Here is a 72,089-nt window from a genome sequence, read left to right on the forward strand (position 1 = left end):
AAGGTGGCAAGCCGCCACTGCCAATCACCAAACCCAGGCCCTGAAGCAGTAATAATATGCTCCAAGGAAGATCGAAGGGCTCCATCGAAAGCGCGTTGAGCCGCCTCAAATATACTAGGAGGACAAGTACGCAAGGTAAAGTAGAGTTTAGAAACTCCCGTACATGCCCTAAGCAACAACAACTCACACTGAGGATCATCAAGCTTAGCAACCTTATCCATAAGCGCAATGGACTTGGTCACCCTTTGCATCACCAGTTCACTACTAAAACCAAGATCGGAACTTGCGGGGGCCCCAAGCAACTTAACACCATTTAAAGATCGAGCAATATTAGGAGGAAAGACACCTACTTGCCTGCTGCGAGGGTCTTCCGTAGACCAGAAAATTTCTGTTTTTTCAACGTTGAGATGAAGCCCAAAACGAGGCCCATCCCCCATAATCAAATGCAAAACCTCCCCCACCACCAAAGTGTCCCCAATAATAGTGCCATCATCCAAATACCACGCCTGAAGACAAACCTCAAAATTATCTCTGATTTTAGAAACCAAGGGTTGTAAGACCAAAGCAAAAAGCAGCGGACCAAGGGGATCACCCTGTTGCACCCCCTGAGAAGACCATAAGGTGTGGTTCCCATAATACAATCTTGCTGGATTAGAGTAGCAAAATTCAACCCACTGAGAAATGCTCGGACAAAGGCGGCGAACTTCATGTAACATGAACGTACGATCAACAAGATTGAATGCATTTTGAAAATCAACTAATAACATAGAGAGGCCAACATCAGAGCCACGATCCTCAATCAACTGATTCACAGCATGAAGAATAGCCTCACCACCTGAAGAAACACCAACACCAAATTGAAGACCATCGAAGTAACTTCCCAAAGACTGGCCAACCATAGCAGCGCCAACCTTCGAAACAAGACGTCGCCAAACAGTACCCACAGCTATAGGACGAATACCACCGCCGGGCTTGACAAGCGGTGTGAGGGGAGCACTAGCTATATACTCTCCTAATTCCATAGGGCACCTTCCAGCTAGAAAGAGATTAACGACCCCGGTAATAGAGCCAACCAACTCATCCGAGACTGCCACAGCAGCACCACTCAAGCAATCCATAAGGTGTTGTGCACGTAAACCATCCCTACCACATGATGTGCCCCGAGGAAAACTTTTAATCTGGCCCAAAACAACAGCAGAAGTCGTAACGAGGTGCAGGTGATCAACCGGTATTATTATTATTATTATTATTATTATTATTATTATTATTATTATTATTATTATTATTATTATTATTGTTTTTGTTGTTATCATTATCACTAAAAAGCAATATCATTAACAATTGTTATTTTTAATATTACTACTATCGTTATATTTGTTAAAAGTATATTTAGTATTATTATTATTATAATCATTAAAAATAGTTATTAGTATTATCATCATAATATTATTATTATTAATATTACTATAATTAGAATTAATATTAGTAACACTTAATTAATATAAATATTATTATTATCATTGATATGAACGCGATATAAAAGACGATTTAAAAGCTATTAAACGAATCGATTAGGAAATAATGGGTATGAGTATCATGATGAAATTAAAATATTGTAAGATATTAAATTAGATAAAATTATCATTTTTATTATCTTTATCATTACTATTATTATTAAAAAGTATTGTAAATATTAAAGTTATCCTAATTAAAATTATCATTTTATCATATTATCATTTTTTAGTAAATTTAAATAATAATATTTTATTAATAAGATAATAATAATTATTATTACAAAATAATACAACTTTTACTTATTAAATAAATATGTGATACAAACATATTTTACTACGTGTAATAAAATTACATTAATAATACCTATCGTATTATTTTATAATATTAAATAAACTTTATAAATTTTATTACTTAATATATATAAAAGTATATTTTATTATATAAATGTTAATATAAAATTTTACTTATTAATAAATGAATTATTCTAATAAATCTTTTAAAAATATTTAAATATAAAACGACGATATTTAAATTATATAATAATCATGTAGAAATTTTGGAAATCATTTTGAGTCAAATTAACTTTTGTTGACTGTTGTATATTAGTCTCGAGCATTAGAATTGTGGTACACTATGACTTGACCTAATTTTTTTAAACAAATATTGACCAACACATAAATATATATAATTAATATAGGTTCGTGAATCCGAGGCCAACCCTGCATTATTCAATGTCGTCATATGTATTTTTACTACAAAATACAGTATGGTGAGTTTCATTTGCTTCCTTTTACTCTTTATATTTTTGGACTGAGAATACATGCGCAATTTTTATAAATGTTTTACGAAATAGACACAAGTAATCGAAACTACATTATATGGTTGAATTATCGAAATCGAATATTGTAATGACCCGGAATTTTCCGACCAAATTATATTTATGAGATTAATATTTACATAAATTAAACCATACCAACATGATAAGCAATCCAAATTGTTGAGACTTGTGTTTTTGAAAAGAGTTTTACACAACGTTTGACCGTCCAATATGACCGATGATATCCCGAACTATATAACATACGATAATTATACGTTTGTGTATATATATGTATTTATATATATTTAACATGATCTAAGGATGGTTTAACATCTCATTGTGTACTAATGACAATGAGTTATAAGTATATTTTGAAACTACTAACTTAAGTTTTCAAAACGATAACTATACGTAACATTCTTTGATATATATACTTATAATCTATAATGCTTATACATGTATCGTATATATAATGTATTTAATCACTTTTTAAGGACTTAAATACATAAAACAATATAAGTATATTCACAAAAGATAGCTATATTTGAATTCTCGTTCCGTTTCCTCAAGATTTCTATACGTATATCTAGGGTATATGTACTCGTATCATACCCAGCTTCTATACATATTTACTATTGGTATATACACATCAAATCAACATCCTAATCAACATTATTACTGACCTAGATATGAGGTAACTAGAATTTGTCAAGTAGTATGAATTATTAGTAAGAAAACAAAATTAGGAATTTTTTTTTTTATAAACTAAAAACGTTTTTATGAATGAACACCATTTCTTCACTCCATTTTCTCATACCTACACCCTCATTTCTCTCTCAAAATACTCCTAACTTCATACTTGATCATCTCCAAATATTTTCCCCATCATTTAGCTTCAATTACAAGCCTTAAACACCATAAGAAAACTCTTTCAAGAACATATCAAAATAACTACCCATTTGAAGAAGTATACTTCCAACCTTTTGATCTAACTCCACCACTCTTTGATTCCAAGATTTTTTCTTATCTTTTGCAGTAACTTTGTCCAAGTAACTTGAGGTAGTAACCTTGTTCATAATCTTATTCAATTCATATTCATATAGCTATCTTATTTTGTGGTATAAAATTTTAACAACAAGAACATAGTTTGAATGATTTCAAACTTGTTCGCAAACTAAATAGATCCTTCTAACTTGACTTTTAAAACACTTCAAGACCTGTAATATATCATAATGATATGCTAACCTAACAATATATAACTTGGTTTTACAAAAAACATCTTAAAAACTGAATCTACGTCGTCGGAGTGCAACCGGGGGCTGTTTTGGGTTGGATAATTAAAACCCATCTTGAACTTTGAATTGGAAGTTCATGTTCTGGAAAAATGATATTTCTTATGAATATGTTAACACATAAAAATTTAATGGTTTAACTCAAAGTGTAAGTATTTTTAGAAAAATGATCATTAAATGTTGTTTTTATGATGGAAAATAATCACTTTCATAAGTTTCACCAAAGTTTGAAATATAACCTATGATTTTGAATACAAACAAAGGTATTTTCAGTTCGTATTCTTAAAATTTGACTCGTTCCAAGGAAGTGGCAAGTTGAACCAACCAAAACGGAGTTGTAATGAAGAAACTACGACTAAAACAAGATTGAGTATCCGAAGCTAGTTTAGCTACGAAAATATTTGGAGAAAAAGTAAATTAATCATATCTTTTCTAATTAATATAATATTTTATATATATAATTACTTATGATTTGATTTTATATATTTCAGGACCACCCGTAAACAACACGAGAAGATTAATCATAAGACCTCATGATTGTACGCAACACGTCATTTGACAACACGGTACTTTATGTATGCAACACGTCATTTGACAACATGGTACCATGGGTCGAGATTAATTCTGATCAATACGAATACGATGGGGTCTTTATTTATTTTATTTAAGCAACTAATTGTGGACCACTAACATCGGACTGCTAACTACGGACTAAGAAAATATTAAAAGTATTAAAAGTATATATATATGTAACGATTACTTAAAAAGAAAATATGTTGATATATTATATATATGGTTAGGTTCGTGATATCTATCGGAGACCAAGTCGAATTAAATACCTTCAAGGCAAAAGTGAGTTTCATTATTCCCTTTTTATATATATTTTTGGGCTGAGAATACATGCACTGTTTTATAAATGTTTACAAAATAGACACAAGTACTTAAAAATATATTCTACGTTGAGTTGTACCACTAGCATATTTCCCTGTAGCTTGGTAACTACTATTTACATGAGTATTGTAAACGCGAATCCTGTTGATAGATCTATCGGGCCTGACAACCCCAACCGGACTGGACGACCAGTATTCAACGGTTGCACAGTACTTCGTTTTGGTGACTACACTTGGTACGGTGTAGTGAGATTTCATAATAAAGGGAATATGCGACGTTGATTAAATGTTAAGTATGGTTACCAAGTGCTCAACCACTTAGAATGCTTTACATACACTTGCGAGTGTATTATGTTTATGATTATGAAATCTTGTGGTCTATTAACATATTGAAATGATTGTTATGATAAACCTATGAACTCACCAACCTTTTGGTTGACACTTTAAAGCATGTTTATTCTCAGGTACGAATTAAGTCTTCCGCTGTGCATTTGCTCAATATAAGGACATTACTTGGAGCCGATCATCGCAATGGGACCAAATGTTGATGACTTCGTCCAGGTGGATTAGGACGGGTCCTTTCAGTTGGTATCAGAGCGGTGGTCGTAGTGAACCGGGTCTTGTATTAGTGTGTCTAACTAGTAGTTGTTAGGATGCATTAATGAGTCTGGACTTCGACCGTGTCTACATGTCAAAAGTTTTGCTTATCATTTCTAGTCGGAAATCATCTGCTTATCATCCTTAGGAAATTACCTGCTTATCATTCATAAGTCTAGACATGTTTTACTGCATTTACTGCATTGATAGTGTATAGACGAATTCTTATCTTAGCATATCTGTTATTGCGAACTTTGACTGATATCTTTTCAAAGATTCTCCGTAATTTACGAGATTTTGGTATTATATATACATATGTAAATTATGTATTGAAGAGTACCAAATCTAACTCCTATAATCTATTCCATACCAAAAATTCATTTTCCCCATTATACAAGATGGATTCCGCATCTAGTTCGAATTCTTCAGATTCCGACAGTTATGCCGATATGGATTTCCATTCGGGCTCTGAAAGCAGCTTCACCGGAATGGATCAACCAATTTCCCATCATCTATTCTGGATGAATTGGGGATAGGTTCGTAATATACTAAATCACTGGAGACAAGAAGAAGGTGATCCATTCCATCCACCAAATTGCCCTCTTGGCGATGAACCTGAAGCACTTACCGGCGTACCTATTCGAAACACCATTTTCTCTCTCATTTCTAGAGTATCTCATCACGATTATATACTATCCCATATTACAAATCTTGTTCATTCGCTCGCTCCAACTGCCAATCATCCCGATGTACTAGCAGAAGTTAACGAACTTCGCGCTCGCGTGACGGCTTTGGAGAACATGGTGCGAAGGTTGCAAACACCGGCAGCAGCACCAGCAGCATAATCAGCACCACCATCAATAACATCAACAATACCATCATCACCACTAACAAACAACATCCGCATCACACGTCTCGACATCATAATCTGTCCCACAAACATCAACATCATAAGCACCATAGATACCAAGGAGTACCAACAATAATGAACGATGAAGTATTGATCTATAACTTCATTGATATTCTGCGAAGAATATGTGGTTTCAAAAAGTTTTAGAGATTTCTTATTCTAGCTCAAACCGAAAAGCAAATGAGATTAATATCATATTAACTCATTAAATTCATAATTTCATCTGAAGAAAATATATATGTATATATGTTTTCATAAAGATTGTAATTAAAAGTTCTTTTGTATAAAATATTAATGGTGAAATTTTTTTTTAACGGGTAGATAATACCCGAGGAATAATTAGATTTCATCTTAATAAGTTACATTGTACATTCGTCGAAGCTGATTCAACAGTCATTTACTATCCTACTTACAACCACCGATATACGTATCCGTTCACCGCAGAATAACCATTTTCATTCAATTTCATATTTGGATTTTGACTTCCCAGAATCCAACAAGTGGCATATGAAGAAAACATTTGACAAAATAAAATCTGTTAGAAACAAACAAATTAACTATGAAAAATTTTGTTAAGAATCCACGCTAACTGTTCCAGCTAACTCTTCCTAGCTAACTGATTACATTTTATTTATCGCAGTTTATTTATCGCAATTTAATTATCGCACTTTTATTTATCGTCATTTAATTTCTGTAATTATTTTACGCACTTTAAATATCGGGACACGTATACAATGTTTTGACATATCATATCGACGCATCTATATATATTATTTGAAATCACCATAGACACTCTATATGCAGTAATGATCGAGTTCTCTATACAGGGTTGAGGTTGATTCTACAATAATATATATAGTTTGAGTTGTGATCGAGTCTGAGAGGTATACGGGTCACGACACGTATTAATTAATTCGTATATTATATATTAAACTATATATGAATTATTGAACTGTTACTGTGGACTATCGACTGTGGACTAATGACATTGGACAATTAAAATGAATTAAAATATTGATTATAACATATGAAACTAAACGTTTCTTCAAGATTGCCACTTGATTTCATCTTAAACCTCATTGTATCTCGACGATTACAATCAGCGTTCAAATCTATCATGATTCTTAAAAACACCTCAATCGAGAGGATAAACCAACCGCACTTCATCTAAGGAAGAAAAGATTGATGCATATAGTTATGCACCTGAAAAACCCTCGGAAACTGAGTAAACGTTTTACACGTATCTGTTGTAACATCCCGCCTTTTTCCGTTTATTTCTCCGTTATACTATTTTAAACTCCGTTATATGTATATAACATCTTCCGTTAATACGCGTTTCAATTTATCTTGTTTAGGTAAATTAACGCACCCGATTACAACTTGAGGGACTTGTTTTGCCAAAACCCCAAAATGGTGACTAGCCATTTGACTAGTCAACCACCTCCCCACAATTATCCTTTCATTTTTCCTTTTTCTAAATTACTTCCACCTTTTCTCTAATTTCTCCATAAAGCAATTCATCATCCAAATTCGTTCAAGAAGGATTCGATCAAAACAAATTACATATTTGAACTCCTCGTGATCTCCTCTTCGATTCCATACCGATTTCTTTGCATTTGGGTAACTTTCTAAAATCACTAATTTTATGTGTTCTTGAGATTTTTGAGTTATAAAGTTGTTAATTAGTGTCTATGGCTCAAGTCTAACATGATTATATGATTTATATGCTTGATTTCGTTATTTAGAGTAACTAGTTTGAATATGAACTTGGGTGTGTTTAATTTGGTGATTTGGTTGATTAAAAGTTGTTAAATGTTATGAATGCATGTATTAAATGTGTTCCTAGTGTTACTAGCTTCAATTTGATGTGTAGGTTGCATGAGAAAACTCTAAGAACTTGATTAGTGATTTTTGGTGGAATTGAGTTAGGGTTGAAGAACTTGAAGTGATTATTTGATGCATTGATTGCCATGAATTGTTGTTAGTAAGTTGTTAGTTGTATTGTATGCTCAATTACCTACAAAATGGCATGTCATATGTATGCATTGAATGCCCAAATCATTAAATGTGCATTGGTGAGTTTGAAGCATTAATGTGGGCATTGAATGATCACTTGGTTGGAAAACTCGGTTGTTACAAATGAGGTTTTTGATTGTTAAATTGTGTTTAGTTGCATTCTATGTCAAAAGAGCTTTCCAACGATATAAGGTGCGAGTCCTAAGTGTTTGTGGTTTGCGTTTTATGCTTATTTGAAGTTTGGATCAAGTTGGACAAGTGAAACAGACCAGGCACCAGCACCCGCCTATTGTCGCGGCGCGACAGAAGGGTGCCGCGGCGCGGCATAAGCCGTGCCCAGCTTCTGTCTCCGGTGTCCATTTTATGAAAAATGTTTGGCACGTTCTAGACCTCCAATTCACATGCAACTTGTCCCAACATGCTTATATATGAATAATTAGCATAGAAAACTTGTCCGAGACCCGACCCGAACATGTTGACTTTTTCGTTGACTTTGACCGACCAAGTTTGACTTTTTGTCAAACTTAACCAATTAATTATGCAATCTTCCTAACATGCTTTTATACTTGTATCTTGCATGAAACTTGACAATTTGCTTCACATGCTATATTAATCGAGTCGTATTGAGCCATAGGACTAATTGAACATCTTTGACCCTTCGTGACTATCGATATTGATACAACCTAATTGTTTAGGTCGAGACTAGCATTGTTCTTTGCACGTTTACTTGTTGAAGTACTATTTCACTCTTGCAATCAAAGGTGAGATCATAGTCCCACTTTTACTCTTTTAAACTTACTTTTGGGATGAGAAAACATAAACGATTCTTTTGAACTAAGTGAACACAAGAACGGGAAAACAAACATTCTACATACGAGTTTAGAACGAAAATCCTCAATCCGATTATCATTAGTTACATCAGATGGTGTAAGCGAGAACTTATGTTATATGGCCATATGGGTTTGACAAACCCTCATTCAAACGGTTCGCTACCGTTTACGAATGAAATATATTTTCGGGAACAGTGTTGTTCTAGCACTAATTGATGGGGTATTCAACGGACGGAACGTTAAGCTTTGATAATTGGGTGCTCGTGAATATTAACTTTTAGAATGTACTATGGCTTTATCGATGTTGCAAATCTTGTGGTTCAACTTACTATTACTCATTTACTTATTTAAACCTATGATTTCACCAACGTTTTCGTTGACAGATTCTCTATGTTTTTCTCAGGTCCTTGAACTTAGGTGATACATGCTTCCGCTCATACTATTTGATACTTGCATTGGATGTCGAGTATACTTGCATACGTGGAGCGTCTTTTTGACTACTTTTAATCGTGTCGCACGTGTTTCATACAAACTTTAAACATTGTTATGTACTTGTTATGGAAACTACTTTTGTAAACTTTGAAACACCCTTATTTATGAAATGAATGCGACATACTTTTTGGTCAAACTTTGTTATAAAGACTTACGACCATGTAATGGGACCATACGTAGATGACGCCGTCATTTGACGATTTGTCGGGGTCGCTACATCTGTTCTAGTTCCTTTGACATTGTTATTACCGAAGATCGTTTTGCAATCCCTTTCCAAAGTAGCTAATTTTGTCACAGCTCCAGTAAGTCAACTCCGACTTTTCATCCGAAACAACTTTATTATAACCGCGATATATATGCGTAGTCTTTATTGTTACTGGGGAACCTTTTATATTCCACAATATTACCATCAGCGATTAATCATTCTAAAAACACAATTCTTCTGAAACTACCTCGGTTTGATAACCGATGACCCAGATCAGTTAACTTTGAAAATGCTAATGAAGCAGCATGTTGTAGATGATCTTAATGGCCAAAAGTTTGATGATAAAGAAAGGAGTGTTAGGAACGCTCGATAGAAAATTTAGTACCGAAAAGCGGATTATGTGAAACTATGAAGAAAGCCGTGGACAAATCACAAAGAATAAGTTTGCCTTCAAAGAATCCAAATGATTCTGTGCCTGCTGAAATCGTTAGCAAACATCTTATTTCTCATTCTAAACCTTCACAGACAAATCTTCTTCATCATCCATTGATATTAGAAATTCTAAGATATTCTCGTATGTTCTATTATAAATATCCTCCATATTTCTGGCGATATTTTCACAACTATTCTTATCTGAGATCATTTATCTCTCCGTAATATCTGCAACATAAAAGAAACTGTGTTAGTTTCTAAATTCTGAAACCTTCGAGTTTAAAATATGAATGTTTTGAAGTAGTGTTGGGAACTGAAGCATGGATTAGTATAATATAATGACACTTGATCAATGTCATTATATTACAGTAAGTCATGCTGAGTTTCTAATGAAGCATGATGATTCACAGTACCGTCATCATGTGCCATTTATACGACTCTTACATTCTATCTAATCTCTAAACATATCAAGAGAATATTTTTCTGGATGACTCGGTCTTCTCCAGGGTATTCTGATAATTTAACAAATCAAAATCGTTCTATTACCATTTTCTTCTTAGAGCATTAGCTATGTTCATTCTGAATTTCATATCTACGAATTCCGGACCATTACTCGCTTGACTCGAAGTCGGGAAGAGAAAACGAAAGCATGAGCTCCGAAAAATAATGAAGAATATAAACTTCGATAATAACCTCGAAATTACAAACCGTGTATATCGATGAAGATAGCAATATAGAGGCACGGGAGAATTAGAAACACTATAAACACAAGAGTATAGTAGAAGTAAATAGATTCTTCTGGTGGTAGATGAAAAAGAAGAATGACATATATAAAAGTTAGGAGTATATCAAGAATCAGGACTGGATGGAGCATATTGATGAATGCTTTAAAGTAAGAATCAAGGGAGAAAGAATAGAAGGTGAGAGTCGTGGAAAATAAGGAAACGAAGGGGTGAATTTATAGTGAAATATCCGACAGAGCAATCGAAACAGATTATTGCATATAATCAAAGAAGATCCTGATTTCCTTAATCACCAAAGAACCAAATCTTATTACATAAGATTCTCTTTAAATCCCTTAAATCCCGGAAATCAATCATAACTATGTCATCGGTTAAGACGAATATATTTTACTCATCTCACTCTTTTACGATAGTCTCATTTATATTCTTCGCATAATCGAATCATTTTATCTACATTACTCAATGATGATAAAACTCCATTATCACCTTATATTTGTCATGAAAACCTTCTTATTGTTATCCATAACAACCTCTATCAAATTTCGGGGACGAAATTTCTTTAACGGGTAGGTACTGTAATGACCCGGAATTTTCTGACCAAATTATATTTATGAGATTAATATTTACATAAATTAAACCATACCAACATGATAAGCAATCCAAATTGTTGAGACTTGTGTTTTTGAAAAGAGTTTTACACAACGTTTGAGCGTCCAATATGACCGATGATATCACGAACTATATAACATACGATAATTATACGTTTATGTATATATATGTATTTATATATATTTAACATGATCTAAGGATGGTTTAACATCTCATTGTGTACTAATGACAATGAGTTATAAGTATATTTTGAAACTACTAACTTAAGTTTTCAAAACGATAACTATACGTAACATTCTTTGATATATATACTTATAATCTATAATGCTTATACATGTATCGTATATATAATGTATTTAATCACTTTTTAAGGACTTAAATACATAAAACAATATAAGTATATTCACAAAAGATAGCTATATTTGAATTCTCGTTCCGTTTCCTCAAGATTTCTATACGTATATCTAGGGTATATGTACCCGTATCATACCCAGCTTCTATACATATTTACTATTGGTATATACACATAAAATCAACATCCTAATCAACATTATTACTGCCCTATATATGAGGTAACTAGAATTTGTCAAGTAGTATGAATTATTAGTAAGAAAACAAAATTAGGAATCCTTTTTTTTTTTTTTTATAAACTAAAAACGTTTTTATGAATGAACACCATTTCTTCACTCCATTTTCTCATACCTATACCCTCATTTCTCTCTCAAAATACTCCTAACTTCATACTTAATCATCTTCAAGCATTTTCCCCATCATTTAGCTTCAATTACAAGCCTTAAACACCATAAGAAAACTCTTTCAAGAACCTATCAAAATAACTACCCATTTGAAGAAGTATACTTCCAACCTTTTGATCTAAATTCACCACTCTTTGATTCCAAGATTTTTTCTTATATTTTGCAGTAACTTTGTCCAAGTAACTTGAGGTAGTAACCTTGTTCATAATCTTATTCAATTCATAATAATATAGCTATCTTATTTTGTGGTATAAAATTTTAACAACAAGAACATAGTTTGAATGATTTCAAACTTGTTCGCAAACTAAATAGATCCTTCTAACTTGACTTTTAAAACACTTCAAGACCTGTAATATATCATAATGATATGCTAACCTAACAAGATATAACTTGGTTTTACAAAGAACATCTTAAAAACTGAATCTACGTCGTCGGAGTGCAACCGGGGGCTGTTTTGGGTTGGATAATTAAAAACCATCTTGAACTTTGAATTAGAAGTTCATGTTCTGGAAAAATGATATTTCTTATAAATATGTTAACACATAAAAATTTCATGGTTTAACTCAAAGTGTAAGTATTTTTAGAAAAATGATCATTAAATGTTGTTTTTATGATGGAAAATAATCACTTTCATAAGTTTCACCAAAGTTTGACCTATAACCTATGATTTCGAATACAAACTAAGGTATTTTCAGTTCGTATTCTTAAAATTTGACTCGTTCCAAGGAAGTGGCAAGTTGAACCAACCAAAACGGAGTTGTAATGAAGAAACTACGACTAAAACAAGATTGGGTATCCGAAGCTAGTTTAGCTACGAAAATATTTGGAGAAAAAGTAAATTAATCATATCTTTTCTAATTAATATAATATTTTATATATATAATTACTTATGATTTGATTTTATATATTTCAGGACCACCCGTAAACAACACGAGAAGATTAATCATAAGACCTCATGATTGTACGCAACACGTCATTTGACAACACGGTACTTTATGTATGCAACACGTCATTTGACAACATGGTACCATGGGTCGAGATTAATTCTTATCAATACGAATACGATGGGGTCTTTATTTATTTTATTTAAGCAACTAATTGTGGACCACTAATGTGACGATCGGTCCAAATCCATATGGACGAACACGTCATTCATTGATTTCATTGCGAGGTATTTGACCTCTATGATACGTTTTGTAAATATTGCATTCTTTTGAAAAGGCACACCATAAATGAATATTTAAATCAAAGGTTTTCGACATCTAATGATTTCTACATATAGACAATCACCATAAATAATAGTTTACAACAGTACTTCCATTGACCATGCAGTCAAAATAAGATACATGGTGATGATTTGGTGAATGCAACGTTTCCTTGAAAAATATGTCATGCAAGACTCCATGCACATAGCTTGTCTAACATCTAAGCAAACAGCGGAAGACTTCTAGGAAACCTGAGAATAAACATGCTAACAAGTGTCAACACAAAGGTTGGTGAGTTCATAGTTTTAGTGTTTCGTATAATCTGTATATAAAAGTGGATCACAAGATTTTAGTTGTTTCATCCAGAAATGTTTATCAATAGATTATATAAAAGTGGATCACAAGATTTCAGTTGTTTCATCCAGAAACGTTTATCAAAATATTCTACGAAATTGAGCACCCTGGTAACTAAACTTTAACGTATATATAATTTGTACCCTTTGTATAATCATCTTAATAATACACGCAAACCAACGTGTACGCTTCTCAAATAGCATACGTCCGTTAAAAGGCTAGTGCTCTAGCTCGGACGGGGATATCAAGCCCTATGGATCCATATACTACTACTCGCGCCCACCAGTTCTTATAACTGCCAGTTACTAGTTACCAAAGCTAAGGAATTTTCGGTTCAAACTCAGTGTAGAATTTAGTATGTACTTGTATCCATTGCGTTTAAAATAAAGTGCATGTATTCTCAGCCCAAAAATATAGATTGCAAAAGCAATTAAAAAGGGAGCAAATGAAACTCACGCATATAAATATTGTATATCGGTTAATAAAGCATTTGCATGTATTCTCAGCCCAAAAATGTAGAGAGTAAAAGGGATCATATGAAACTCACGCATATAAATATTGTATATCGGTTAATAAAGCATTTGCATGTATTCTCAGCCCAAAAATGTAGAGAGTAAAAGGGATCATATGAAACTCACGCATATAAATATTGTATATCGGTTAATAAAGCATTTGCATGTATTCTCAGCCCAAAAATGTAGAGAGTAAAAGGGATCATATGAAACTCACGCATATAAATATTGTATATCGGTTAATAAAGCATTTGCATGTATTCTTAGCCCAAAAATGTAGAGAGTAAAAGGGATCATATGAAACTCACAGTTTAATATTGATATACAATATTGCAGGAAAGCACGTAGACGCATCGGAGATGATAAACACGAGGTTTGATTCACAAAAATACCCCCGAACATTACCCATAATTTCCTTGGCAATAACCCATATTTTCCTTAGCTCTAGCTCGCTCGGAAACTCGTTTTGAAAATTACTTGGACATCACTCCGTCGTAATATTTTTTTGTACATTATTATTTTTGTATCGCAAAAATAATAACACTAATAATAATAAAAAAAAATAATAAGATTAATAATAATCTTATTAATAATAATAATAATAATAATAATAATAATAATAATAATAATAATAATAATAATAATAATAATAATAAATAATATTACGGAGTATATATATATTTGTGTATGTGTGTGATTTAAATCGAGCGAAAACACTGAAATTTATAGATGTGGCCTGAAATCTGGAGTCATGCGACTCGCATGGAAATGGCCTTCTGGCCATGCGACTCGCATGAGGACCAGGGACAGCTCACATTGTTTTGGCTCCTAGCTTGTCGACATAATATAAAATAAATATAAATATAATATATATAATTTAAATTAATTAATTATATATTATATTAAATTCACGTGCATAGTTGACTTGTAATTTTTGTTCCGATAAGTCGTACGTTGTCACTCGACTTATGTCCCGGTTCCGGTTTTTCGAACGCCCTTTCGTACGCTGAGAAAACTTGTACTTTACGTTTCGTGAATCGTACCTTTGTCAAAATATAGTCTTAAATCATCCATAAAATATACCACTGTAGCAAAGTTACTGTAGAAAAGGTCAATTTTTACTGTAGCAATTCACTGTAGCAAAGTCAATTTCACTGTAGCAAATAGTGATTTTCAAAAACACTGTAGCATTTTGGGTATTGTAGCAATTTGAAATGTTACTATCGTTTACTAAATAACTTGAAATTATATATATGTATATATCTTTTTAATATATATAAATCAGTTTTTTAAATACACATTGGAAGTTATTTATAAATAAATTTTAATAATAAATATTTCAACTTATCATATATATTCAAATAGATATTTAAACCAATAAGTTTAATGTACGGTATCAAATAATTAATACATTGTTACCTTTTCAAGTTATAGTATATATGTATCTATTTACATATAATTGTTCGCGAATCGTCGAAAACAACCGAAAGGTATTTAAATATATAAAAGTAGTTCAAAAATTTTGAGATTCAGTTTTACAGACTTTGCTTATCGTGTCGAAAATGTTAATCATACAAAGATTAAGTTTAAATTTGGTCAGAAATTTCCGGGTCATCACAGTACCTGCCCGTTAAAGAAATTTCGTCCCGAAATTTGAGTGAGGTCGTCGTGGCTAACAATAAAAATGTTTTAATGATGAATATGAGTTGATAATAGAGTTTTATCTATGTTTGAATAATATGGATAAAATAATCCAATTACTCGAAGCGTATGAGAGAAGTTATCGTAATCAAGTGAAATGGAGAATAGAGATGCGTCTTATCTCTTGATGTAGTAACGATTGATTTCCGGATTTTAAGGAATAGAAAATCTTCATAATTTTAATAAGATTTGATTTTTCGGAATTTGCAGAAATTAGGATTTTCTTTGATTAAATGCGTAACCTGCCTCTATTGCTGCGTCCGATATTTTGCTATAAATTGACCTCTTCCGTTTCATTTATTTTCAACACTCCTATAATCTTCTTTATTATTTCATACATCCCAACAGATTGTGAAAATGCTTAATCCAGTTCTGATTCTTGATATTTTCCTGGCTATCGTATCCTTCATTCTTCTTTTTCATCTACCACCAGAGGAAGTTATTTTCTTCTACTATTACCTTGGGGTTATAGTGTTTTTCATTCTCCCGTGTCTTTATGTTGCTATACGCATTGATATACACGGTTTATAATTTCGGGGTTGTTATCGGGCTTTATATTCTCCATTATATTTCGGAGCTTCAAGCTTTCGTTTTCTCTTCCCGACCTTAAGTCAAGCGAATAATGGTCCAGAATTCGTAGGTATGAATTTCAGAATAAATATAATTAATGTTCTACGAAAGAAACGGTAATGGCACAATCTGACTTGTCAAATTACCAGAATATCCGGAAAAGACCGAATCATCAAGAAATATATTTTCTTGATATATTTAGAGATTATATAGAATGAAAGAGTTATGTAACATGGTTTATGATGAGGGTGTGATCTGTGAACCTTTGTCACGTTCCATTAGAAACTCAACATGACTTACTGTAATATAATCACGTTGATCAAGTGTCATTATATTATACTAACTCATGCTTCAGTTCCCAACATTACTTCAAAACATCCATTTGTTTCGAATTTTTTTAGATTTTAGAAATTAAAATAGTTTCTTTTATGATGTAACACAGATAGCGCGAAGAGGTAATGATTTCAGATAAGAATGGTTTAAAAAAATATCTTCAGAAATATGGAGGATATTTATAATGGGAGATACGATGATATCTTAGAATATTTAAGATAAGATGATGATGAAGAATATTGTCCGCAAAGGTTTTAGTGTAAGGAGCAAGGTATTCTTTAATGATTTCAGCAGACTCTGAATCATTTGGATTCTTTGAAGGTAGATTTAGTCTTTGTGATTTGTCCACAGCCTCCTTCATGGTCTGCTCAATTCGTTTTTCAATTCCAAACCTTCTCTTTTTCTCTGCTTTACCACCATACTATTCTTTATCATCAAACTTTTGACTGTTAAGGTCGTTTACAGTTTTTGCTGCTTCATCAGCATTGTTCCAATTTCAGAGAACTAGTTTCATAGTTTGGGGTGTTTTTCAAAAACTTCACATTCGAAGTATGTAATTCGAGGAGGTAGACGTTATATGTACACATATAACTGTTGGCGTAGACGTGCTGCAAGATTTCAAAATACTGATTGCAAATTCCCGATTGTTGGAATGGCAACTATTGTTACAAGATGTGGATGAATACATGATAGGGTTTCAATGTATATATAGTGATTTCCGGAGAGTTTCAAATAGCAGAGTGACGGAGTCGCTGGTACATTTACTGCTAATATGGTGGAACATAAAAGGTTCCCCAGTAACAAAAACGTATATGCCAAAGTTATAAGTCTGAAAGGTCGTCGTTGACTACCTGAATGGGTGATAATACTGGATACTTTTTAAAAAGGAATTGCAAGGTTACTTTCAGTAATAATAATGCCGAAGGATTTATCACAGATACGTGTTAAAGTTTTACTTAGGTTTCGAGAGCTTTCCAGATATATGATTATAAGTACAAATCTTTCTTCTAGTAGATATCGTGTAGTTGGTTTGTCTTCTCGTTTGTTCATTAGTTGAAGTGTTTCCAAGAATTTTGATGGGTTTGAACGAAAAATATAATCATATGATGTTCTAGTACTGTTCTGAATTCAAAGCATGGGTTTCGAAGCATGGTTTTGAAAGATGTAGGAATCTAAGAGTGATGTTTTTCGTTTAATCTTGACTTGGATTCTGATCTATCGAAATTAGAATATGAAATTGAATGAAAATGGTTATTCTGCGATGAACAGATACGTATATCTATAGGTTTGAGCAGTATAGTTAATGATTGCTGAATCAGAATTGAAGAATGTATAGTGTAACATATTAATGTGGAATTTATATATTTCTAGGGTATTACCTACCCGTTAAAATATTCTCATCATTAACAGTTTGTACAAAAGGATTTTCAATTACAATCTTTATGAAAATATATGTATGTATATTTCCTTCAGATGTAATATAGATTTAATGAGTTATTAAACTCATTTGATTTTCGGTTGGAACTAGAAACGAATAATCTCTTCTATATTAAAGATTACATAATCGTCGCAGGATATTTCTCCAATGAAGTTATGAATTAATACTTCATCGTTTATGGTTATTAGTATTCTTCGGTGTCTACGGTGCGTATGAGGTTGATACTCGTGGGACAGATTGTGAGGTTAAGGTTTACGTTGCGGATGTTGTTGTTGTCGGTACTGGTACCGTTGTTGGTTGTGCTGCTGGTTCTGGTGGTGCTACCGGTGCTGCCTGTGATGCCTGCAAATTGTGCATCATATTCTCCAAAGCCACAACTCGAGCGCGAAGCTCGTTAACTTCTTCTATTATTCCGGGATGATTGGCGGTTGGTACGAGAGGATGAATAAAGTTTAAAATTCTAGTTATCATATAATCGTTGCGAAATATCCTGGAAATGAGGGTAAAGATAGTGTTTCGAACGGGTTCGCCGGTAAGTGCCTCAGGTTCCTCACTAAGAGGTGAATTCGGTTGGTGGAAAGGATTGACTTCCTCTTGTCTCCATTGATTAAGTTGATTACGAACCCATCCCCAATTCATCCAGAATTGGTGATGACTGATTGGTTGATTCATTCCGGTTACACTGCTTTCGGAACTCAGGTGGAAATTCATATCGGAATCCGAAGAACTCGAATTACTTTCAGAATTCATCTTACACGGTTAGATAAATAATTTTCGATGTGAAATGATTTTCGGATATCGGATGATATTCTAATTACATAGAATACCTTTATATAGTACAAAGGATCCGCAAATTACGGAGAAACTTTCGGAAACTGTCAAGTAAAGGTAACAATAACAGATACGCTAAGATATTCATTTTGTCTATACACTAGTCATGCAATCCATGCAATAAGGTGTGTCTAGACTACAAATGATAAGCAGGTAATTTTCCACACAAGGAATGATAAGCAGGTAATTTCTAACAAAAAAAATTATAAGCAACAACTTTTATCATGCAGACATGGTCGAAGTCCAGACTCACTAATGTATCCAAACAATAACCGGTTAGACACACTAATGCAAATTCTGGTTCGCTAAGACCAACGCTCTGATACCAACTGTGACGATCGGTCCAAATCCATATGGACGAACACGTCATTCATTGATTTCATTGCGAGGTATTTGACCTCTATGATACGTTTTGTAAACATTGCATTCTTTTGAAAAGGCACACCATAAATGAATATTTAAATCAAAGGTTTTCGACATCTAATGATTTCTACATATAGACAATCACCATAAATAATAGTTTACAACAGTACTTCCATTGACCATGCAGTCAAAATAAGATACATGGTGATGATTTGGTGAATGCAACGTTTCCTTGAAAAATATGTCATGCAAGACTCCATGCACATAGCTTGTCTAACATCTAAGCAAATAGCGGAAGACTTCTAGGAAACCTGAGAATAAACATGCTAACAAGTGTCAACACAAAGGTTGGTGAGTTCATAGTTTTAGTGTTTCGTATAATCTGTATATAAAAGTGGATCACAAGATTTTAGTTGTTTCATCCAGAAATGTTTATCAATAGATTATATAAAAGTGGATCACAAGATTTCAGTTGTTTCATCCAGAAACGTTTATCAAAATATTCTACGAAATTGAGCACCCTGGTAACTAAACTTTAACGTATATATAATTTGTACCCTTTGTATAATCATCTTAATAATACACGCAAACCAACGTGTACGCTTCTCAAATAGCATACGTCCGTTAAAAGGCTAGTGCTCTAGCTCGGACGGGGATATCAAGCCCTATGGATCCATATACTACTACTCGCGCCCACCAGTTCTTATAACTGCCAGTTACTAGTTACCAAAGCTAAGGGATTTTCGGTTCAAACTCAGTGTAGAATTTAGTATGTACTTGTATCCATTGCGTTTAAAATAAAGTGCATGTATTCTCAGCCCAAAAATATAGATTGCAAAAGCAATTAAAAAGGGAGCAAATGAAACTCACGCATATAAATATTGTATATCGGTTAATAAAGCATTTGCATGTATTCTCAGCCCAAAAATGTAGAGAGTAAAAGGGATCATATGAAACTCACGCATATAAATATTGTATATCGGTTAATAAAGCATTTGCATGTATTCTCAGCCCAAAAATGTAGAGAGTAAAAGGGATCATATGAAACTCACGCATATAAATATTGTATATCGGTTAATAAAGCATTTGCATGTATTCTCAGCCCAAAAATGTAGAGAGTAAAAGGGATCATATGAAACTCACGCATATAAATATTGTATATCGGTTAATAAAGCATTTGCATGTATTCTCAGCCCAAAAATGTAGAGAGTAAAAGGGATCATATGAAACTCACAGTTTAATATTGATATACAATATTGCAGGAAAGCACGTAGACGCATCGGAGATGATAAACACGAGGTTTGATTCACAAAAATACCCCCGAACATTACCCATAATTTCCTTGGCAATAACCCATATTTTCCTTAGCTCTAGCTCGCTCGGAAACTCGTTTTGAAAATTACTTGGACATCACTCCGTCGTAATATTTTTTTGTACATTATTATTTTTGTATCGCAAAAATAATAACACTAATAATAATAAAAAAAATAATAAGATTAATAATAATCTTATTAATAATAATAATAATAATAATAATAATAATAATAATAATAATAATAATAATAATAATAATAATAATAATAATAATAATAAATAATATTACGGAGTATATATATATTTGTGTATGTGTGTGATTTAAATCGAGCGAAAACACTGAAATTTATAGATGTGGCCTGAAATCTGGAGTCATGCGACTCGCATGGAAATGGCCTTCTGGCCATGCGACTCGCATGAGGACCAGGGACAGCTCACATTGTTTTGGCTCCTAGCTTGTCGACATAATATAAAATAAATATAAATATAATATATATAATTTAAATTAATTAATTATATATTATATTAAATTCACGTGCATAGTTGACTTGTAATTTTTGTTCCGATAAGTCGTACGTTGTCACTCGACTTATGTCCCGGTTCCAGTTTTTCGAACGCCCTTTCGTACGCTGAGAAAACTTGTACTTTACGTTTCGTGAATCGTACCTTTGTCAAAATATAGTCTTAAATCATCCATAAAATATACCACTGTAGCAAAGTTACTGTAGAAAATGTCAATTTTTACTGTAGCAATTCACTGTAGCAAAGTCAATTTCACTGTAGCAAATAGTGATTTTCAAAAACACTGTAGCATTTTGGGTACTGTAGCAATTTGAAATGTTACTATCGTTTACTAAATAACTTGAAATTATATATATGTATATATCTTTTTAATATATATAAATCAGTTTTTTAAATACACATTGGAAGTTATTTATAAATAAATTTTAATAATAAATATTTCAACTTATCATATATATTCAAATAGATATTTAAACCAATAAGTTTAATGTACGGTATCAAATAATTAATACATTGTTACCTTTTCAAGTTATAGTATATATGTATCTATTTACATATAATTGTTCGCGAATCGTCGAAAACAACCGAAAGGTATTTAAATATATAAAAGTAGTTCAAAAATTTTGAGATTCAGTTTTACAGACTTTGCTTATCGTGTCGAAAATGTTAATCATACAAAGATTAAGTTTAAATTTGGTCAGAAATTTCCGGGTCATCACAACTAACATCGGACTGCTAACTACGGACTAAGAAAATATTAAAAGTATATATATATGTAACGATTACTTAAAAAGAAAATATGTTGATATATTATATATATGGTTAGGTTCGTGATATCTATCGGAGACCAAGTCGAATTAAATACCTTCAAGGCAAAAGTGAGTTTCATTACTCCCTTTTTATATATATTTTTGGGCTGAGAATACATGCACTGTTTTATAAATGTTTACAAAATAGACACAAGTACTTAAAAATATATTCTACGTTGAGTTGTACCACTAGCATATTTCCCTGTAGCTTGGTAACTACTATTTACATGGGTATTGTAAACGCGAATCCTGTTGATAGATCTATCGAGCCTGACAACCCCAACCGGACTGGACGACCAGTATTCAACGGTTGCACAGTACTTCGTTTTGGTGACTACACTTGGTACGGTGTAGTGAGATTTCATAATAAAGGGAATATGCGACGTTGATTAAATGTTAAGTATGGTTACCAAGTGCTCAACCACTTAGAATGCTTTACATACACTTGCGAGTGTATTATGTTTATGATTATGAAATCTTGTGGTCTATTAACATATTGAAATGATTGTTATGATAAACCTATGAACTCACCAACCTTTTGGTTGACACTTTAAAGCATGTTTATTCTAAGGTACGAATTAAGTCTTCCGCTATGCATTTGCTCAATATAAGGACATTACTTGGAGCCGATCATCGCAATGGGACCAAATGTTGATGACTTCGTCCAGGTGGATTAGGACGGGTTCTTTCAAATATGCCCCTTTTTATTAAGTCCGGTAATCTAAGAATTAGGGAACAGACACCCTAATTGACGCGAACTCTAAAGATAGATCTATCGGGCCCAACAAGCCCCATCCAAAGTACCGGATGCTTTAGTACTTCAAAATTTATATCATGTCCGAAGGAGGATCCTGGAATGATGGGGATATTCTTATATACATATTGTGAATGTCGGTTACCAGGTGTTCAATCCATATGAATGATATTTTTGTCTCTATGCATGGGACGTATGTTTATGAGAAATGGAAATATGAAATCTTGTGGTCTATTAAAATTATAGAATGATTATTTATGTTAAACTAATGAACTCACCAACTTTTTGGTTGACACTTTAAAGCATGTTTATTCTCAGGTAAGAAAGAAATCTTCCGCTGTGCATTTGCTCATTTTATAGACATTACTTGGAGTCATTCATGGCATATTTCAAAAGATGTTGCATTTGAGTCGTCGAGTTCATCAAGATTATTATCAAGTCAATTATAGTTGGATATATTATGAAATGGTATGCAAGCCTGTCAACTTTCGATGTAATGAAAGATTGTCTTTTCAAAAACGAATGAAATGTTTGTAAAATGTACCATATAGAGGTCAAGTACCTCGCGATGTAATCAACTGTTGTGAATCATTTATAATCGATATGGACTTCGTCCGGATGGATTAGGTCGGGTCTTCACAGTTGGTATCAGAGCGGTGGTCTTAATGAACCAGGTCTTGTATTAGTGTGTCTAACTGATAGTCGTTAGGATGCATTAGTAAGTCTGGACTTTGACCGTGTCTACATTTTCAAAGTTTTGCTTATCATTTCTAGTCGGAAATCATCTGCTTATCATCCTTAGGAAATTACCTGCTCATTATTCTTAGTCTAGACACGTTTTACTGCATTGATTGCATGAATAGTTATAGACAAAATTCGTATCTTAGCGTATCTGCTAATTCATACCTTAGCATATCTGTTACTGTAGACTTTGCCTGACATTTCTGTAAATTCCTCCGTAGCTTATGGGATTTTAGTATTATATATGCATATGTAAATTGTGTATTGCAGTGTACTAATTTACATCCTATAATCTATTTCTTATCGAAAATCCTTCGTCTGATCATATGAGATGAATCCCTCAACCAGTTCGAGTCCCTCAGATTTCGATAGCTATTCCGATAGTTATTCCGACATTTATTCCGATATGGAAACACACTTGAGCTCTGAAAGCAGTATAATCGGAATGGATCAACCAATCGGCCATCATCAATTCATCTGATGTATTCGTGATCGACTTAATCAATGGAGACGCGAAGAAAGCGATCCCTTCCACCAACCGAATTTACCTATTTCCGATGAACATGAAGCACTTACTGTCGAACCTGTTCGTAACACCATTTTCTCCCTTATTTCCCGAATATCTCGCCATGATTATATTCTATCTAAAATTCTAAAACTTATTCATCCGCTCGTTCCTCTCGACAATCATCTCGGAATAATAACAGAAGTCAACAAGCTTCACGCCCGAGTTATAGACTTGGAAAATATGGTGCAAAACGTACCAGCTTCAGCAATATCAACACCAGTACCATGAACAATCCATGCCTCAACATCTCATTCTATACCTCGAGTATAATCATCGTACTACGTATCGTTCTATCTATTTTATCTTCGCTCGACATGGCGATTATGTAATCTCTAATGTTTTAGAGATTATATATTCTTATTCTAATGGTAAATCAAATGATTTTAATATCATATTGACTCATTAAATCCATGATTACATCTGAAGGAAATATATATGTATATATGTCTTCATAAAGATTGTAATTAAAAATTCTTTCGTACAAAACTGTTAATGATGAAAATATTTTAACGGGTAGGTAATACCCAAGGAATATTTAGATTTCACATTAATAAGTTACATTGTACATTCTTCGAATCTGATTCAATAGTCATTTACTATCCTACTTACAACCACAGATATACGTATTTGTTCACCGCAGAATAACCATTTCCATTCGATTTCATATTTGGATTTTGACTTATCAGAATTCAACAAGTGGCATAATGAAGAAAATATTTGACAAAATAAAATTTGTTAGAAACAAACAATTTAACTATGAGAAGAATTTTGTTAAGAATCCATGCTAACTGTACCTAGCTAACTGTTCCTAGTTAACTGGTTACATTTTATTTATCGCAATTTACATTCTCGCAATTTACATTCTCGCAATTTTATTTATCGTCATTTAATTTCTGTTATTTACTTTACGCATTTTATTTATCGTCATTTAAATTCTGTATTTATTTACGCACTTTAAATATCGGGACACGTATACAAGGTTTTGACAAATCATATCGACGCATCTATATATATTATTTGGAATAACCATAGACACTCTATATGCAGTAATGATCTAGTTCTCTATACAGGGTTGAGGTTGATTCTATAATAATATATATACATTGAGTTGTGATCGAGTCTGAGACGTATACGGGTCACGACACGTATTAATTAATTCGAATATTATATATTAAACTATATATGAATTATTGGTCTGTTAACTGTGGACTATCGACTGTGGACTAATAATATTGGACAAATTAAAATGAATTAAAATATTGATTATAACATATGAAACTAAACATTTCTTCAAGTTTGCCACTTTATTTCATCATTAAACCTCATTTGTAACTTGACGATTACAATCTACATTCAAACCTTTCATGATTCTTGAAAACACCTCAATTGAGAGGATAAACCAACCGCACTACATCTACGGAAGAAAAGATTGATACATATAGTTATGCCTCCGAAAACACTCAGAACCTGAGTAAACATTTAACACGTATCTGTGCTAACTCCTTAGCATTGTTATTACCGAAAATAACATTGCAATTCCTTTTCAAATTAGCCAAATTTGTCACAGCTTCAGCAAATCAATTTCGACTTTTCATTCGAGTAAACTCTGCTATAACTTTGATATATAAGTTTACCTTTCGTCATCGTTACCGAAGAACCATTTATACTCCACCACATTAGCGGTAAACTTACCAGCAACTTCATTGATCTTTGACTTTCCGAAAAATCATTATTGTTCGTTGAAACTCTATCATGTACTCATCTACATCTTGTAACAATAATTGCCATACCAATTATCGGGAATCAGTAATCGGTACTTTAAAAACTCACAGCATAGCTACATCAACTGTTATATGTATAACATTTATCACTTAGAATTATGATCTTTCATTCTGAAATTCTGAAAAGCACTTAGTCTATAAATCAATACTCTGAATGTTGAAAAAGCTGAATGAAGCAGCAGAAATCGTAGACAACCGTAAATGACCTCAATCATCGGAAGTGATGATAAAGAATATTAGGTTGGAAAAGCTCAGAAAAGTTGGAACTGGAAAACGGATTGAGCTAACCACGAAGGAGACCAAGGACAAATACAAGGACCATATCCTATATTCAAAGAATCCAGGTAGTTCTGGATTCGATGAAATCTTTAGAGAATATCCTGCTCCGAAGTCATGTTAAAATCTTATGGAAAATCTTTCTTCATCAACCATCGAACTTAGAGATTCCAAAATATCATCATAAATATCTTCGATATTTCTGAAGATATTTTCATAAATATTCTCGTCCGAAATTATTTATCTCTTCGTGCTATCCATATTACATCATAAAGGAAACTACCTTGGTTTCTAAATTTATTTAAAATTCTAGTTTGAATTATGAATGTTTTTGAAGTAGTGTTGGGAACTGAAGCATGAGTTAGTATAATATAATGACACTTGATCAACGTGATTATATTACAGTAAGTCATGCTGAGTTTCTAATGGAACGTGATGATTTACAGATCATAACGTCATCATGTTCTATGTTACACGACTCTTGTATTCTATTTTAACCTCTAAAATATCAAGAAAATATTTCTTGATGATTCGGTCTTTTCCAGGGTATTCTGGTAATTTAACAAATCAAAATCGTGCCATTACCATTCCCTTCTTAGAACATTAACAATGTTCATTCTGAAACTTATATCTGCGAATTCTAGACTATTACAAGAGATGCCTAATCGCAAGAAGAAGAAACGGAGGGACAAAGCTCCGAAATAGAAATTAGATTATAAATCACAGCAAAAAGGAGGGAGTATTAACTGTGGATGACAATGATTATAGGAAACAAAAATAGGGACATTGAAATATAAGGGAGATATAAAACCCGATAACAACACATAAATTACAAACCGTGTATATCAATGTTTATCGCAACATAAAGACACGGGAGAACTATAAGTACTATAACCCCAAGGGCAAAGTAGAAATAAGCAGATTCCTCTGGTGGAAGTTGAAAAAGGAGAATAATTGTTGTGATAGTAAGGATAAGGACAAGGATTAGAACTGGATTAAGCATTTTCATAATCTTTAGAATTTAGGAATTGAGTATAGAAATGATAAAAATAATGGAACGGAAGAAGTTAATTTATAGTGAAATATTTGATAGAGAAATTAAGGCAGATCTCCGCATTTAACTAAAGAAATCATAATTTCCTTATTCGCCGAAGAATCAAATCTTTTAGATTTCGTAGACTTTCTTTAAATCCCTTGAATTCCGGAATTCAACCAATGCCACGTCGAAAGTTAAGACGGAGCCCTATTTTTCATTCCAATCTTTTTGAGAAAACTTCACTCGTACTCTTCAAGAAATCGAATCGTTTATCTATATTACTCAATAATGATAAAACTCTATATATCAACTCATATTCGACATAAAAACATTTTTATGATTAGCCATGACGACCACGATCAAATTTCGGGACGAAATTTCTTTAACGGGTAGGTACTGTAACGACCCGGGAATTTCCGACCAAACTTAAACTTTATCTTTATATCATTCTGACACGATAAGCAAAGTTTGATAAGTTAAATCTCAAGAGTTTTAAACTGTGTTCATACAATCATTTAACCTCGACCAAATTTCGGTGATTCACGAACCATTAAACAAACGTAAATGATTCTATATGAATATGTGTATATATTATAGCTCGATAACGTTAACGAAGTATTTAATATAAATACTTTACATAATAGTAATTGGTTCATATGTTTATCGGTGGAACTTCATGGTAATCAATTAATGTAATTTTCAACTGTACGAAACCATTGGTTGATATAATAGGACTTGGCTATCTTAACTGCGGTTGATTAAATAAACGTAAGTTGGAATATTGGTTGTAACGTATTTAAAACATGCTCATTAAATATATATATGTTTTCAAATCAAGCACACGGTAGTAACACTCGCCTAGTGACGCAACTGGTATTTAAAACGATTAGAACATAAATTAATTATATCTACTTAAATTCGTAAAATGAAAGCGTTATGCGATAAACTATTTTTCTAAACGAAATAAAAATAAACTTTGGAAAATAATTAGTTTTGAAAAACTAAATGTTATATTGTTAGATAAAATATTTTGGATACAAAGTTATATTTCTAAAAATGTATTTATATATTTTAACCTCGTCATAAAACGTCTCAATTTAAAATAAAATATTTTGGTAAACAAAGAGTCACTGATTTATAGAAGCAAATGACCACGACGCTCAAATTTTATAAGATACATTTTTATAAAGTAATTTATTGATGAATAAATCAAACTATTACTAAAGGTACACGTCGCGTAACGTAAAAGGCTAGTTTTCTAAACGTACGAAAGTGCGCTCGAAAAACCGAAAGTAGTACATGAGTCGAGTGACAACGTACGAGTCATTTTTGTAAAAATTATATTTTTACTACACACGTAAATATAATATAATATTTAATTAATTCTAAAGATTAAATATATTATTTATTAAATAATATAAATATATAAATCATATGTGTATGAAGAGTGTCGGCAGCGAGTAGGTAGTGAATATGAGTTGGTGAGATGAAGTCTTTAAAGTTCGCTGGTTTCATTCTCATTTTATTATCCATCTAACTATCTCACTCCGTATCATTTACTTATTTATCTTATTTATTTATTAATTTTATTATTAAAGATTATTATGATATTAATATTAGTAGTATTATTATTATTATTATTAGTATTATACATAAAATACTACGACAGAGTGCTGCTCGAGTGATCTAAAACGAGTTTTCAAAGTTGAAATTTCGAGGAGGATAGGGCTAAGAAAATTATGGGTTATAGCTAAGGAGGTTATGGATAATGTTCGGGGGTTTTGCTCGTGAGGTCAATCTAGTGTTTATCATCTCCGTTGTGTCTACGTACCGTTCCTGCAATATTGAATCTCAATATTGATACGTGAGTACTCGTAAATAAATTTTTACATATTAATAGTGTAACCCTGACTAGTGCTCGAGAATATAGGATTATGCATGCTTGTACTATTGAAATTGCCCTTAGATAGGATATGTTGAGTCTTAAATTAGTTACATATGCGATTGAGATAAGATATAAGATATGCATGTCATTGGAAAGCTAGCGAAAAACTATAAACTTTTCATTTATATATCGAATGAATTCGATGAACGGATTAGAAGTTATTGTCAATTAAATTTTTTATTATGATTATTATTATCGTCATTATTATCGTCGTTTTAGTTTTTATCTAATTATTATTATTATTATTATTATTATTATTATTATTATTATTATTATTATTATTATTATTATTATTATTATTATTATTATTATTATTATTATTATTATTATTATTATTATTATTATTATTATTATTGTTGTTGTTGTTGTTATCATTATCAATAAAAAGCAATATCATTAACAATTGTTATTTTTAATATTACTACTATCGTTATATTTGTTAAAAGTATATTTAGTATTATTATTATTATAATCATTAAAAATAGTTATTAGTATTATCATCATAATATTATTATTATTAATATTACTATAATTAGAATTAATATTAGTAACACTTAATTAATATAAATATTATTATTATCATTAATATGAACGCGATATAAAAGACGATTTAAAAGCTATTAAATGAATCGATTAGGAAATAATGGGTATGAGTATCATGATGAAATTAAAATATTGTAAGATATTAAATTAGATAAAATTATCATTTTTATTAACTTTATCAGTACTATTATTATTAAAAAGTATTGTAAATATTAAAGTTATCCTAATTAAAATTATCATTTTATCATATTATCATTTTTTAATAAATTTAAATATTAATATTTTATTAATAAGATAATAATAATTATTATTACAAAATAATACAACTTTTACTTATTAAATAAATATGTGATACAAACATATTTTACTACGTGTAATAAAATTACATTAATAATACCTATCGTATTATTTTATAATATTAAATAAACTTTATAAATTTTATTACTTAATATATATAAAAGTATATTTTATTATATAAATGTTAATATAAAATTTTACTTATTAATAAATGAATTATTCTAATAAATCTTTTAAAAATATTTAAATATAAAACAATGATATTTAAATTATATAATAATCATGTACAAATTTTGAAAATCATTTTGAGTCAAATTAACTTTTGTTGACTGTTGTATATTAGTCTCGAGCATTAGAATTGTGGTACACTATGACTTGACCTAATTTTTTTAAACAAATATTGACCAATACATAAATATATATAATTAATATAGGTTCGTGAATCCGAGGCCAACCCTGCATTATTCAATGTCGTCATATGTATTTTTACTACAAAATACAGTATGGTGAGTTTCATTTGCTCCCTTTTACTCTTTATATTTTTGGACTGAGAATACATGCGCAATTTTTATAAATGTTTTACGAAATATACACAAGTAATCGAAACTACATTATATGGTTGAATTATCGAAATCGAATATGCCCCTTTTTATTAAGTCTGGTAATCTAAGAATTAGAGAACGGACACCCTAATTGACGCGAACTCTAAAGATAGATCTATCGGGCCCAACAAGCCCCATCCAAAGTACCGGATGCTTTAGTCCTTCGAAATTTATATCATGTCTGAAGGAGGATCCCGGAATGATGGGGATATTCTTATATACATATTGTGAATGTCGGTTACCAGGTGTTCAATCCATATGAATGATATTTTTGTCTCTATGCATGGGACGTATGTTTATGAGAAATGGAAATATGAAATCTTGTGGTATATTAAAATTATGGAATGATTATTTATGTTAAACTAATGAACTCACCAACCTTTTGGTTGACACTTTAAAGCATGTTTATTCTCAGGTACGAAAGAAATCTTCTGTTGTGCATTTGCTCATTTTATAGATATTACTTGGAGTCATTCATGGCATATTTCAAAAGATGTTGCATTCGAGTCGTCGAGTTCATCAAGATTATTATCAAGTCAATTATAGTTGGATATATTATGAAATGGTATGCAAGCCTGTCAACTTTCGATGTAATGAAAGATTGTCTTTTCAAAAACGAATGCAATGTTTGTAAAATGTATCATATAGAGGTCAAGTACCTCGCGATGTAATCAACTGTTATGAATCGTTTATAATCGATATGGACTTCGTCCGGATGGATTAGGTCGGGTCTTCACAGTCAACATCTCCACTTCTTTCACCATGTTCTCTTCATCACCTTCTGCCAAAATGCATTCTCCCAAACCTTGCAATTCTGGAAATTCCTGCAACAATTCTGAATATGTGTCTACGGTTTGCAAATAATAACATTTATCATCAGTAGACTCGGGGTATTGCAAGGCATGGTCAATGGAAAAGGTAACCTTAATATCCTCAATGCTAAGGGTCAATTTCTGCCCATGAACATCTATCATAGCTCTAGCGGTATTGAGGAAAGGTCGACCCAATATAAGAGGCACACGTGTGTCCTCTTCCATGTCCAAAATTACAAAATCGGCCGGAAATACTAGGGTACCCACTTTTACTAACATATTCTCTAAAATTTCACGAGGGAATTTAACAGAGTGGTCCACTAGTTGAATTGCCATTCAGGTTGGTTTTAGTACCCCGGGGTCTAGCTTAACATATAATGAATAAGGCATTAAATTTATGCTAGCCCCTAAATCCGCTAATGCTTTAATGCATTCCAAATCTCCTAGGAGGCATGGTATGATAAAACTCCCAGGATCTGCTAACTTCTTTGGTATTTTGTTCATCAAAATTGCGGAACAATTAGCATTCATGGTGATGGATGAAAGTTCCTCCATTTTCTTCCGATTAGTAAGTAAGTCTTTTAAGAACTTAGCAAACTTGGGCATACCTGAAATCACATCAATGAAAGGCATATTTATGTTAATTTGTTTAAACATATCTAGAAATTTTGACCTTTCGGCTTCGAGCCTTTCTTGTTGTTGTTTCCTTGGGTATGGGAGCGGTGGTTGATATGGCTTCACTACGGGTTTCTCACGTTCTTCCTTCTCAACCACTTGTTCCAGCTCCTTAACCGGTTCATCATTTTTGTTCAACGAAACACTGAAATCAGAATCTTCGGGCATTCTTGGAGCTTCGTATGCTAGACCACTCCGTGTGGTGATAACATTGGCGTGCTCATTTCGGGGGTTCTTATTAGTATCGCCCGGTAAACTCCCTGGTTTTCTTTCACTAAGTAAATTAGCTAAACCATTCATTTGCTTCTCTAAATTCTGAATTGAGGCTTGTTGGTTTCTAAACTAATGTTCATTTTTCTCGTTCGTTTGGTTTATGTTTGTAACAAGCTGAGTTTGTGATGCAATCAACTTTTCCAACATACTCTCCAAATTTGACTTTTTCTCTTCTTGTTGGGGGTTTTTGATAAAAACCCGGAGTTTATTGTTGGAACCCACTACTTGACCCTTGTTGGTAATTGAAATTTTGACCTTGAGGGTTGTAGGGGTTGTTGAAGTTTCGGTTAAATTGGGCTCTTCCTTGAAATTGATTATTATTTCTTTGGCTTATGAAAGCCACTTCTTCTTTTTGAGCCATTGTTAAACCGGCATCACAATCTTTTCCTAAATGGAGACCACCACAGTATTCACAACCTACCTTCATACTATGAATTTCCTTGGTGATTTTGTCCATGTTTCGAGCAACACCGTCTATTTTCACACTTAGGGAGCTAAGGTCATCATAAGCACCGGCGCTTTGGACTTGAGCATTATAAGTAATTGGTCATTCTTGATGCCACTCAAGAGAATAATCGGCTTGCTTCTCAATTATCTCATAAGCCTCTTGCTCGGTTTTGTCCATGAGTGAACCTCCGGCCGCTTGATCAATGGAAATTCTGGTTGCAACATCACAACCCTTATAAAAAATTTGAACTTGTTGGAAGGTATCCAGACCATGGTTTGGAAAACCTCTTAGCATTTTGGAAAACCGATTCCATGCTTCATATAAGGTTTCCATCGGCTTTTGATAGAATTGGGTAATTTCTTGTTGGAGTCTCGCAGACTTAGAAGCTGGAAAATATTTCTTAAGAAATTTTTCCATCATACCATCCCAAGTTTCTATCGTAGCCTCGGCCAATGAATCTAACCAACTTCGTGCTTCCCCGTGGAGTGTCCATGGGAAAAGTCTTAAAAATACGGCCTGATCAGTGTCTGGTTTAAGTTTGAATAGAAGACATATCTCTTGAAAAAGACGAATATGTTAGTTTGCATCTTCATTCGGACCACCACCAAATTGACATCTGTTGTTAATCATTTGGAGAATAGGTCCTTTTATTTCAAATTTTTCTTCACAGTTGGGCGGAGTAATGGCACTACCTTGTCCGGTTCGGGTTGCTTTCATCTTGGCCGCCATTGATTGTCTTGGTACCACCTGCCTTGCCTCTCCTTCCATTTCAAAATTTGGAGGATGAACTGGTTGAAATTTAGAATATCTTGGCTTGGTTGTACTTGATTCTGAATCAAAAGATTCTTGCTTTGATGAAGATTCAAAAAGTTCAATTACTTCTTTTGAGATTCTACCAAGCTTTCTATCAGGTGCTGTAAGCGGTGTAAGTAATGGAGAATCTGAACTTCGGGTATGTGGCATATGCAACCTAAAATCTGTCAATCACACAACTAACAAACCTATTAAACGCACCGATTCTATAAGTCTAAAAATCAAAGACTATTAATAATTTAAAAAGAATTAAGAAACTATTTAATCACAAATTAGTTAACAATTCTATATTGACACAAAAATGTCCCCGTCAGTGGCGCCAAAAACTTGATGTGCAAAACGTGGTATATGAATTGTTGTATGAAATAGTATGAAAAAATACCGATTAAAGATTGCTACACACTAACAGGCAGTGTACCCGATCATGTAGTAGTATAGTAAATGGTAAAATCCGTGTATCGTTCCAAAGACAATATCTAAGTCAAATTAGGATTATGAACTAAATTGTGATTAACTAATAAAATTATAATTACAAGATATTTTGGTTTGCCCTTTTACGATGGGTGAATCAAGTGATGAATAAGATTAAAAGACAATATTTTTGGTATTTTAAGTTTATGAAAGTAAAAGATAGTTTTTATATCAAATTAAGGAAATATGCTCATCTAGACTTTTTACCCTTAATGTTGAATGTTATTTAGGATTAAGATCGGATTGATTGGTTATGCACGAGAACTAATTAATTGGTTCACCAAGAGTAGTCTTGCGCAAACACTCAAACGGGATTACACGACGCAAGTGATGTTCTTGTCATCTAAGATCTCCTATTTGTAATCAACTAATTCAACTAGTTTAAATACTTGAAGAATAATCAAGTCAATGGTGTGTTGTACATGATCCACTCCTATATCAACTAAAGGTTCAACTTAGTTCATTCCCTTGGTCCGGTTAAATGCTCAATTCACCCAACCCAAGTAATTAACTAAGTGTTATAATAAGATCCCTATAAACGTCACTAGATAAGGCAAATCACTAACACATGTTAATTAATGGAACTAGGTAGTTGAAAGTGTGTATAACAGATTCTAAGGAATTGGTCATTCTCCTAGACAATTACACATACTAATTAAGCTATTCTAAAGTATCTACAGGAGTTGTTCTTACATTCTTATGTAAATTAACCATTTGAACTCAACTTATCCCTTTTGGTAAAAGACGGATAAACATATGTCACTAGGTGTAAATCAATACATTAACTTAACAAGATGATGTTTCTTAATCAAATGAACATATCAACTAGTTGAATCGAAAGGATTAAACTTAACAAGAATGGTTCTTGTATTCAAACATCAAACTATCGTGCATAATAACAATCAATCAAAAGTAAACATTCAACATCTCGGTTATTTATCTAGATGAACATAAAATGGACTAGCCAACAATCATGCTTAAAAACTTAAACACAACAGTAACAAAGATAGAATTCATTGTAAATACAAGATTAACCTTTTAGGAGTAATCTTGGATGAAGCTCTTGAATGATCTTTGATTCTTCAATGATCTGAGTGCTTAGATGCACTTTGATAAGCCCAAGAACTGCTTTGAATCGTATGTTTTCGTCTCTGAACAGAAAGGAAACTGGTGTCCAAGAAATGAAGCTGGAAATGGAATTAAATAAGCTGAACAGTTGGTGAAAAGCACTGTGCGCGGCGCGCACAGTAAGGGTGCGCTGAGCGCACTCTTCACCTAACCCACTTTTTCTTTACAGCTCGACATCGCACGTTAAAATCTACTTTTCTGGTAAAAGTGCGCGTAGGGGTGCGCTGAGCGCACTACTGTGCGCGGCGCGCACAAAGCTTGGCGCACTTTGGTTTTGGCCAAAAAATCTTCTGATCAAAATTATACCTTGTGCGCTGAGCGCACCCTTTGTGGTGCGCTGAGCGCACCCTTCTGTCTTTGGCTTTCTGGTCTTGGTTTCGATCTCTGAGCTGTATCACACATAATCTTCCATATTTCTTCAAGTTTACAATGATTCTAGACTATATTACAATAATATGAAATACAAACGGAATTACTATGTTTACATACGAAATAAACAACAATAGGACGTGATATTACGACTAAATATATGACTAATTTGAGTAATATCACCCTCCAACCGGTGACCTTCCGTTTTGGAATAAGTTCATTATTCTCATTTAGGATTACAGTCATTCCTCCCTTCTTGGGTACGACTTGAACAGGACTGACCCATGGTGAATCGGAAATGGGATAGATCAGACCGGCGTCCAGAAGTTTGATTACTTCTTTCTTGACAACTTCTTGAATCATAGGATTGACCCTTCTTTGCCTCTGAACTGATGGTTTGAAATCATCTTCCATGAAGATCTTGTGGGTGCAATAGTTGGGACTGATTTCTTTTATGCCAGAAATCTTCCAAGCAATCGCTTTCGTATGTGATTTCAGAACTTGAATCAATTTCGCCTTCTCCTGTGGCGTGAGGTCTTTCGAGATGATTACAGGGAGTTGCATTTCTCCTTCTAAGAATGCATACTCCAGATGCTCGGGTAACTTTTTCAATTCTAATTCCAGAGGTTCCTCGATAGATAGCTTCATTCTTGCTATCTCTGCTTTGTCTAACGAGTCATATCTCTCTTGAAATTCTGATTCTTCATCCTTAGTGGTGGTCACTGATGCTATCTGTTCTTTGGTCCTGGAAATTATCCTTCTTAAAGCTTCTTCTTCCGAAACGTCTTCTTTAGTTTCGAAGATAGGATTTCCCACACAGTCTTCTTCTGACTGGGTTCCTAAAATACCAGAATGAAGTTTGATTGTTCATTCGGTCTTCTCCTTAACAGAGGTAGGGGAATGCCTTGACATAGTGGTGCAATTTGGATAGTTTTGCCGAGAAAGTTACTTTCAGAGAGGGGAGATTTATATCGATCAAGATCTAATGCTAAATGAGTGTCGAGATTTCCTTCAGGAGGTGTAAAGAATAGATCCTTAGAAACTTGATCTCGACTGAATACAGCCATGGTTTCTTCCATGTATTCATTGACGAGTTCTTGAAAAGAATCAGAGAGATTGATATCTTCTTCACGGGGGTGGCTCATGAGTCGGTCGACATTAAATGTGACTTCTTCACTTCCAACTCTTAGTTTCAATGATTTGTCGTGAACATCGATTATGGCCTTGACAGTATTTAGGAATGGTCTGCCAAGAATGAGGGGAACCTTCGTGTCTTCCTCAATATCCATAATGACGAAATCGACGGGAAATGCGAACTTATCCACTCTGACTAGGACATCCTCAGCTATTCCTCGAGGAATCTTAACTGATCTGTCCGCGAGTTGGATAGTCATTCTGGTTGGTCTTAATTCTTTTAATCTTAGCTTTTTAAATAACGAATAGGGCATTAGGTTTACACTGGCTCCTAAGTCTGCTAAATCATTACTAATCTGGACATCTTGCAGGTAGCAAGGTACTGTAAATCTTCCTGTATCTCCTAACTTAAGGGGAAATACCATGTTGTAACACTAATGAGTATTCTTCACTTAAGGTCAAGCTAACTATCTCTCTTAATCTCTTTGTTTGAAAGCAGTTCTTTGAAAAATTTAGCGCAGTTTGGCATTTCTACTAAAGCATCTACTAGTCGCACATTCAAATGTAAATTCTTAATAATATCCCAATATTTAGCGAATTGCGCTTCTTGTTTTTCCTTTATAAGCCTACCTGGGAAAGGTATGCAGGCGCTCGGAATGATTTCCGGGGCCTTAGGAGAGATAGGTTCTGGCGGATTGACAACTGGGTCAATTGGCACAGGTTCCTTATCGGAAAAATCTTGTATGTGTATATTAACAGTTGTTTCCTTCCCACCTCTAGTTACTACTAGGGCATCAAGCTCACTATTCTCTATTTCAACTTTAGCGGTTAAACGTTTAAGTGTAAGCTTAAAATTGATGATTAATTCTTCAAAAGTCTGTATCAAGGTATCAAATTTTTTCTGGTATTCTATGACTTGAAGGTTTATCGTGTATTGCTTTTTCATAAATTCCACTAAAGTTTCTTTAGAGAGGGTAGCAGGTTGGTGTAGTGGGAGGAGTATATTAAATTTTGAGCTATTTTGCTGTTTTTATGCCCATCTAGGGTAAAGATACCTTAGATTGGTTCTAGTAGTATCGGTACTTTTAGAAATTGATAAACTTTGAAGAGTGAGGGTGAGATCTTGTAACCTGGTTTCCAGCATTTGTACCATATGAGCGAAGACGTCATCCTTCTCAGCAACTTCATTATTGCAATCCTCCTGCTGTGCAGCTATTGTATCCAAAAGATCCCATGCTTCATCTGCTGTTCGTGACATGAAATTGCCTTGCGAGGCCATGTCTAGGAGAGACTTATCATCCTTGGGCAAACCATTGTAAAGCGTGCAGATTATGTCTGCCCGACTTAATGAGTGATTCGGACATATTTTAAGCATCACTTTTACTCTATTCCATGCTAGACACAATGACTCGTTTTCTTTTTGAGAAAAGTTGGTGATGTCATTCTTTAAACATGTTTGCAAGGAAGGTGGATAAAATTTGTTCAAAAACTTAGTGGCTAATTCTTCCCAAGAGTGTATTGAATTCGGGTTAAGACCATCAAACCATGCTAAAGCGTGTGAAGACAGAGAATATTGGAAAAGATGAAGTTTCAAAAGGTTTTTCTCATTTGCTTCCTTCTTAAAAGAGTCAACCAGACTGATAAATTTGTTTAAGTGAAAGTTTGGATCGTCAGTCGGTAATCCTTGAAATTTACAGATCATACTGACCAGCTTGATCATATGTGAACTGATTTCAGGAGTTCCCTCAGTTCCTAAGGTGATTGGTCCTCCTCTTTTTTCTAAGCATGGTTTTTGCATAGAAGCAAGGGTGTTTTGTTGTTCCATTTTTTTTATTTTTCTGTTTAAAAAGACTTAAAAGTAACTTTTAGAAAATGTTAATTTCTTGAAATTCGGTCGCTAACCTTATCGATATTCTAATTGATAGGATTTCTTACAGATTACTAGGTATCTAGGTGGCCAGGCCGACTACGGAGAGGCAGAATCCTTTTGGTTCCAATATAATTGGAGACTGTTCAGAAAATCCAACAACCAAGTCCGTGTATAAATGTCTTTCTTAGACACCACCAAACAATACTTTTGTCTGCTTAAAATATTTCTCAACCAAAATATTCGATCCCCGGCAGCGGCGCCAAAAAAGATTACTACCTACTTATGATATAGACAAAACGGACGGTTTTTTTCGTGCGGTGTCGTTAGGTCGCAGGATGTCAGATTCGGTATAACATATAGAGGTGTTCGTTTAATTTATATTGTGCGGGGCCTAAATTTACTTTAACTTTCAAATGTAGAAGGTGTAAGTTAACCTAGGGTCGTGCTTTTGAATGGTTTAACGAATTGAAGATCAAGTGGATAATTGTCTTTTATTTAAATTACCTGAATAAAGGATAGTAGTTGGTTTAAGCTAAATCCTTAGTTGCAGAAAAGTAAATAAAGTGGGAGGATGTCCGGAGTATGCAGATCAAGGAAATGTTGACCAAGATATTAGTTTGGGCTAGGAAAAGGTAATTACGTTGATATTGAAGCTTGTGATTGAAATGGTGTAGATCTGGTTGGATGAGCCAATTATACAGACCTACTTATCTCTAAACTCTCAGAGTTCTCGTTGAGTAGTGAGAAGTATGTCACGCGGTTGTATAATTGAAGCGTGACTATACCTCGGAGGTTATCCTTAGTAAAGCACTAGGTTTATTAGTGAGTTGAGTTCTAATCCTAATCCTCGTTATCAGTTTGGTTAACTGAATAACAACGTGCCGTGTTGATTGAACACTGATCACAAACGGAAGGAGTCCGTCGAATTAAGTTGACAAAACCTTAAATGAAAACTAACAACAATTTCATCATACTAATGAGATCAAACCAAGACAAACATTATACAACATTAAAGTTAATATACTGGTAGTAAAGCAGATAGAAACTTAATAGGTGCCTCAACCGTTGATATGGCTTAATCCCAAAGCAACAATCAAACAAGAACATGCAATAGGTTTGGGTCATACAGTCAGAACACTAGCTAAATCTTAACAGCTCCTAAGAGGTCTCTTCGGAACAGTCAATATGCATACCAGGTCATTCATGTCTCAATTCCTAGGTTCCGTGTCCTAAAAGCGCATTAAATGCCTCTCGGGAACTCCGACCATACCGAGTTCATAGAATCTTCAGATACAGTATAAACAATGGTCTTAATCCTATGAAGTAGTTAAGTTCATATAGGTGGACAAGTCCTGATCACAACCTAGGTTGGTCAATCCTTATGATGCTAGCATACAAATCTATCAGACTTCCTAGTTCAGCATAACAACGATAACCGTACTACTTTAACATAATTACGCTAACCCAAACTTCTATCATGGCAACATACAGATTAATTAAGCTATCATGGTAATATCGGAACGCGTTATTAAACATAAAAGGTAAGAATACATGTTTAATACAAAAGACAAGCGTTTCGGATAAAAACCTGAAAAGGCCGAAGAAATCTGCCCGAGATCGCAGGGACTCGCCGGGATATCCTCCGGAAAATAAAAGCTAAGCTAGCTACTACTAAAAACTAACCTAAAACTTGAAAATATAAAATGAATTGTAAATTGAGTGTGTTTTGAAATGGATGGAGAAGGCCCTATAAATAGACTTAAATTCTGCCTGCAAACGGCTGGCAGGCCGTTTGGCAAGCCGTTTGCCAAGGCCGTTTGACAGGCCTGCCCGTTTGCAAGGCCTGTTTGCTGAAGCCGTTTGGCAGGACGTTTCTGAGCCAGGCAAGCCATTTGCCAGGCCGTTTGGCAGGCCGTTTGGCTTGCCTGGTCAGCCTGATTTCCTGGATCGTAACTTGTTTTCTTGTCTTTCACCGTTTTCGTTCTAGATTCTTCGCTTTAGCTCCGTTTTACTTGATTCTTCTTGCATCGCCTTTGTAATTACTTAATCTACAAAATCAACTGACAAAGCGATTATTTTTGCGATAAAGTTTAGAACTTTATGGGTTTTAGGGCTCAATATCGGGGGTGAAAACGTGACTTTTTGGCCGATATCAGTCACCACTGGTTCATAAAACTCAGCATTCTCAGCAATGTTATACCCGTTATCCTCAACATTTAAGTTTTGCATAATGATACAACAATACATGATCCTTTAAATAGTTGTCACCTTGTACGCTCGTGCCTATTATTGTAGTATATGACATCGTCCCTATAATATACCAAAGGTTCGCTTAACATCCTTGCATGCAGAAGCTTGTTTCCTTGAAAAGTAAGTACGTTTTTTATCAGCTGCAATAAAATATGCCTTAACGAATGATGACCATGTTGGGTAAATCCCATCGGCTAAGTACTAACCTCTTTTGTACTCTACATCGTTAACAATAAAGAGATGTCAGACATTTCATCATTTAGCATCGAGTCAAACAAAGGACTAACGTGTAAAACGTCTAAATAATTTCTTGCTCCCGCAATCCAAAGTAAGCATTCCAAATCCAGTTGTCATGCGAGGCAATAGCTTCAAGCATAATAGATGGTTAACCGTGATCACCTCTAGTATATTGTCCTCTCCATGCAAATGGCATGTCTCCTATTCCCAATGCATACAATAGATGCTACCGAGCATTCTTAGAATACCGTGAAGTTCTTCTTGAGCATCATACAAACGTAACACGTCTTCATGAGTTAGTTCCTGCATGTAAATATTTGCATATAAGTCAACAATACACTTTGAAAAATTCTGAAGACTTTCACGTGAGACACATTCCGACATTTGCAGATACTCACCAAAGGAATCTGGTGAAGAACCGTGTGCCAATTGACATAGTGCAGCAGTAATTTTCAAATAATTCGAAATACTTAATTCTTTACGAACAGCAAGCCTTCTAATAATAGGGTAAAAGTTGTGCGTAGTAGTTGAGAATACGGGAATGCATGTTTCCTCATGCGAAATCTTACATTAAACTCTACCTCGTGGAGTTTCTGACAAAATAATCATCCATTATCTGTTGATGTGTAAGATGGTGCTCACGATTAATATAACGATGAGTATATTTCGTATTTTAACTTTCCGCCTCATCGTCAACTTGATCAAAAATTATTAACAACCATAAGTGTATATTCATCGTCGAAAGATATTGGGGAAGTCGCCATTATTTGTTAAAATGTTTGATTGTGTTTGTGATTTCTATAAAGAGAAATTATGTAGAAATGGTATATTGAATGTGATAATATATGGAAGTATTCATTAGGGAAAAAACTGAGAAAAGTCAATGGCTACCATTTTATAACTTCGGGACCCATAAATATCCCAACCGCTACAACATGCAACTTCTGGAACTCGAATTTGTGCCCCAAAATGCCGATCCGATGCTGGCCTGGTGTTGACCGACCGTCAATCGGATCCGATGGTGAAACTGACGTCAAAACCAACAGGCGTTTGCTCTTAAGAGACAAATTGTGTTGTCTTTGATCTAGTGAACAAAGAAGCATAAATCCTGAGATAAAAAGTTATTGACTTAATCTGTGAATTCTTGTAACTGTAAATTTGGAAATATTAAACACATTATTATTTGATTCATTAATTATAACAGAAATAGTCAAAATAGGAAAAAACCTTATACCTTTTCATTATACCAGAACAATATGTATCTGTAAGCCGAATATAATTAGAATCTCATAATATATTTTGAATTTGTTTTAAGAATATGGTGTTCTATGTGTCTATGCACAAGATTATTCAGCGTTATTCATATGTTGTGTAATTTTCTACTCTTGGGTCACCCGTTTCGGGCCATTGAAAGTATGGGCTGAACCGGTGGAGTTATTGAATGAGTTATTGATTTGGAGTTTTCTATAAGGTTAGGAAGAAGGGTAAAAACAAAGTGATACTTTCTACAATGTCAGAAGAAGAAAAGTATAGGTATTGCTTGTTTTAAATATGTTTTGGTACCAATGTCTCTCCCGGAATATATAAAATATGCGGTCTAAATGTTTGTTTGAACAACATTAAAGCGGTGTTATTATTTTTACTAGTTTAATACCCGCGAATTCACGAGATTATAAAAGAAAAATTACAATATCAAATCAATGTGATATAATTATACTTGGTCGATATAAAAACGCATTTGACTATCACTTCACATAGTAGGTTTGAACTAATAAATATTAATATGCATGCAAAGGATAAGTATCATACTTTATATGATACGGCAGGCGCAATGCAAAGTTGCATTATTTGCATCTATGCTTGGGATTTATTTATGAAATACACATATTTGTCACAAATCAAACTAAAAAATAATAAAGTTATACTACTTAGATAAACTACCTTCTCTCATGAGGCAAGGAAATATAAGAATAGTAAAAATCAACTCGTGTATGTTTAAATAAAAGAAACCTCTTTCACCCAAAACTATACATACAATTATCATATTTCAGTGGATTAGGCGGCGTGCTAAATAGAATAGCACGCAACAAAACAAACTTTTTAACGAAAAGTCACAAAACTCCAACTAAAAAGAAAGTTATATATGAACTACCATTCCCCTTAAACAGAAATGACAAGGCAACTAAATAGATAAATAAGTCAAGACAAACTCTTTTATGTTAAAATAAAAGCCTTTTTCATCTAAAACTATATATGCCATTAAGGTATTTGAGAGGTCTTACCTTCATTCCAGAATTACAATTAGCTCCACCCAATTTATCATGCACTCAACTCTTCTTATATGTTTGTTACACTCCAAACAACGCTAGCTTATTCAATCTCTATCTTCAATAAATCTTTTTATTACAGTTGGTTATATAATTCTAGAGTTTCATTTTAAATAACATGAAATACAAACCCCGACACCCTTAGGATGTCAAATGATAATAAAAAGTTGAGTGCGCGCAATTGGCCAAATATTATTCAAATTAATTATTGAAGAGAACCTGATTTCCACCATCACTAAAACTGCTTCAAGGAACCTTGACTGATGATATGTGTTACATGCCCTTGCATACGCTACATTCTCCAAGACTTCGGGACCATTCAATTCAAACCTACAGAATGAACATGATTTAAAACAAATACTTAAAATCTATCTGATTTAAAGAACAAACTGGTCTTAAGGAACATGATAACTACCTCCTAACTACGCGCCATCATAAATTAATTCAAGATAATCAAAAGAATCCATACCTGATTAGTTCTTATACAATGCGAAAAAGTTGAGTCTTTGCCTGTAAAACTCGGCATATAGATGTGGTCTCGATTCTTCCTGTCAAAGGTATAAAATACAGTGTTTAGACTTTAGATGGCATTCATTTTAGTATAAATCACAACATAAATTGGTGTGGATTTATGTCTGTATATGTACTATCTAATATCTATCACATTGATTCTTCAATGTTTATCTCGATTCCATTCTTACAAATTAATGTCAATAGTTTAATACCCGCGAATTCGCGGGATATAAAACTAAAGTTTTGTACTCGGTGTAATTAAACCGCATGATGTAATAAATTCATCTCAACATATGTTAAATATAATTAGTTATCACATACAAGTAAATGATGAATATTAAGAATCTTTTAGATAATAAAAAGGAAATAGAAAGATTTGAATGACAAAAAAACTGTGTTAAGAAAGGATAGGCTAAGATCTTAGTACCGGATCTAGATCTCGGGCTTTTCTCGGGTTGTCATTATGTTATCCTCTAAATCTCTTTTTGGCTATGTTCTTGAGACGAGTTATCTAACTTTAAATGGAATGGTATGTATCTGATAATGGAAAAGACTAATTACTAACATCGAACCATACTTTGAAGTGACTGACATTACAATATATAAGGCGGAATATATATGAGGTAGAAAAAGTATGCAAAATAGGGTCGGGTCAAACAACTATCTTAGGTTCCAGTCCAGTTTATAACCAAAAATGAATTGGGTCAGTGTGTAAAGATGTTAACTTACATCCCAAAAGACTTCAAAATTTAAGACCATACACACATTTTGATTTGCAAGGCACTGAACCCACGAAATATCGGTTAAGCACATATCAAGTATTTCTAATAGTAATAACTTATTTGGAAAAGTGATATGATGAACTTACATATAAATACCGTATATTGAGATTATTGACTCTGATATTGCATTTTGTCATTCCCAACTTTATAAATTGTCCTTGAATTGAAGTATCTAAGGAAGGCCTGATGTAACGACCCGCCAAAATCGCTATTGACGCAGTACGTTATTCACCGGTTTCATTGTGAGGTATTGACCTCTATATGATACGTTTTGTAAACATTGCATTCTTTTGAAAATGCACACCATAAATTAATATCTAAATCCAAGGTTTTTGACGTCTGATGATTTCTACATATAGACAATTACTGTAAATTATAGTTTACAATAATACAACCGTTGACAATGCAGTCAAAATAAGATACATGGTGATGATTTTGTGAATGCAAAGTTTTCTCTAATAAAGCATGTATGACTCCATGCACATAACTTGTATAACGTATAAGCAAACAGCGGAAGACTTCTAGGGACCTGAGAATAAACATGCTAAAAGTGTCAACACAAAGGTTGGTGAGTTCATAGTTTTAATATTGCGCATACTCTGTATATAAAGGTGGATCACAAGATTTCAGTTGTTTCATCCAGAAACGTTTATCAAAATATTCTACGAAATTGAGCACCCTGGTAACTAAACTTTAACGTTATAATCAGTACCCCTGTTTTAACATACATGCAACCAACATGTACAATACACGCAATCCAACGTGTACTAAACTCAAATAGCATACGTCTGTTTTATAGTTCAGGCTAGGGTTTCTATACCTGGAACAGACGGGGATATTAAGCCCTATGGATCCATATACAACTATTCGCGCCCACCAGTTCTTATAACCGACAGTTACTAGTTACCATAGCTAAGGGATTTTCGGTTCAAACTCGGTGTAGAATTTAGTATGTACTTGTATCCATTGCGTTTAAAATAAATTGCATGTATTCTCAGGTCAAAAATATATATTGCAAAAGCAATTAAAAAGGGAGCATATGAAAATCACCTGACAACTTCAAAAATAAATCACAGAGATGTGACCCAATATCGGAATGCAAGTAACCTTAGACCTCAACCTAGAGAACATATGTTGGTCAATAAGTGTCTAATAAGCTAGGTCGGTCCATAGGGTAGGTATAGTCCTATTGCTCAAGTCTGACTCATAAATTTAGCAAAGTTTAGCAAAAGTCAACAAAAGTCAACAGAAGTCAAAGTAAGTCAAATGTAAGTCAAACGCAAGTCAAACACAGTCAACATGGTCAACACAAATAAACAATCTCATAATATTACCCAAGTTGGTCAAAAAGTCAAACTTAAGTTATCTATTTTTACTTAGAAAAAAAATATTATTTACATATATGTATTTTTAGATATTTTGCAGCTGATTCTGGGTCCCACCAACTTTAATATAATACCTTAGGTCGTGACCATTGAAAAGTATATCATCCCACCTTTCTATAGACAGTTTATTTGACGAAAACGGAGTTACGGTTTGAAAGTTATGGGCTCACGAAAACAGCCTCCCGAAACATAAACTGTTGATAAAATGTAAACTGCTGATAAAATGTTGTGTTCAAAATCAGCAACGATTCCCCATTTTCACGCTTGTTTTAAACCTGTTTAGCCTCAACAAAATCATACATATAATATATCGTTTTAAAGCTTGTCGTAAATACTTTCAACAACAAATAATAGTTTTTATCCAAACTTAACTTATTTCAAATTACAAGTCCACAAAGTAGGCCCAAGAGTCATTTTTGACACCTAACCAAGACTAAAAGTCAGCCACAACATCCTGTTTTCATGTTCGTTTTAAACCAGTTTAGACTCGACAAAATCATACATACCTTATATCATTTTGAAGCTTCTCATATCTACTTTCTGGCCCAATTAATAGTTTTTCCTATAACTTAATCATTTATAAATTACGAGCCTACAAAGTCAGCCCGAGAGTCATTTTGACACTTAAAATAATAAAATTTTCCATTGATAACTCAAATTCCAAACCATAATACTTGAGCATTTAAAAATCATGTCACAAGTTTATAAATGATATTTTAGACGTGTTACATACATTTGATCCTCAAAATTTCACATATTGGTCAAAGTAGGCGCGTATGACCCAAATGGGTCATAAATACCCATTTTGACCAACACATGCCAAAACTCATTTTTAAAACATTACAATCTTCAAACTTACTTAAATTGATATAGCGGACGTGTCCAAGTTGCCCGTTACTCATTTCGATACTTTTTGGCTTAAATGGGTCAAGTGTCCAAACGGACGGTTTAAATTACATGGTTTATACTTATACAAAATTATCACTTTAGAACACCCCACACTATATGAAATAGTTAATATAAGTGTATTAATTTCGTACAAAAAGTCTCAAGTCTCTAGCATTGGTCATTATTTTTATAACCCGAAACATTTGCAAAAACACACGCTTAAAATCGTATTTACAGCAGCAACTTCTGTGATTTTTAGAAAAATCATCGCCACTCTAAATCAGTCACCGCCAATTGGAGATGCGGAGTTTTTAAGTGAAGAATCTACAGAAAAATTCCCATAACCTGGTTCGACCCAGATCAGATGCAGTTACAGAAAACGTTAACAGTGGTTCGTGCAGTTTTCAGAATTCAAACAGCATTTTTATTAAAATGTACCAAACTTTGAACGAGCGTAAAAGTCTAAAGAAAATTCGAATCTACCCGATTCTTGAGTCTAAATTCAATAGATTTTCGACGTCTACAATCCTATCAACCCAGGTTTTTAATTACACCTCGTTAACTGTGTCAAAAACGTACTTTTTCAGCCTATCCCGAAATGTACCTTATTTTAATCCTAACTTTTGACCCGTTCGCCCAATTTACGCAATATCTATATGAAAATTTAACTACTTTTTGAGAGTAATTCATCTAACAACTTATCATAATCAGTTACTAAGATTTACCTGCTCAGAATCAGATAAGCAGTTACGAATTTTTATATCAAAATCTTTTTACGCGCAGTTTTTGATCCGTTAATCGAAATCAAACGATTCTTAAACCAAAAGTTATTAATTTTTCAAGAGCAATAAATTTATACACATATCATAAATTGAAAATATCATGTTCATATCAGTAGCATACCATTCAAATTCGTGATCATTCATAAAAACGAGTTAAAACTTCAATTAAACATAACATGAGCATACGGTAACGAAAATTCGAAATTCCAAAGCCCAAACTGATGTTATGTGAGGTGTATATGAAATAGCTTATATTTTACTAGGAAATACTATTAAATATGATACAATTTTACACAAGATATTTATTTATTTATAGAATGGATATACCTAAACCTTGCTACAACACTTATAGGCAGTGTACCTAATCGTACAGTAGTGTAGTTTCTAGTAAGTCCGGTTCGTTCCACAGGGAAATCTTTTAAACAAAGCTTAATGCTATATTAGTTTTAATTTATAAAAATACAAATATATATAAGTAATATTATTATTATTATAAAGGGGGGTTTTTACCGTTTAATGACCGGTTTGTCGATTTCTAAAACTTTAGTCGCAGTTAAAACCTAATGTAAAATATTAAATAAATAAAAGACTTAATTTAAAGCGTAAAGTAAATAACGATAATGAAATTGCGAATAATAAAGGTGCGATAAAATAAAATTACGATAATTAAAGATTGCGAAAATTAAAAGTGCAATTAAATACGATGAAAATAAATAAAAGTACGATAATTAGAAGTGCAATTAAATATGAAAATAAAGGAATTATGCTTATTTAAACTTCCATAATCATGATGTTTGACGTGTTGATTTTAGTTTATTCCTATGGGTTAATTGTCCTTTGTCCTGGATTATTTAATATGTCCGTCTGGTTTTTGTCCATAACAGTCCATCGGTCATAAATTTAAAGTGCGAGTGTCCTCGTCAAATTATCCTTATATCCGAAGTTAAATATTCCAACTAATTGGGGACTTAAACTGTAACAAGGTTTTAATACTTTGTTATCAATTATGCCAAGTGTCCTTGTACATAATTTCACCCCTGTTTTAATAATTCCATAGACTATTAATCCATTCCCGTGTCTGGTTAAATGAACGATTATTCGTACATATAAATATCCCGCCCATCGTGTCCGATCGAGTGTATATGGTTATTTATAGGCACGTCCAATTGTAAATCTTTATATTAAAATTAACAAACTATCATTTAGTTAAACAAATATAAAGCCCATTAATAGCCCATAGTCTAATTTCCACAAGTGTCGTTCTTTTGTCCAAACCCTAATTATGGTACAAAGCCCAATTACCCAATTTTAGTATTTAGCCCAACATCATGATTACTTCGTTTTAAATAAGCATAATAATAACTTAGCTACGAGACATTAAATTAAAAAGGTTGAACATAACTTACAATGATTAAAAATAGCGTAGCGTTACACGGACAGAATTTCGACTTACACCCATACAACATTCGCTAACATACCTTTATTATTAGAAATTAAAATTATAATATAAATATATATATATATCGTATGTGAGATAGAGAGATGGATTGATATATGATGCTCCAAACTGCGAATTTTATAGGCCTGTGAACTGAAAAAGAGGCTCATTCGATCGCATGAGTTTTGCTCCTTCAGCTCATGCGATCGCATGGCCAGCTGGGGAGGCTCACATGTTGTTGTTTTCTTCTGCCGACAGTTTATATAATATAATATAATATATAAATTAATTTTAAGAATTAATTATATATTATATTATATTCATGTGCATAGTTGACTTGTAATTTTTAGTCCGTTGCGTCGAGCGTTGAGAGTTGACTCTGGTCCCGGTTCCGGATTTTCGAACGTCCTTGCGTATAATTTAATATCTTGTACTTTGCGTTTCACGTCTTGTACTCTTGTAATTTTGAGACGTTTCTCATCAATAATTGGAACCTCTTTGATTGTACTTTGTACTTTTGAGCTTTTTGGTCGTTTGCGTCTTCAATTCGTCGAATCTGTCTTTTGTCTTCACCTTTTATTATTTAAACGAATATCACTTGTAAATAGAACAATTGCAACTAAAAGCTTGTCTTTCTTGAGGGATAATGCTATGAAATATATGTTCGTTTTTAGCATTATCAAATATTCCCACACTTGAGCGTTGCTTGTCCTCAAGCAATATAGTCTTGAAATACTAGAATCACTTCTTTATTCTTCACACTTTGTACATCAGTGATTTCTATACGGCGGTATAAACAATGGTAGTAACGATGTGGTTTACAGTCCCACATGACTATAAAATTTAGATCCATTAGGGAAATTGGATCTTTATGAAAACATTTGATCTTTTGAAAATTAAATCTAGCTTTTACCCTAGATAACTTTTCCGAATTAACCCTTCACCGGTGTTTGCAAATTCTTTTTGTGGGTTTGGTAGGTTTCAGATTTGAAAATTTTAGCTCAAAACTTGTGGTTTTGTGTCACCCACTTGCTAACCTTGTATTGGGAAAGCAACATGTCCAGTATACTTGCTCCGTATATTACCTTTCGATAAACTACCGTCCGGTTGTAAAGGAAAGTGTTGAACAAGCAACTATTAAGGCAATGTAATTATGGTCTAAAACGTGTCGGATGCAATTACTATCCTTTGTAGGAGCAATAGTAAAGCTCACCCTTATAATTTTTCGAACTGGCACAAGGTCCTGTCTTTGACCATGCTATGCAACCACCGTTCTTACGGTTGACACCCGATTTGGTTCAGGTGACCTAATGAATTTCAGGTGAATTCCTAGGATTTTACGTTCAATGGTAATGAACGCATTGAAAAATAGGTTTTCAGAAAACAAATCGGTTTGAAATTTTGATCAAAATATTTTCTCGTTCAAGCTCAAGTTTAGATATCATTGAATTCCATGAGTTTGTAATTCTCAATCTTTAAGGTCAATCTCAAGGATTGAGTAATATCAGTCTTAAAAGCTGATTTTTGATCTTTAAAGGAGATTATCCTTTCTGGGGATCTGATTCATTAGTCTTATCCAGCTAATTTGCACGGCGTCCTCCCCATTTTACAAGACAGATCCTCTCATGGCTAGGATAAGTCTGACCACTTGGCGACCCTGTTTGATGCTGAGGTCCGTGGATTTCCTGCTGATTTTAGAGATGACTTTTCTAGATTTTTCGTCAACCTACAGCTGGTCTGGACGACAACTTCTTGATTTAAATCAAGAAGCGCGTGTCTCTTTCGGAAGACTTTACTTCTTTTTAACGATGGAATTGATTCATCGTGTAGATCTATCTTTCTTTCAAATATATTATAATAAATCGGGTAAAACTGTTTAGTTTAGTCCAAAGCAAAAGTATCTTCAATTATTTGTTACAGAAATATGTGACATATGTTTTAAATAACTTGGTAAATTTTTCCACACTTGGCTTTTATTTTCTTTTAATTTCCTCTATTCCATTTTAAATGAATTTTAACATTTTGGTTTGTTTCTCAATTTATGTCCTTTCCGAGGTAACAATAATTTCGGTGTTAACACCTAGTTTTATCGTTCATAAATATGTATAAACATGATTTTGAGTTCATTTAATTGAAAATTTTGAAAAATACTAGAATTGGGTAGTCAGTATATAAGACTAGGGTTGTTATTTATTATCAGAGAGCACTAGATTCTAATACAACTACTGCGTTACTAGTATTTTTAATGGTAACCAAGTGTTTAAGTTAAAAATTTTAAAATCTGAAAGAATTTAACTCCTTCACATACTTGAGATCTTGCAATGCCCTCAATTGCAAGAAATCAGTAACAATTTAAATTATTGAGGAAAAATGATTAAATTTTACCAAAGTTTTCAAACATATTGGCGTTTGTTTGCTGAATGATAAATGGTGCACATCATTTATTCATTCCGTCTTGTTGTTACATCACATTTATTTTTCATCTTGTCGTCAAAATTACTAGCTTTTGCTGAACTTAATGTCAGTCTTTGAAAATGCGCTCTTTTACCCTGTTTTGTACAATTGACAATATACATACAATACAAATATAAACATGCATGACAATTTAAAATGGGACTTAATATCCCACTTTCAAATCCTAAATGTGAAATATTAGTACACAATAATAATAAAAATGATAAAAATTACATAAACCTATTCAATAACATAAGTTTAAACATGAATAATTAAAAAGATAAAAACATAAAAATCATAAAAATAACCAATGGAACTAAATCAGTCTGGATAGGGGTTCCAGTTCATTTCGTCAGGTGGGTTCCATTGTTGGTTATAGGTGTTCTGATAGGCTTGGTTATAGTCATACCGGTTAAAGGGTGGTCGGATGTCGAGGTTGTGTGGCGGAAAATGAGCAGGTCGAGTAGGCACGTAATTATTTGGTACCTGATATGATAGCTGGCTCATGATTTGGTGCTGATGAACTAACCAGCTATCGTGTTGGCATCGCCTATAGTCCTCGTATACTCTTTCGGAGTTCCACTGCTCATACATACTATGTCTGGCCGCGCTCGTCATTGCTTCCTCATCTATACGAACGTGGACGTCAAGAATAGCATCTCGTAAGACATCCCTAATGTCTTCCGCTTCCTCCATTTCCTCGTCTGAGCCTCTCTCTACCTGAGGATGATTACCTTCATAGGGCAATGCCTGGGTGCTTCTACTCTTCAATACCTTAGCACCCACATAAACCCGCAATCCTATGGTCTCATCCTGTTCTCTACAAACCTGTAATGGACCCCCTTGGTTCCTATCAACACCTAAATACTCTCCAATGAGAGTAACAAAAATACCTCCTCCTATTATACTCCTGTCCTGCATTCCTTCTACCATTTTAGATAAATAAAAACCAACACAGTAAGGGATATTAACAAAGCTTCTCGGGTCTCGAATACACTTTAGGTAAAATAAATTATGTAAGGTCATTTTCTCCTTATTGTGACCTCTCTGTGTAATCGAGTTAGCCAAAAATCTATGAATTACACGAAGCTCGGCTTTGTTAATATGTAAGTAGGAGTGTTTTCCTCCAAGTGTAAAAACATTATAGTTTGACATACGCCTCCAAACGGCGTTCGCGTCAAAGTTCCTATCTACCCTTTCACCACGATAAATCAAACTCATACAATCGGGTAGTAGCAATTCACTAGGAGTGTAAATCTGTAATGCCCTGGCCATGTCCATCATGGACATTCTGTACATCCTACCGCCAAGGATAAATCTAAGAAAACTTCTATCATCTAACCTATCTACATCTACGTTTAACGCTATAGTACTCATCAGCTCAACACACCATTCCTTATATACAGGTCTACGAATGGTGAAAAGATGTTTCCAATCTGTAAAAGAAGAACTGCCATACCTTTGAATCAAATGTTGTCTAACACGGTCAGCTAGATGGACCGTTTCTAAAGGATTCCAATCAATTACCCTCGGCACCTCTACCTCTTTTGTTACTAATTTAAATTTATTACTTTGATATGATGGGTAATCTCTCTATCGTCTATCGAATCTCAAATTAGGATGCAATGTGTGTTCAGGAATCGTTGGGTATTCTACAGGTGGATGTGGCGGAAATACTATGAATTCATTAGGTAACTGTAGTGGATTATAATAAGGTACATGTTGATCAGGCTGATGTTGTTGTTCCTGTTGTGGTACTTGTTCGGGTTCTGGCTCGTATTGCATTTCTGGTTTGTTCGGGTTCTGGCTCGTATTGCATTTCTGATTCTGGTTCTGGAGCTGGAGCAGGTCGTCTAGATGATGATGATCCTGAACCTCCAGTATCAGCTTTCTGCAAAACACATTAAACACAAAATTTGTGCATCCAAATATGCATTAGTGTTAGCAAAATAACAACTTAAAACAATCACAATAACATGTTAAATCAAAATTAAACTTATACACATTTTCACATTTTTTACAATTCTATACTTTTTCAAATGAGCACATATGAAAATGTAGACAAAGTTCATAAGCATTTAACTCAAATAACATGTCAAAGTAGTCATTACTAATAATTAAACAAGTCTCAAATGGCAAATATATCAAATTAATCAAGTTCATGAATTTTCGCCTATCTTTAAAAATCATGTTTAGGATCAATGTTTGGATCATTTAACTACCTAAACATGTTACACTACTCAATTAAGCAATAATTCATGACAAAAATCGGCCATAACCTGTTTATATCAAAAAGCCCCAAATTGCTCAAGAACACAAACCCTAGATTTCTAAAATTTTTGAAGTTTTTGGCTTCAAATCATGTTAAATAGCATCAATCTAGGTTATACATGCATAAAATACTACCAATTTAACACTAATTACACTAAAAATTAACAAAATTGCATTAGGTAAAATATTGGTAATTATCACAAAAACTAAAAAATTTATGAGTTTAGGGGTGTAATTTTTACCTTCTTTGAAAAGCTTCTGAACAATTTCATGATTAGAGCGAGAAATTTGACGAATTACGGTGAATTTTGGTGAAATTTGGTGAATATTTGGGAGTATTTTCGGGTATGTGTGTGTGTTGTGGTGTAGAAGCAGACTCGCTGGTTCTTTTCTATCTGGCATGTTTTTCAGCCTCATGCGATCGCATGAGGTTGAAGTGTAAACGCCATGCGATCGCATGGGGTGCCGGCTACAGTGTTTTCAGCTTCTTTTTTTTTTATAAATAAAACCTTATACTTTATAAAATATATAATTAATAAAATTTTAAAAATTTGTTTCTTTTTAGGATGAGGGCGTTTCGGATCGTTGTCCTACTCCGTCCCTCGACAAAATTTTAAAATTTGTCAATTCAAAGCGCGATTTTAAAAGTAAAGATTTTTGGGTTTTTTAATGTTTTTGGCATACTTTAGTTCAATAAGATTAAAAATAATGATAATAAAAGTTCTCGTCCCTCCCTTGGGTAGAGCAATTTCGGTTCAACGACCTAGTCTTCAACTCACGACGAATTTTAAAAATCATATTTTTAACTTAGCGAAATAAAGTAAATTTTTATTTTTAAATTCACACCAAACTTAAATTTAAAATGCATAAAATTAAAATTTCATATTAAAAATTCACACCAAACTTAAATTATAAATGCATAATTAAAAATTCATATTAAAAATTCACACCAAACTTAAATTATATTTTTATTTTTATACATACAAACTTATATTAAAAATATTATTTTTTCAAATATTTACAATTTTAAATATATTGATTTAAAAAGTTTACAATACTATTTTAATATTAATTTTAAAAACAAAGTAAAAATAAAATTAAAAATCTTTTTGGTTTTTATCCCACTTTAATCAATCAAATATTATCAAAAACATACGCCCCTCTTTTCGGTAAAGTAATTTCAGTTCCATGACCTAATTTAACTCATGACGAATTTTTGAAATATTTTGGTTGATTGATTAAAGATATTTATACCTTAAGAATAAACGGTAAATTTCGCAGTGATGTAATAAATTTTTGTATGATATCAATAATTTCGGTCGCAAGACCTAATTTTATCGAATACCAATTTAATACTTTATAGCGAACAAATTAGCGTTTATTATCAAAAGGTTAAAAATAAAAATTGAAAACTGTACAAACTTACCTGTGAGATAGTATTCTTAGTGATATGCTCTAGCCCACTCATAAGATAGTCGGACTAATTGGTTTTCCATGGCTACATAGGCGTAACCTCGAGCATTTAACGTTTTTTCTTCTAAACATATGAACGGTCCGTCTCTGCATAAAGTAACAAATTCGGTATTTGAATATGTCTGATTCGTCGAGCATTTTCCTTCGTGTGACCATTTTTCACATTTGTGACATCTTTCAAGGTGTCGTGCTCTTCTTTTCGCTGCGGATTTTGATTTTCCTTTACCAAATTGTAACTTATTATTTTCGCATCTGGATTCTTTTCTTACTCCGTCCAATTTACCTCTGATTAATGATACTATTTCACTTGGAAGTGTGTCATTATTACGTTTAGTGATCAAAGCGTGTAGCATTAGACCATGGTTTAATTCACAGGAAGTCTTCATCTCGTAAAACCTAAAAAAATAAAAATTCAGAATGGGGGGAGAAGACTAGTTCTTTAGGGTCTGCTAGGGAAAGACCATTCGGGTTCCATTTTCGAGAACTACACGAAAACAGAAAATCTAACTCTAACAGAAATACATATTATCCTTACAAGACTTGATTCTCCCCACACTTAGTTAGCTGCGGTGTCGAAATTGTGATTAACTTCGTTGTCAACTTCCATCGGACTATCTATGTAATGTTTAACTCTGTGACCATTAACCTTAAATTCAATCCCATTTGAATTTATCAATTCTACTGTTCCGTATGGGAAAACTCTTTTGACTATGAATGGTCCAGACCATCTTGATTTCAATTTTCCAGGAAATAGCTTGAATCGTGAATTGAAAAGAAGAACTCTGTCTCCTTCTTTAAATTCTTTTGAACTTCTGATTCTTTTATCATGCCATTTCTTCGTTCTTTCCTTATAGATCAACCAATTTTCGTATGCTTCATGTCTTAATTCTTCTAATTCATTTAATTGACTTAATCGTAGACGTCCAGCTTCATGTAAATCAAGATTACATGTTTTCAAAGCCCAAAATGCTTTGTGTTCAATTTCTACTGGAAGATGACATGCTTTTCCATAAACGAGTTTAAAAGGTGTGGTTCCAATTGGAGTTTTGTAGGCTGTTCTAAAAGCCCAGAGTGCATCCTCCAATTTTATGGACCATTCCTTCGGATTTGATCCTACGGTTTTCTCTAGAATACGTTTTAAAGCTCGGTTGGTATTTTCAACTTGTCCACTTGTTTGTGGATGATATGCAGTGGAGATTTTATGAGTTACTCCATATCTTTTAAGAACTTTCTCAAGTTGATTATTACAAAAATGAGTTCCCCGATCACTTATTAAAGCTTTCGGTGTTCCAAACCTTGCAAAAAGATGTTTTAAAAAGTTGACTACAACTCGTGCATCGTTAGTTGGGAGAACTTGTGCTTCCGTCCATTTAGATACATAATCAATGGCTATGAGAATATAGAGATTATTATGAGATTTTGGAAATGGACCCATAAAGTCAATACCCCAAATGTCAAATACTTCACATACTTGAATGACATTTTGTGGCATTTCATCACGTTGACTTATTTTTCCGGCCCTTTGACAAGCATCACAGGATTTGCAAAGAAGGTGTGCGTCTTTGTAAATTGTAGGCCAATAGAATCCAGCATCGTAAACTTTTCTTGCTGTTAGTTGAGGCCCATAATGCCCTCCTGTTGGTCCTGTGTGACAATGGTTTAAGATTTTACTAGCTTCATCTTCGAATACACATCGGCGTATTATTCCATCTGGACAACTTTTAAACAAATGTGGATCTTCCCAGAAATAGTGTTTTATATCACTAAAGAATTTCTTTCGTTTTTGGTACGATAATCCTTTTTCAAGGAATCCACATACTAAGTAGTTTGCATAGTCTGCAAACCATGAAATTTCATTATAATCTATCTTCAATAGATATTCATCAGGAAAGTTGTCTTGTATGGCCGATTCATTTAGAACTTCTAATTCAGGATTTTCAAGACGAGAAAGATGATCAGCGGCGAGATTTTTTGCTCCTCTTTTATCTCGGATTTCAATATCAAACTCTTGTAAGAGTAAGATCCAACAGATTAATCGTGGTTTAGCACCTTGTTTCGAAAATAGGTATCTAAGAGCAGAATGGTCGGTATAGACCACCGTTTTTGCTAGAACGAGATATGAACAAAATTTGTCAAAAGCAAAGACAATAGCAAGGAGTTATTTTTCAGTATTTGTGTAATTTGTTTGTGCTCCTTGTAACGTCTTACTAGCATAATAAATAGGTTGAAATCGTTTTTCAATCCTTTGTCCTAAAACGGCTCCCATTGCAAAATCACTTGCATCGCACATAAGTTCAAACGGTAAATTCCAATTTGGTGTTATCATGATCGCCGCATTAGTGAGTTTTTATTTAAGTATATTAAAATATTTGATGCATTCATCTGAAAAGATGAATGGAGCATCTTTTTCTAGGAGTTTATTCATAGGAGTGGCAATTTTAGAAAAATCATTTATAAAACGTCGGTAAAAACCGGCATGCCCTAGAAAACTCCTAACTCCTCTAACATTTGTGGGATGTGGAAGTTTAGCAATTACATCTACTTTAGCTCTATCCACTTCAATTCCTTCCTATGAAATTTTATGTCCAAGAACGATTCCTTCTTTAACCATGAAATGGCATTTCTCCCAATTAAGAACTAGATTTGATTGTTCACATCTAATAAGCATTCGTTCAAGATTAACTAGACTTGATTCAAAAGTATCACCGAAGACTGAAAAGTCATCCATGAAAGCATCCATGCATTCTTCTATCATGTCATGAAAAATTGCCATCATGCACCTTTGAAAGGTTGCAGGGGCGTTGCAAAGTCTAAATGGCATGCGTTTGTAAGCAAAAGTACCATAAGGGCACGTGAATGTGGTTTTCTCTTGATCCTCAGGTGCTATTGGAATTTGAAAATATCCGGAAAAACCATCAAGAAAACAATAGTAACTATTTCCGGCTAATCTTTCCAACATTTGATCAATGAAAGGTAAGGGAAAGTGATCTTTTCTGGTGGCATCATTTAATTTTCTATAATCAATACATACACGCCATCCTGTTACAGTCCTAGTAGGAATAAGCTCATTTTTCTCATTTGTGATGATAGTCATGCCACCCTTCTTAGGTACGCATTGAACTGGGCTTACCCATGGACTATCAGAAATTGGATAAATTAAACCTGCATCAAGCAGTTTAATAATTTCTTTCTTAACAACATCTTGCATATTCAGATTTAGTCTTCGTTGGCGTTGCACATACGTTTTATGACCTTCTTCCATAAGGATTTTATGTGTGCAATACGAAGGACTTATTCCTTTAATATCATGAATCTTCCATGCAATAGCTGGTTTATGAGCTTTCAACACAGAAATGAGTTGAGATTTTTCATTTTCAGTAAGAGAAGACGATATTATTACCGGTAATTCAGATTCACCATGTAAATAAGCGTATTCCAAATGGTTTGGAAGTGGCTTTAACTCTAATGTCGGTGGTTCTTCTATCGATGATTTATATCGATATCTGTCTTCTTCTTTTAGCATTTGAATTTCTTCTGTTGTTGGTTCATATCCATTAGCCATAAGTGTAGCTAACATTTCAGTTTCATCAATTGGTTCAGTACCTTCTCCTAAAGAACATTCTCATGTTCCTTGTAATTCTGGAAATTCTTCTAACAATTCTGCATGTGATTCTATAGTTTGAATATAATAACATATATCATCTGCAGATTGAGGTTGTTGCATTGCTCTATCAACTGAAAAGGTAACACTCTCGTCCTCTATACTTAGGGTTAGTTTCTTACCGAACACGTCTATCATTGCTTTAGCTGTGTTTAAGAATGGTCTTCCTAATATGAGAGGAACTTGAGAATCTTCTTCCATGTCCAGAACAACAAAATCTACTGGAAATACTAAAGTACTAACTTTAACTAGCATGTTCTCCATTATCCCTCTAGGATATTTTACTGATCTATCGGCTAGTTGTATGCTTATTCTTGTTGGTTTCAATTCTCCAAGGTCTAGTTTAGTGTATAGTGAATACGGCATTAAATTTATACTAGCACCTAAATCTGCCAATGCTTCTATTGAACTAAGACTTCTCAAAAAACATGGAATTGTGAAACTTCCTGGATCAGATAGTTTTTCTGGTATTTTATTCAACAGCACTGCAGAACAATTAGCATTCATAGTAACAGCCGAGAGTTCTTCCATTTTCTTTCTATTCGTGATTAGATCTTTCAGAAATTTAGCATATCTAGGCATTCCTGAAATCACATCAATGAAAGGAAGATTTACATTTATCTGCTTAAACATATCCAAGAATTTGGATTGCTCGGCTTCAAGTCTCTTTTTTTCATTTTACTCGGGTAAGGAAGTGGTGGTTGGTATGGTTTAATATAAGGTTTAGCTTTAACTGTGTTATCTTCATTAACCTTTTCAACTACCGGTTCTTTTTCCTTATCTTGATCAGGTTGTGGTTCTTTTGGAGTAGGAATAGCTTCATTAGAAATTACAGGTATTTCAGGTGGTTTAAGTGTGATACCACTTCTTGTGGTAATGGCTTTAGCTGTTTCATTCCGGGGGTTAGCATTTGTATCACTAGGTAAACTTCCCGATTTTCTTTCACCTATTAACCTTGCTAGGTTACTTACTTCCTGTTCCAGATTTTGAATAGAAGCTTGTTGATTTCTAAATGCTTGAGCATTTTGTTCATTTGTTTGTTTCTGAGATGTGAAAAACTGTGTTTGAGATTCAACTAGCTTCGTCATCATATCTTCTAAATTCGGCTTTTTATCATCGGTTTGTGGTGGTTTGTTTTGAAAATTAGGTCTTTGCTGATTGTAAGTATTATTGGATACTTGTTGATTACTAGGACCTTGTTGATTGTTGTATGGAATATTTCGATTATAATTCTAGTTTTGGTTGTAAATCGATCTTGGCGGTTGATAATTATTCTGATAATTATTTCCAGGCCTTTGGTTTAGATATGAAACATTCTCTCTTTGTTCCATTGTTAGTTCAATACTGAGACAATCTTTTGTCAAATGTGGTCCTCCACACTGCTCACAACTAATTCGTATTAAGTGAATATCTTTGGTCATCTTTTCCATTCGTCTCTAGACAACATCTATCTTTGCGGAAATGGAATCTAAGTCATGGCTAGAATCGGCTCTAGCTGCTTTAGATGATCTAACGATATCTTTTTCTTGGTGCCACTCATGTGAGTGGGAAGCAGTGTTATCAATAATCTTATAAGTGTCAGTTTCGGTTTTCTTCATAATGGAACCACCAGCTGCTATATCTATGTCTTTCCTTGTAGTGATGTCGCATCCTTGGTAGAATATTTGTACTATTTGACAGGTGTCTAAACCATGTTACGGACATCCTCTTAATAACTTTCCAAATCTTGTCCATGCCTCATATAGAGTTTCATTTGGCTTCTGTGTGAACGTAACAATTTCTCCTTGAAGTCTTACGGCTTTAGATGCCGGAAAGAATTGTTTAAGAAATTTTTCAACTAAAACGCCCCATGTATCAATCGCCCCTTCAGGTAACGATTCTAACCAATCTTTTTCTTCTCCCTTTAAAGTCCAGGGAAATAACATGAGATATATCTGTTCATCTTTAACTTCTCGGATTTTAAATAAAGTACATATCCTATTAAAGGTACGAAGATGTTCATTTGGATCTTCCTTCGGCGCACCACTAAATTGGAATTGATTAGTCACCATGTGTAGAATTTGTCCTTTGATTTCATAATCTGGCGCATTAATGTCAGGATGAGTAATTGCGTGACCTTGGCCAGTGCGTTTAGCTCTCATTCGGTCTTCCATACTTAGAGGTTCCAGATTCTCCATGATTGAATTTGTTGAATCCGAATCACTAGAGGATTCTGATTTAATGGTTGGTTCCTCAACAATCTCTGTTTGAATGATTGGTGGTTCCGGAGGAAAAATTAATGGTTCAGGATCTATGAATTGTCCCTGAATATTCTCCGGATTCTCAATTGTGAGGTCGGGTTCAAAAAATGGATTATCGGAAATTTGAATTGGAGTACTTGGTCGACTGAATGACGATTCTAAAGAAAAATCAACGGCGACAATATTTTCTAGATGTCTTGATCGAGTTACAGGTGGTGAACGTACAAAAGGTGGTGAACGTTTTGCTCGGTGCATTCACTGAATATCTTATTAGTTTTTAAAAAGAAAGAAAAATTATATAAGTTATCCAATTAATAGACTTTTCTGATTTTGCCCACGTTTCGAATAGCCAAAAGATGCAGCAGAGGGGCAGGATTCGTTTGGTCTCAATATAATTGAGTACTGTTTGGCTCCAATAACCCGGTCAACGTACAAATTCAACTATTACTACGAACCAGAAAATTTTGATGTCTATCAATTTAACCGCTTAAAATAATTTTAGTTGAAATTTAAGAAATTTAGATAAGAAATAGAGAAAATTCTAAGTCCTAAAAACTAGGATGACGAGAAATAAGAAAGAAAAAAAAGCGCGTCGAAAAACGTCGAAAAATAAAAGATTGAAAAAAAATAGGCGTCGAAAAAATAAAAATAAGAAAGTAGCGCTTCAAAACTTAAAAAGGAACTAAAAACTAAGAATTAAAAGTTGCGTCTAAAAATATTAAAGCTTAAAAGAAAAACTATATCCCAAATGGCAATAACTTAAAAAGGTACTAAAAATTTAAAAAGGCGTCGCAAAATTCTAAAGCACCTAAATCTTAGTCTAAAGAAAAGGCACTTAAGAGATTTTATGGCAAAGCCTAAAAATCTAGAAGTAAAAATTACTATGGCAAAAACTATGACTTAAAACTAAATACGAGCGAAAAATACAAATATTACGCTAAAACAATTAAAAAGAGTACAAAATATAAAAATATACTAAAAGTTGTAAAAATTACAATTTTTATAAAAATATTATTTTTATATTTTTTATTTAATAAAACTATTAATTTTATAAATTATTTAAACTAATTAAACTAAATAATACAAATTAAAAATAAAAACTAAAACTAAATAATAAATTAATATAACCTAATTAGGGTTAAAGTAAAAATAATATAAATAAACTCCGTAATTAATGCTGATTTAGGGCAACAGTTGGCGTGTCAGACACTCTCATGCGATCGCATGAGATTTTTCCTTCGGGCTCATGCGATCGCATGAGCTTTGTTTTTAGGCCACGGTCTGGGCTGCTACAGTACCAGGCCGAGAGTTATCTTTTTTTTTTTTTTGCTGTTTTGATTTATATTAAAACAAAATATTTAAATAAAATTTATATTTTTACAAACTAAAATAAAAATAAAGAAACTTTATAAAACTTAAATATTTAACAGACTCTTAAAAATATTTATAATTTTTGTTTTTCTTTTTATATTTCTGAATTTTTTAAAACGTATTTTTACAAAAGCGTATTTTTTATAAAAGTAAACTAATTTTTTTGTATATATTAGCGTTGCGCTTCCGGCTTTTTAGCAGATATGTTCCCCGGCAGCGGCGCCAAAAATACTTGATGTTATGCGAGGTGTATATGAAATAGCTTATATTTTACTAGGAAATACTATTAAATATGATACAATTTTACACAAGATATTTATTTATTTATAGAATTGATATACCTAAACCTTGCTACAACACTTATAGGCAGTGTACCTAATCGTACAGTAGTGTAGTTTCTAGTAAGTCCGGTTCGTTCCACAGGGAAATCTTTTAAACAAAGCTTAACGCTATATTAGTTTTAATTTATAAAAATACAAATATATATAAGTAATATTATTATTATTATAAAGGGGGTTTTTACCGTTTAATGACCGGTTTGTCGATTTCTAAACTTTAGTCGCAGTTAAAACCTAATGTAAAATATTAAATAAATAAAAGACTTAATTTAAAGCGTAAAGTAAATAACGATAATGAAATTGCGAATATAAAAGGTGCGATAAAATAAAATTACGATAATTAAAGATTGCGAAAATTAAAAGTGCAATTAAATACGATGAAAATAAATAAAAGTGCGATAATTAGAAGTGCAATTAAATATGAAAATAAAGGAATTATGCTTATTTAAACTTCCATAATCATGATGTTTGACGTGTTGATTTTAGTTTATTCATATGGGTTAATTGTCCTTTGTCCTGGATTATTTAATATGTCCGTCTGGTTTTTGTCCATAACAGTCCATCGGTCATAAATTTAAAGTGCGAGTGTCCTCGTCAAATTATCCTTATATCCGAAGTTAAATATTCCAACTAATTGGGGACTTAAACTGTAACAAGGTTTTAATACTTTGTTATCAATTATGCCAAGTGTCCTTGTACATAATTTCACCCCTGTTTTAATAATTCCATAGACTATTAATCCATTCCCATGTCCGGTTAAATGAACGATTATTCGTACATATAAATATCCCGCCCATCGTGTCCGATCGAGTGTATATGGTTATTTATAGGTACGTCCAATTGTAAATCTTTATATTAAAATTAACAAACTATCATTTAGTTAAACAAATATAAAGCCCATTAATAGCCCATAGTCTAATTTCCACAAGTGTCGTTCTTTTGTCCAAACCCCAATTATGGTACAAAGCCCAATTACCCAATTTTAGTATTTAGTCCAACATCATGATTACTTCGTTTTAAATAAGCATAATAATAACTTTGCTACGAGACATTAAATTAAAAAGGTTGAACATAACTTACAATGATTAAAAATAGCGTAGCGTTACACGGACAGAATTTTGACTTACACCCTTACAACATTCACTAACATACCTTTATTATTAGAAATTAAAATTAAAATATAAATATATATATCGTATGTGAGATAGAGAGATGGATTGATATATGATGCTCCAAACTGCGAATTTTATAGGCCTGTGAACTGAAAAAGAGGCTCATACGATCGCATGAGTTTTGCTCCTTTAGCTCATGCGATCGCATGGCCAGCTGGGGAGGCTCACATGTTGTTGTTTTCTTCTGCCGACGGTTTATATAATATAATATAGTATATAAATTAATTTTAAGAATTAATTATATATTATATTATATTCATGTGCATAGTTGACTTGTAATTTTTAGTCCGTTGCATCGAGCGTTGAGAGTTGACTCTGGTCCCGGTTCCGGATTTTCGAACGTCCTTGCGTATAATTTAATATCTTGTACTTTGCATTTCGCGTCTTGTACTCTTGTAATTTTGAGACGTTTCTCATCAATAATTGGAACCTCTTTGATTGTACTTTGTACTTTTGAGCTTTTTGGTCATTTGTGTCTTCAATTCGTCGAATCTGTCATTTGTCTTCACCTTTTATTATTTAAACGAATATCACTTGTAAATAGAACAATTGCAACTAAAAGCTTGTCTTTCTTGAGGGATAATGCTATGAAATATATGTTCGTTTTTAGCATTATCACAAACTTATTAGTTTTTCAAGAGGATTCTGATTATCTCATAATATTATACATTCAACAAGTTCAAGTTTCTGACCTCACACAAAACAAATTCGTGATTCATCAAAAAGTCATCAAACGATCAAATTAACAAATAATATCATGCATACATACAAGGACTTGAGCACTAGACACTATATCTTCCCTAATATGTAACAAAACATGAAAACTAGAAAATTGGAGTTTTTAAAACTTACTCTAATCAAGAAATTGTTGGTATAGATGTGTAGAGCTCTTCGAGATGAATCCGAATATGTAAACAATTTTATGATCCATCAAGTTTTTAGGGTGTTCTTGAGTGAGAAAGATTGATGATGATGATGATGATGATGAATAGTAGTGGGTGTTCTTGAGGAGGGAAAGAATATGTACCTATGTGTGTGTTTGATGAAATGAATTAGGGTTATAAATAGATAGATATGTCACAGGTATATTTCTATCTCAATAATAGATATCACGGATGTAATAATTAATATACACGGGTATTAATGTGTAGTCACAGGTAAATAGATATATCACGGGTATAATAATTAGGTAAACATAAGTATTACTGTAGAGTCACATGTTATAATTAAATTTTTATCCTTTAGCTAAGATCCAATGTATTTTATCTTAATATGATTCCATGACTGTTAATTTTATATTTATAAAAAGATTTTATATATATATATATATATATATATATATATATATATATATATATATATATATATATATATATATATATATATATATATTGTTTGAAACCTTTTAAACTCTCGACGTCATACCTGGTTTATGTGTTTCATATAATACTTATTTATATTTGTATTTTACATTAAATAAATATTTGTCCTTTATTGAAACATGAATGTTTAAACTAATTTTTCTCAAGTTTAATTTAAGAATATCATAATTAATTAAAATGATTTTTAAAACATAATTATTATATAAAATAATATTTAAAATAAGAATTCATACGTTTCATTGTCTGAAAAGATATTTTTCCTAGTTTCACTAACCGTAGTGTTTTATAAAAAAAAATATTAAAAAGTAGTATAAAAATTTCTTACAACTTGAATCTAAATAGTGATTAGAAATAGATACGAATCTAGTGATGTTGAAATTCAATTTAATCATTTATTATATATTTTTATTTATCATTTTATTTTTAAATAAGGTATTTTTATATATTTCAGAAGTTATCAGTTGAAATTATTAATTTTATTATTACTAATTTTCAAAATTTTCTAGTGCTAAATTAACACATATCTGCAACAACCCAAACCAAACCACGAACAACCCGCGTTAAAATACGAAATAAAAAAAAAATTCCTGTTCAGCATGTGGAGCGGCGCGCCAAACTGGTCTGTCCAAAAAAGTTTTAAACGCGAAAAAGATCGACTACTTCCCGTCATAATTAGACCGAACGCTTTCACCAACATTTTCAAATATGTAAAACTAACACGATTCAAACATAAAAACAAGTTTTACATGATGGGGCCCACATTGGCCGATTTACGAGTTTAATACAAAATATGAGTTTCGACCGCCAAAAAGTTTAAGTACCAAACTACACTACGAGCATGGCGTTTGGGATTAAACAACCCAAGTCTCGGTCAACCTCCAAGAACTAATACTTCCAAAAAGCGTCCCCTAATCAACAAAGCGGGATCTCTATTCCATGATAATGCCATTACCCTTGTCCACAACCGAACCTATACAAATAGTAAACAACGAGAGGGTAAGCAAAGCTTAGTGAATGCAATAATTATACACATACATATATAATCTACTTACTTGCATCACCTACACATTATCGCACACGAGCTAATAATTCGACAACCATGCAAAACATTAAGCATATACCAATAACCGCAAATTCATAAGGAGCTAGCAATACCAATAGCATATAGTTCATAATTAAATATGCTAACACAACATTCTTATAACCATGGTTAACCAATCGAGTAAGGGAACAGTACTTAAAAGGCCGTTGGAGTTCGTAACATCCGTTAGTGTTACTTAAACGACGCGTAATCACTAATCCCCGGGTGATGTCTTAAACAACGCGGCTCACTCACCCCCATGACAATGTGGCGTCTTGAACAACGCGACGAATCCACATGCCAATCAAAACGATGAGTGGTGTCTTAAACAACGCGACATCCACTCCCATGACAATGTGGTGCCTTAGACAACGCGACAATGCCACATGTCAATCAAACAAAAAGTAGTGTCTTAACAATGAGACAATACTACTCGTTACATAGAACGTGGTGTCTTAACAACGCGACAATGCCACATCCATTCTACACAAATAAATACATTATATACATACACGCATAATTATTCCACTCACCTTACGCCTTCGGTGAATCAATAAAATCAAGCTTGAATCTTCAAGGTAACGCACCTATTATCACGCACATACAATCAATCAACCATTCAAGTTGGTCAAACTCACAACACTTACCAATACTATGTCATTTTGACCCATTTGGACACCTAACCCATAATTGGGTCCTCTTTTGCCAAAACCCTAACATTAGCCAAGTTAGGTCTTAAAACATCTTTTAACACTAGGTTTATGCATTAATCACAAACATTTACTAACTTAGGTCCACTTTGACCCATTTGACCCATTTAAGGTCAACACACCCATTTTGGGTCATCCACTAACCCACACAACACCCATTTACATAAATATTGGTGTTCTAGCAATTTACTAACTAATTAAGGTTTGTTAACAACAATTAATACTTGAAAAACCCTAGTTAGTCATCTTTGAGTCAACATAACCCTAATTCACCCAAAACACCCAATTTACTAACAAAGTGGGTTTTAGGTTCACCATTAACCGTAACCCTAACCCTTACACAAAATTAAATTAATAAATCAAGTTTAGAGCATACCACTACACTCAAAATGTAGCTAGGAAGTAGATGAACAAGTTTAATGCTTGAGCTTGAGCAAGATTCCACCTTTTTCTTCTCCAAAAATGAGTTTTCTCACACTAGGTTAACACTCTCTCTCTAGAATTGAATGGATGAGGATAAGGTAGATGGAAATGGAGTAAATGGCACTCCAAAAACTGATCCAAAGCCTTTAAGTCGGCCCTTAAGTGATTTTACCAAATTGCCCTCAAAATATCTAATTTAAAAAGAGAGGAATCTGTCAGCCCGTAATGGCGCGGCGCGCCAAATGCCCAGTTCAGCTTCTTTTGTCTTTTAATTATATACAATGTAAACCCCACAACTTGAATAACTTATTCACACATATTTATAAGGAAAAATATTCGGGTCTTACAACTCTCCCCCGCTTACATCGGATCGCGTCCTCGCGATCCAAGCCGCATGACAAGCGGGAAGATAAACCAACACAAATTCCTCGGGTTCCCATGTAAACTCGGAACCTTTACTACGACGCCATTGAACCTTAAAGGCCCTCACCTCCTTGTTACGCAATATTTTCACTTTCTCATCAAGTATAGCAATCGGCTCTTCAACATATTCCAACTTGTTGTTTAGCTCGATTTCGTCTAATGGCATCCACTAAGAATCATCCGCAAGACACTTACGGAGGTGGGAAACATGAAATGTGTTATGGATCCCCGCAAGTTCTTCGGGTAATTCCAATCGATATGCAACTTCACCAACACGAGCTAAAACTTTGAATGGCCCAATAAATCGAGGAGCTAACTTTCCCCGTTTTCGAAATCGGATAATACCCTTCCATGGCGAAACCTTAAGCATTACCATGTCACCTTCTTGAAATTCGATCGTTCATCTACGTTTATCGGCTTACGACTTTTGTCTATCTTGAGCCTTCTTCAGATGATCCCGAATAATCTCAATCTTGTTATTCGTCTCCAAAACCAAATCGGTACTCCCGATTTCTCCTTGACCTACTTCACCCCAACAAATTGGAGTTCGACACCTACGCCCATAAAGCATCTCATAAGGTGGCATCCCGATACTAGTGTGATAACTATTATTGTACGAGAATTCCACCAAAGGCAAGTGCTCATCCCAACTACCACCGAAATCAATAATGCACGCCCGTAACATATCTTCCAAAGTTTGATTCGTACGTTTGGTTTGACCGTCCGTTTGAGGATGATACGCCGTGCTCAACTTTAATTGCGTACCCATATCTTCATGAAACTTTTCCCAAAATCGAGATGTGAAACGGGTATCTCGATCCGAAATAATAGATATAGGAACCCTATGTCGCGAGACCACTTCCTTGATAAACAACTTAGCTAAGGCCTCCGACGATATCGCTTCTTTAATGGGGAGAAACAAAGCACTTTTCATCAAATGATCAACTATCACCCAAATAGTATCAAATTGGGTTCTCGCCGTCTTTGGTAACTTTGTAATGAAATCCATGGTAATGTGCTCCCATTTCCATTTCGGGATTTCTAACGGTTGCAACTTACCATACGACTTTTGGTGCTCGACCTTAACTTGCAAACAAGTAACACATTGTTCAACATACTTTACAACATCACGCTTCATGCCCGGCCACCAATAATCTTTCCTTAAATCAAGATACATTTTCGTCGCGCCCGGGTGAATGGAATACTTTGACTTATGTGCTTCATCAAGTAGCACTTGTCGATAATCACCCATCTTAGGCACCCACACCCTTCCTTGAAAAGACAACAAACCACGCGAGCCCATAGTAATGAACTCCGATTGCCCCATAATTCGCTCCTCATGCTTGTTGTGAACGTAAGCCTCAATTTGAATTACACCTAGCTTTTCAAGAAAATCGTTAGTAATAATCATACGTAACAATCCCAATCGTAACACCGGGTGATGAATCTTTCGACTTAACGCATCCGCGACCACATTCGCCTTGCCCGGATGATAAAGTATTTCACAATCATAATCTTTTACCACATCCATCCACCTACGTTGACGATAATTCAAATCTCGTTGATTAAAGAGATGTTTCAAACTCTTATGATCCGAATAAATCGACTCTTGACACCATAAAAGTAATGGTGCCAAATTTTCAACGCATGTACCACCACCGCCAACTCAAGATCATGAGTCGGATATCTCGTTTCGTGTTCCTTTAACTGTCGAGAGGCATAAGTGATGACTTTACCCCTTTGCATAAGAACACACCCGAGCCCGTTTAGAGAAGCATCACAATAAATCGTCATATCTTCCACACCTTCCGGCAATACTAACACCGGAGCTTGGCACAACTTCTCTTTTAACAATTGAAAAGCAATTTCTTGCTCGTTTTTCCAATTAAATTTAGCATTCTTCCTCGTTAATTTCGTCAATGGAGAAGCAATCTTAGAAAAGTCTTGGATAAACCGACGATAATAACCGGCCAATCTGAGAAAACTTCAGATTTCCGTAGGCGTAGTCGGTCGTCCCCAACTCTTCACCGTCTTGATCTTCCCTGGATCCACTTGAACGCCGTCTTTGTTCACAATATGACCAAGGAATTGGACTTCCCTTAGCCAAAATTCACATTTGGAGAACTTTGCATACAACTTCTCCTTTCGTAACGTCTTCAATACTTCACGCAAATGACGTTCATGTTCGTTCATACTTTTCGAGCAAACTAGTATGTCGTCAATGAACACTATTACCGACTTGTCCAACAAAGGTTGGCACACTCGGTTCATAAGATCCATGAATGCCGCCGGTGCATTCGTAAGACCAAAAGGCATCACCACAAATTCAAAATGCCCATAACGCGTTCGAAAAGCCGTTTTCTCGATGTCTTCCTCGCGGACCCGCATTTGGTGATAGCCGGACCGTAGGTCGATTTTAGAGAAATACATTGCACCTTGAAGTTGGTCAAACAAATCGTCAATCCTAGGCAAAGGATAACGATTCTTGATCGTCACTTTGTTCAACTCCCGATAATCGATGCACATCCGCATACTACAATCCTTCTTCTTTACGAACAATACAGGAGTGCCCCACGGCGAAGCACTATGAAACGACCCGTCCTAATCCATCTGGACGAAGTCATCAACATTTGGTCCCATTGCGATGATCGACCTCAAGTAATGTCCTTAAAATGAGCAAATGCACAGCGGAAGACTTAATTCGTACTTGAGAATAAACATGCTTAAAAGTGTCAACCAAAAGGTTGGTGAGTTCATAGGTTTATCGTATCAATTATTTCAATATATTAATAGATCACAAGATTTCATAATCATAAACATAATACACTCGCAAGTGTATGTAAAGCATTCTAAGTGGTTGAGCACTTGGTAACCATACTTAACATTTAATCACGTCGCATATTCCCTTTATTATGAAATCTCACTACACCGTACCAAGTGTAGTCACCGAAACGAAGTACTGTGCAACCGTTGAATACTGGTCGTCCAGTCCGGTTAGGGTTGTCAGGCCTGATAGATCTATCAACGGGATTCGCGTTTACAATACCCATGTAAATAGTAGTTACCAAGCTACAGGGAAATATGCCAGTGGTACAACTCAATGTAGAATATATTTTTAAGTACTTGTGTCTATTTTGTAAACATTTATAAAAGCAGCGCATGTATTCTCAGCCCAAAAATATATATTGCAAAAGCAATTAAAAAGGGAGCAAATGAAACTCACCTGACAACTTCAGAAATAAATCACAGAGATAAAACCGAATATCGGAATGCAAGTAACCGTAGACCTCAACCTAGAGAACATATGTTGGTCAATAAGTATCTAATAAGCTAGGTCAGTCCATAGGGTAAGTATAGTCCTATTGCTCAAGTCCGACTCATAAATTTAGCAAAAGTAAACAAAAGTCAAAGCAAGTCAAAGTAAGTCAAATGTAAGTCAAACGCAAGTCAAACACAGTCAACATGGTTAACACAAGTCAAAATCTCATAATATTACTCAACTTGGTCAAATAGTCAAACATAGGTCAAACAACACGTTTTAGTTCATAAATGGTCAATTACACAATCATAGTTTATTGTCATGCATAACGTTCATGTACATGTAGCAAACTTCGCATAATATCTCATAGCAAAAAATTCATGGTAACATGGCAAACTCCAGATCACAAATAGACTCAAAATAGATTCCAAAAAGTCCGGCCAGGGTCTCATACTATGTCTACAAGTCGGAAATCAGAAGGGGTACATTTATCATTTACTAGATCAGTTTCTGACCGCGCACTGATATCGTAGTGGCTATAACCGGAGCTAGGGACATGGAATTAATACAAGGTCAGTGGCCATGGTTCAAGGACAAGTCAAAATATAACATATCCAAAAATAAGTAACTTTGGTTTA

This window comes from Rutidosis leptorrhynchoides, chromosome 6 (genome assembly GCF_046630445.1).
Source record: "Rutidosis leptorrhynchoides isolate AG116_Rl617_1_P2 chromosome 6, CSIRO_AGI_Rlap_v1, whole genome shotgun sequence".
Classification (NCBI taxonomy): domain Eukaryota; kingdom Viridiplantae; phylum Streptophyta; class Magnoliopsida; order Asterales; family Asteraceae; genus Rutidosis; species Rutidosis leptorrhynchoides.